Genomic DNA, 56,520 nt, shown 5'->3' on the forward strand with positions numbered 1-56,520 from the left:
TTACTAAAGTATTTAAGGCTGATCACAAAGCTGGCCCACTTGACTAAAGGCATTCTTGTAGAGAAAACACTGACCCACAAAAGGGGAAAATGGGAAGAATTTGTGGACTCACTTCTGAAGTCATCGGTCCATGTTTTTTTCCTCATCAAAGTGAACACCTCCTCCCATGCCCCTTCCTGGCGGGAACACATGAGGAAGCGGGCTTCTGATTCTGCCAAAGTGGGACTTATCGCCATGATCTGTGAAGAACAGGACAGCAGGGGCGGATCCCCGTTATGTCTGGCTTCCCCGGTGAAAGGTGAGGGCAGTGACAAAGAGCCCAAAGCTATTCTTAAAAAAAAAAAAAAAAATAATGTTTATTTATGTTTGAGACAGAGAGAGAGACAGAGTATGAGTGGGGATGGGGCAGAGAGAGAGGGAGACACAGAATCCAAAACAGGCTCCAGGCTCTGAGCTGTCAGCACAGAGCCCTACGTGGGGCTCGAACTCACGGACCGTGAGATCATGACCTGAGCCGAGGTTGGACGCTCAACCGACTGAGCCACCCAGGCGCCCCCCAAAGCTATTCTTGATCTTTGAAGCTTCCTTTCTTTGGCCCATGAAATCAACACCCCTCCACCCTCGGTGGAGAAGGCCTGCGAGCATCAGGAGGTAAAGTCCAGAATGGATTTGGGAGATAAGAAGGGCTTACCTCCCCAAAGGATAACATTATGTCCGCTTGACCCTCAGAGACCTTGGTGAAGTTCAGGGGTGAGACATCACTCCAGAGTTGAAAGGCTTTCTCAATGGCACGGTCCACCTCTGCTCTTGGCAGATCTGGTGTGTAATTTTCAATCCTTCACGTGAAATAAAACAGAGACATGTCAGACCTCCTCTGTCATGGCTCTGATGGGGAATAGAGTCCTTGCTCTGGTGCCCGTTCTCATTACCTGTAGGTCAGGTCTGTGTGCTCCCATCGAGGGTTCCCCTCAGTGAGGACATAGGGAGCCACGTCGGGCACCCCACACCAGCCCTGCTGCATCACGTGCAGGGTCTCGGCATCTGGCCTCCCAGTCACCTTCAGCCCAAAGAATTTCTGCATTTCCTTCAGCTTCTCAACCACTAAACCGCTGTTTCTCTGCCCTCCAGATTTGTTGGTTCCAGTCTTCAAGTTGTAGTACTTTTGTAGATATTTCTGATAAGGAGGCAAATATCGAAACACGAAACGTGAAACCTTTCTCATTTACTTCCTGAAAATCTTCAGGATTTCACTGTGGGGATAGAGAAGTTCTTTTGTCTTGAAGATTTCAGGCAAAGAGGGGGGAAAAACCTGTCTGCATCTGTGATGATTTCATAGCCTTTATGAGGCTTAACAATAAATAATAACACTGTGAAGTCAGTGTTAAGGTAGTCAGGACTCTCTCTCTGTCTCTCTCTCTCTCTCTCTCTCTCTGTTTCCCTCTATCTTCCAAAGAAATGTCTACAGATGTGTAAAGAGATGTTTCGTTTTGTTATGAGGGAACCTGTTTCAGAGAAAGTAGTTACCCCAGAATGAATCCCAGACTTGCTTGAGCTTCTAGACCTTGACCTTGGAAATGTGAGGGTGGCGTGTGGGAATCAGCATTTACCTGGATCATCGTGGCATCTCGCTCTCGTGTTTCAGCAGGCGCTATGAAGACGTGAACCCCCACGCCCCAGAGCAGCAGCAGCAGGGGAAGGCTGGGCATGCTCACCTAGGTTGTCCTTCTCTGCTGAAGACCTCCGACGCCCCCCACCTCCTGCTGCTCCAGGGTGTTCGCCTTAGGGCTCCCCCTTTTGTAGGGTCCTTGCAGCCCCAGAAAAACAAAGGCTAGCTGATTCTCATCTGCCCAGAAGAGCCGCATCCTCTTGATTTGCAACGGGTGGGCTCAACTTTCAAAAATCGTGACTTCAAGCGGGGTAACCTTTCATCTTTCCTTTTGTCTTTACAATCTTGTGATTGTGATCAAACAGGACATCGACAGAGACACACTCCCCCCCCACAGTTCTCTTGCTGATTCCTTTGCAAGGACAGTTTGCAGTCACTCCCGCCGTGGCCCCTTCGGAGAGGACCCGCGAGTGTGGAATGGGTGAAGGAGCTGAAGATCACAGGTTCAATTTTCTGCAAAAACACTTCCCTGGATGATGAGATTCAGTGTGTTTTACTCTCCTTGGGAGGAACAATTTTTTAAGAGACGCCAGTGAGAGTGCGAGTGGCTGCTGAGTGGGTGTTTCGAGGGAAGGTCACTTCGCTTCCGCGCTGTCTCCATGCTTTATTCGTGTGCGCGGCCAGAAACGTCTCCTCGCGGGTGTGCCTTATGAAATAATCCGGAAGGTGGTCCGAGTTACGGCACACCCTTGATGAGGGCACCTCCCTCACACGAGCCGACCTTCTCTGGCAGGTGCGGCTCTTCTGAAGAAGAGCCTTGGCGGGGAGGAGCCAGGATCTCACCTGTCTGCCCCCGCGTGGAGGTTTGAGATGTATGGGGATGCCCGGGGCATCTCTGTGGGCTCTTAGTCATGCTGCAATCCAGACTATGACTTCCCTAATGTGTGTTGATTTCCTGCCTTCAGATCCCTTTTCTGTGAATCAGGTTCTGATTATGAAACAGATTATGTTCTGTTTTGCTGAATTTGCCTCAATTTGGACAGAGGAATTTTCACATGATGCATTGTTGTTTTATTTGTCTAGGTTACTCATGCCTCTGTCCTAATTTACTATGAGGCCAACTAGTTTGATCTATTGCTTTTCGTCAATTAGTCAACTCTTGGTCAAATGCGCACTGGATGAAAAGTACCACACGTAACGTCCGCAGAGCTTCGTGCCTTTTACAACGTGAGCTTAACTTCGTCTTCGCCACACTTCTATAGAGCACTTAGGGTGGATATCATTAGTTCCACCTGATAGATGAGGAAGCTAGCTCCTCACAAAAATTAAGGGGACAGGCCTGAGGTTGCAAAGCCACCACATGGCTGGGGAGAATCTGCGACCCAGGTCTTTCGAACACAAAACAGGCAACCAAGCTCTAAGTACATATCAGCGAACGATGCAGACATCTTGGCTTTTGAATGAGTTACTGAGAGAAGACAGATAGAAAGATAGTTGGATGGGTAGATAGGTAGATAGATAGATAGATAGATCATTATTAAATATTGATTCACAGGGCCTCCAACCAAACCATGATGTTATATTATTTAATTTTATTGACACAGACCTAGAAGTATGCTTTGTATTCTATGACTAGTGAGAACCGACTGGTTTTACTTTTGTTCTCCCACACAGATGACTGAAAGGTCAAGTCTCTCTGGAGCACATTACATCAGCCTAAAGTCGAGTGTTTGGCCCAGAATTTGCTCAACGCATGATGCTGGCAGGTAGTGTCTACGCTTTGAGGGAATCCATCTAGTGTACTCCTAATCGAGGCTTGTGATGTCAACAAGCCCACAGGAGCAAAGGCAGACCATAAAGCACAATATTCGAAAGTTGAAATGTCTCCCAAATCAGGGCACATGGTTTCCCTCACGTGGGCGCCGCAGTCCTCCAGAGAGATCTCAGCGATTCACCTGTGACTTCAGCTCATGCTGTGTTGCTTTTTATCAAGATCCTAGACGATATCTGTACAATGACAAGGGAGGACAATCCCTCCCCAAACATCTACAAGTGACAAGGAATTGGCACTTAGATGACCCTCCTCGGGGTGACACATACCTGAGATTTAGGGCCAGAATGAATGGATTTCTAAGTCAGTGTTCTTTCTGGTTTTCGTGGTTTGCTTCCTAGACTGACAACCTGGGGTCTGAAGACAGTCACGCACGGGTGAGGGTGGAGGTGGCACTTGGATACCTTCCAAGCAGCACGTTTGATGAAGCCCAGCTGAGAGTCAGCGGGCTGGGGTTTGAATCCCAGCTCCATCCCTTGTAAACTGAGCACACGGACCATCTTCTTAACGTCTATGATGCTCAGTTATAAACAAGGAAATTATAATGCTTCTCCCTCCAGGTTATTAAAAGCGAACTTATATTAATGAATCCTCCCTCAGTTGTACTGATGAAATTGTGATAATTATTATTTCCCTGGTAGATGTCCCCTATCATCAGGAATTACAAAGGTGAAGTGTTGCTCACAAAGCATCTCTCTGACATCAAAAGAGAGAGTACAAACTAAAGTAGTGAAAACACAGGACAAGTTTGACACAACCCTTAAGTGATTGAGACCTTAAGTAGCTTCACTGAAAATCTGAATAATTTCATGATCATGGGTTCATGGGATGTTGGATGGAAGGCAGCCCTTTACAGGGAAAGGATTGATTTCACTTAACATCATCCTCTCTAGCTGCATGCACATCGCTGCAGACGGCAAGATGGCCAAGTAATATTCCATTGCGTATACACTGCATCTTCTTTATCCATTCATCAGTCGATGGACACTCAGGTTGCTTCCACAGTTTGGCTGTTGTTGACGGTGCTGCTGTAAACATTAGGGTGCGTGTAACCCTACTTACTGCTTTTGTACTTTGGGGGTAAATAGCCAGTAGTGTAATTCCTGGATCACAGGGTATTTGTAGTTGTAACTTTTTGAGGAGCCTTTGTACTGTTTACCACAGTGGCTGCGCCAGTTTGCATTCCCATCAGTAGTGCACAACTGTACTCAAATAAAAATAAACTGGAAGGATTAAGATTTTGGTGAGAGGCAGAGAGGAGTGTGAACCCTGACTGTCTTCTCTACTGGGCATGCAGAACGTGGCTGGCGGATTTTCCTGTGAAGCCTGCTTCCTTTGCAGGAGAACAGAGACAAGAATAATAATATCTCCCTAAAAGGTTTTCGGGAGAGTCCCGCTCACTAATGTGTGTGATGTGTATGCATCAGTTCTTGTCACACTGAGATACATTGCTCAGTGAGTACTGATGGTTTTTTTTTTTTAGAATGGAAAGATATCTGTTAAAAAATAACCCAATTAAACCTCCTTACATGGCAGAAGGGAAAACTGAGATCTGGAAGCGATTCAAGGGATGGGTGAGATCGTTCAAGGTGGATTTCAGCCCCTTAAAGGAGGTGTGACCCTGAAACAAATTGTTTCTGCAGCGAGACAAAACAGAGACAAAATACTTTCAGCTGTATCCACATTATAGACTCTGCACTGAATCATCTCCTTTAGGACTTTGGGAGCCTCGCCCAAGAAACAGCCGTGTGGTCACGTGTTCCTTCATCATCACCATCATCACCACAAGTGGAATGTGATACTAGGAATACTTTCCAAAATAACATGCTTCCAAGAGAGATAAACTGTGCCTTGAGTCACGTATCTTACATAAGCAAGCCTGTGGTTTAGCTAATGACAGCGCAATGCCGCCCCTCGAATCTTTTCAGGAAAGCTTACTGATACAATCATTTACAAATCAGGTTCAGGTATCAACTGATCTAGCTCTTATCAAGTCCAGACTCCAGGGAAGACTCTTCCCCAGACAGCTGTGTGCTCTACTGACTTTTCAGGGATCGAGTTTGCACGAATCCTTAAGTATCTGTGTGGCAGATAAACAAGGGACTTCAGTTTTTAACATTCCAGCTCTCCTCCACCCCAGCCTTTGAGAGATCGGGTCTGTGTCCTTGATCTTGAATCCGGATGAATTCCGTGGTGGCTTTGGCCATCAGAATAACACAGAAATGGTGCAGTGCCGTAAGAGATTGGTAGCCTTTGGTTTTTGTCTGAGAACACTTGCTTTTGGAGCCCTGAGCGTCCGTGTACAAGATGTGTCTTTGCTGAGGTCACATGCCCTGAGGGAGCCCAGCCCAGCCAGAGAGGCTGCAGGCACGGGATCTGGTAACTTCCGCCCTTCCAGGCAGGCACCGGACAAGCGATGGAAGACGCGTGCAATGACCCCAGCCCGAGTAATCATCTGAGTAGAACCACGTATGAGCCTGAGCAAGAAGTAGGGAGCTGCAAGTCAACCCACACAACCGTGAGGGATCGTCGTTTTAAGCTCCTAAGGTTTAGAGTGTGTTTATTTTTTTATTATTATTTTTAATGTTTATTTATTTTTGAGAGAGACAGAGAGAGAGAGAGACAGAGCATGAGCAGGGGAGGGGCAGAGAGAGAGGGAGACACAGAATTGGAAGCAGGCTCCAGGCTTTGAGCTGTCAGCACAGAGCCCGACGCGGGGCTCAAACCCATGAGCCTTCGAGCTGTGAGATCATGACCTGAGCCAAAGTCGGCTGCCCAACCGACTGAGCCACCCAGGCTAGAGTGTGTTTATTTGTATACAACAACAAATAACCAGATGATCTCCCTTGATCACGTCTTTCAGAGGACAGGCCATTCCTTCCCCTGCACACTTACCAAAATAGTGTGTGTGCACTGGGGGACTGAAGAAATGGAATAGGCTGTGCGTCCTAGCTGAGCACCTTCTTTTTCAGCTTAAGTTTTGCTTGTTTAAAAAAATGGGTTTGGGGCGCCTGGGTGGCGCAGTCGGTTAAGCGTCCGACTTCAGCCAGGTCACGATCTCGTGGTCCGTGAGTTCGAGCCCCGCGTCAGGCTCTGGGCTGATGGCTCAGAGCCTGGAGCCTGTTTCCGATTCTGTGTCTCCCTCTCTCTCTGCCCCTCCCCCGTTCATGCTCTGTCTCTCTCTGTCCCAAAAATAAATAAACGTTGAAAAAAAAAATTTAAAAAAATGGGTTTGATGCTGTGATTAAATGATTATTGAATGAACAAATGAATGAGTGTGGTAAATGAATCCTAGAAAACAAAAGGTAAAGCCAGACATGAACTCTGTGGAAACTTTTAACTCAATTGTTTCATATATTGAATAGAATCTCAGGCTCTTAATTATAAGTTGACAAGTTGAATGCTTCAAACATTTATGTCCACAATGTGCATCAAAAGGGCCTACTCTTTTCTGGACTCTAACCAAACATCTTCCGAGTCCTCTCACACCTCTATGCCATTCCTCATGCTGTTCCCTGCACTTGGAACGCCCCTCCCCCTCAGATATGTGGCCTGACAACTCCCAGTCTCTACTGTAAGCTGCAGCATTATTTCCTTTGGACCCATTTCTGCATTCACTCAACAATCAGGTACTGACCATCTGCTTCATGTCAATCCTTGTGCCCTTGAGTAGGTTAGAGTAGTAAATAATTCAAGAAGGTTGCAGCCTGATATGGGATAAATTTGAGGCAAGAAGTTACAGTGGAACATGAGAAGTATTTTAGGAGCCCCTGGGCACGATGTGTGTAACACACGTGGGAGAACAGAGCTGAGCCGTGGAGAACAAGGAAGAGAGGCGTGGGGACAGCCTTTGTGGTTTGTTTGAGCTTCTGTTTATGTTTTGTTTTTAATCAAGTTTATGTTGTTTATGTTTTTAATCAAGTCCATCACATTGCACAAAAGAGGGTTTATTGTCAGTCAGTAGAAGACTTGCACGGCACCCAGTGATAAGCACTTAGAAGAAGGGGTAGAAAGGGAGAGTGAGTTCCCCATCACTTCTTCCAGCTCGTTCCCCAACTCTCCCCATTCCAGTCGCCAGGGCCCCGCTCTCTCTATCAGAATATTTGCCCTGGTGTTAGCAAGGAGGGGTCTGGAAGATTCAACTGTGACAATTCAGTCAGGTGCATGGGTAGTTTCCAGACCTGGTTTTCAAGAGTCTGAACACCGGCTGCACCCAGGAAATGCTTTCGGCAGGAGAGTCCGAGGTCCCCCTGTCCGTGATACATCTCTTCACTTGCAAACCGTAGGTCAGGGCCGCTCCAAGTGTTCTTTGTGCCCGTGAACTGTTGGTCACCCTCCTGTCGTTAAACACAGGAAAGGAGAACAAGTGTCTGAAGTTCTCATGGTTTGACAGTGAGTTATGTCTATTGAATCAAGTAGTTTAAAAACTGAGCCCTCTTAAAATCTTTGACATTTCACTTTCCTAGTAATTCCTTTTCAATGCATGTTTACAAAAATATTGGTGTGTTGAAAGTTTAAGAAACTGGTCCTTTACTGCAGGTATTGTTAAGAAGCACCTCTTCAGAGTGTGAGGTCCTAATGTCTCCCCAGACTCTCCTTGCTCCCTATCTGGGCCACCACCCTTCCCTTGGCTCCTAAATCCTTGCTCTTTGGTTTTCCATGTGGATGTTTCTTCCTCTCGGTGACCTGCAGTGACCCTTCAGTATTGGATATTGGGATGGAGCCCCTTCTAGGTGACTCCACAGCTCCATGGGCTTCCCCCATCATGGCTGGGGTGCTTGGTACCAGATCAGCCAGACCGCTCGCTTCTCCATCCACAACGTAGAGCCTTGTCTGCAGTGCTCTGTGCCCTGTGTCCCTGGTGTGGCACCCACTTGGAGAGCAATCAAGGCCGGCTTCGTAGGTGGACCAGCCCTACTCTCTCTGTTCCTGGTACGTGAGGCAGAAAGACCTCGTGCCAGGTTTTCTGTCTCACCTCAGGGCTGGGGTGACACTGCTCCCCAGGCTGCTCTCCCCTCTCCGACCCCCAGGTTACTTTGTAGGTGGCCTGGCCCCAGTGTAACTTCCTCACGTGGTCCTACACGATGTCATCCCAACCCTTTCCTTCTCCACTCACGGTGCCTCTCCTTCTCTCCACCAGTTCAGACTTCTTCTTCTTTGGTCTGCTCATGACTGGATCACCTTTGTGCATTTCAAATACTGTTCGCACGTCCTGGATCTCCACCATGTCACCTTTTCTGTTCTTTCTCTCGCTGTCTTCCCTTGTCTGTTTCACTGTCTCTCATCTCTCTCCCTCCCTCTCTCTCTGTTTTACTCTGACTCTCCTATTTCTCTCTACATGTGTATTTAACACATGTACCCTCATAATTCTCAATAGCAAGGCAGGGACATTATAACTCAAACGCATCAAACTCGTCATCATTCATAATTTCCTTAATGACTGAAAATGCAGTGTGATAGTGCTGCCTGATGCCTGATAAGGGGGTGAGTAAAAAATGCAGGAAGAGAAAGAGAAAGGTACCCCAAATCAAACAAGGGCATCATTGACCAATTTTTCCTACTTCAAAATTTGCCTTGAAGCTCCCCTTAGACACAGTCACATGTCTGTCTATGTCGAGCGTATTGTGAGCTCCAAAAGCGGGTAAGACATTTCTGCCTCCAGACCTTCTTTAGCAGAACTGGATTTTGCCCTGAGTTCTCTGGATAATTGCTATGTGCCTGTAACCCCACCTACAATCATGCGCCATGTTAGATATGTACTGCTGCTTTTAAACTTACCACAAACTTGGTGGATTAGAACATTATTTTAGTTTGTTATTTTAGTTTCTGTGATCGTGGCGCAGCGGGGTTCATAAAATCCCAGGGCATCGGCTGGATTGCATTCTCATCTGGAGATGGGGGAGAATCTACTCCCAAGCTTACTCAGGTTGTATTCACTTCCTTTCTCTGCCATCTCATTGCCCCATCCTATGGCCATGTCTTGACGAGTTCCAGCCCGTTCACAACCCCAACATTCCTTGGTCTCCTCAAAGCTTTCCTGCAGACGAGGGCATCCTTTTTCCAATTGCCTGGACCAAAACCGGCCAGAGGTCAGTCAGTAACCTCCGATGCACCTCTCTCTGGGAATCCTTGCCAGCTGAACATCGGTGCTGGACTCTGGCCGACGGGGGGTCCTAATTGATTGCCACCCGGCTTTCCTGGTACCGCTTGCCTCCAGCTGCGCTGCCCAGCGGTCCTCCTGCTGCCGGTGTCTCCACCACAACTTGAAACCTCACGCGCTTGACTAGGCTATGACCCGCCTCGGTTTGATACCCCTTTTGGATGTGTGTTTTTTGCCCTGGACTGAATCTCCTCATCGGCACCTGCTGGAGCTGTGTCTCGCTCTAAGAGAGTGGTTATGCTTAAACTGATTTCAAGACTGCGCGAATCTCCGTCAGAAGTTAATATTGAGTGGGAGGATAGCATGGACAAAGTGGAAGACGGTCCAGGCCACGAGGGATGGTCGGTGTGGTGCAAGTACAGATGGGGAGAGGGTTGAGAATCAGGGCAGTGTGAGCACAGCATGCAGTTAGACAATTACGAAGGCTGAACAATATCTCCCACGTGGCCTCCTCCCATCCCATCTGCCACTCTCCAGCCGACGCCCTTTATTTTGCTCTCTCTACACATGGCACATGAAGAATCCAGACGGCGCAGCAACTGAGGGAATGTGGCCTGCGCGCCGGAGAAGAAGATTCCAAGATGAATATGTAAGAAGAAGGTGGGGGGGGGCCTGGGTGTCTCAGTGGGTTAAGTGTGACACTCTTGATTTCAGCTCAGGTCATGATCTCACCGGAACAGTCCCCGTGTCGGGCTCTGCGTTAACAGTGGACAGCCTGCTTGGGATTCTCTCTCCCTCTCTCCTTGTCCCTCCCTTGCTCATGCTCTCTCTCTCAATAAATAAATAAATAAATAAATAAACAAAGTAAAAAAAAAAAAAAAAAGAAGTTTGCGCTGTTATCTGAACCAGGGAAGGCAGAAGAAGGAACAAGCCTGGGAAGGCCACATGTGTTAAGGGAACAGCAGAACCATAGGAGTCAAGTCTCTCCTGTCTCCAAGAATCTAAAGGGTTCCACACATGGCACAAAGGGCCACGAGCCCAACACTTGTCTGCCAGTTCTGAGGGTGAGTCAGAATCTTGTTTTGTCTCAGGGCTAACTGTCCTCCCCTGTTTTGATCTGCTGAGGTCTACACAATCAGGAACACCCTGTGCGTTTAGTGCAGCTATCTCAGAGAACCACAATCTCGATGAACTTGTGTGCCTTTAAAAGCAAAGACGTTAACTAGCACATGATGGAGACAAAGCTAAACTAGTGTGGGTTGACTTGAGGTCTCTGATCTAGCCTCAAGAAGAGCAAGATGTTTGACCCACAGAGGTCTGGAGTAGGATCTCGGTGAGACTGTTGACTAGTTGTGGATCATGGGAAAGTCTATCCCCCAGAGCCTGATTCCTGCAATAGTTAGACATTACTGTTTACTATCGTTTTTATGAAGCCTGAATGGATTGCACAAATAAAGCACCTTATATGGGGCCTGTAGATTGAAAGTCCACTTTTTCCTTACCCCTCAACCAAAAAAAGGCATCCATTAGCCTGGAAGCATAAGAGAAAACAGCTTCAGCAGATTTTTCTTTGCCAAAACCTCCCCGAGATTGTGCCCACTTTCCACTTTCTCACTTCATATCATTCTCAGTGGAAAACGTCAATGTTGTCATCTCTACATCAAGTGTGCCCTCACTTGCTCGCTGGCTGCGGCACGATGAGTTTGGGACTGAGCACCCCCACCTTCGCAAGTCTGAGCCAGTCCCGGGTGTGGGGTCCTCTCTCCTTCCCACAGTGGTGGACGTAGCGTGGCCCATGAGGCACAGTTCACAGAGGGTGTGGACAGAGATAACGGATGGAGGAAAGATAAGGCCAGTGGCTTTTGGGCCCCACGAGAGAATCCGGCCTGAAGGATACAGCTGTTATTCTGAGCGTGGAGCCCAAACAGTAGTGGACACAACTCTTACACCACAACTGGAGATGGCCCTAAGACCTACCAATCTGTCTACACTCGAACCATCCCGGGACACTGCAGCCACACTGCATGGAGTAAGTGGCACAGAACAGAGGCACGGATGACGGGAGCGGTGCTGACGTCTGGGAAAGACAACTGGGGAAGCTGGAGGGAGAAAAGCTTTACACTCAATAAATATGCTTTCTTCCTTTGGACTTTGGTCCATTGTACTTCCAGTTCAGAGTCTAATGTGAAATACTTGAAGAAAAAATGTAAATGTTACATTTTTTTGAACGAAACAATCCCCTGTGGTGATGATTTGTGGTTAATTACTAAGTATTTCCGACTCCCCTCAGGCGCATGACAGGATGTTATGTGTGGATCCATGGCATTCAATGAGGCAAAGTGAACTTCCTTTGGCCAATGAAATGCAGACAGAAGGATGTTGGTTATATCCGCACAGAGTTGGGAGTCGGCGAGACACAGCAACAACCTTTCCTTCTGCACAGCAACAGACAAAGCTCGAGGGGGTGGCCATTCCATCTGCTGGGTCTGGAAGGGGGCAACTTGGAGTAGAAATCCCAACAGGACACTATGGTGGGCTTTTAGCTTTAACCCACAGAAAGTTGGGAGCTGTTGGTGAGCACAGCATAGCCTGGTCTAGCCTGGGTGACACTCATGCCATGGACTTTGGTCCCTTACCATTCTCTCCTCCCTGCAGCTCTCCAAGTATGCCCACCTGTTCCCATGACTTCACAGACACCCCCATCTCCCGCAGCATCATCTGCTCTGTGTTGGGCTCCACACTCCTTCATCAAAAGGCCCATTGATGCCTTTACTTGATTATCTCTCAGGAATTTCTAACTTTGGAAAATGAGATCGTTCTTCCTCACTCTTAACTATCTCTGACAAAGCTGCTCCCCTCCCAGTGCCCCTCAACTACCCTGGAGTCACTGCTACTCCCGGTACTCATGCTGGGAACCCAGCAGTTGCTGTGAACACCTTCTCTGCCCTCAGGGATAGCCTGTTGCTGAATCAGATGATGTTAAGACACAGCTCATGCCCATCACATGTCCCAGTCCCCCATCACCTCCTTTAATGTGTTGTCCGACTTGCAGAATGACTTCCTTCCAATTCTCTCCAGCTAGGGAACTCACTCAGCATACACACTGGCTTGTGTCGGTTTTTTGCTTAAAAACTCCTTCAGCAAATCCATAATGCACTTAAAATACAATACAGCTCTTTAATACGTCACACGTGACTGGATCCTTCCTACCTGCCTGATACCTTCTTACTCCACAGCTACTTTCCAACACACTACTCAGGCGCCCACCTTCTTTCAATTCCAGGAGCGTGGCAAGATTCTTTCACCTCTGAGCCTTGACATTATTGTGCATTTTCTCTTCCTAGAATGCTGGATGTCCTTCCACCCACTGGCCTGGCCAACGGAATTTATGCATTTTTTTCTTCGTTCTTGTCCCAGAGGGACATTTTTGAACAACTGGGCTTTAGCTGGTCGCTCCCTCCCACCCCTAACATTACTCTCCCTTATCATTCTGTCATTTCTTTAATAATATTTTTACTATTTATAATTATATATTAATTTGTGTTCATGTTCTTTGATTTCTTACTCCCACCAGGCAGAACTCAAAGAGGTTGGGTCAAATGTGTTTTCCTCACTGTCCTACATGTTGTACTCAAGAAAGTGCCCGTCATGTAGGTGAATCAATAAAAGAATGACCAAGTCTCTGTAGGGTAACTGGAAAGGTGTGACACATATAACTGAGTGATGATAAACCCACTTCAGCAAAACCATACAATTGGCAGGTCTACAGGAGCTATTATCGCTCAGGAGCTGCCAGCTACAAAATGGTAATGAGAGAATATTTTAATGAAAGAATGAGAAGGAAATGAGATATTTGGTCTCCAGGGAAGTCAGGGAGCACCACTGAAATAACACTTGAGTTCAAAAATGGTGGCTGGAGCCAGAGGAGCCAAGATGGAGGAACAGCATGGAAGTTTTTGTGTGTCTTCCATCCATGAAATACAGCCAGACCAACACTAAACTATCTTGCACACCCAGAAAACTGATCTGATGATTAACACAACAATCTGCACAACCTGAACCACAGAATTCAGCAGGTACATGGTGCGGAGAAGTGAACTGGGGGAGAGAGAAGCCACAGAGGGCTGGAAGCTGTTTCTGCTTGTGGAGAGAGGCTGGAGATGGGGTTGGGGGGAGAGTTTGGGAAAATCACCGCCCCCCCTCAAAAGCAGCCACAGAGAAAGTGGAAAAGTGGGAACAGCCACAGGGACTGAACTAAAAAGGGAGAAAGGAGAAAGGAGAGGGTTTAAATTCCATTCAGACTATAAACAGGGGGAGCGTAGAGTCTGCAACTCCACAGCTGATACCTGGCGGTGCTCTGGTGGGAAGGGCGAAGGCTGGTGCCAGATGCATGTTGTGATTTTCCATAATCCCTGAGGCGCTGCTGCAACAGGATCGTGCAAATGTTCCTGGGGGTGCCTGGCTCCAGCCACTGCTCAGTGAGACCCTCTGGCAGAGGATCTGAGCTGGTCAAAGCCGCAGTCCCTCAGAAGCGAGGGGGCGGGAAACACAGCTGCATCTGAGATAAAACTCAGGAGGGAGGTGCCGCCTGGCAGCCTGAAGGCTTGGTCACGGACAGTGTAAAAGCGAGGAGTGAACAGAAGGCGGAGACAAAGGACGGGTGCCGGATTGCTGGTCATGGAGAACAGAGTTCCGATGCTAGAGACTGGGTAGCTGGGTGACGCCATTTTCACCACTCCCGCACATGCGCATATGCACCTACAGGCATCGCAACAATCCACCCCTGTAAACTAAGCAGCGCCATCTAGTGGAGAACAGAGCCATTACACTAAGCCCCGCCTGACTGGGCCAACGTCTCTCTTTAGGAACATGAGTCTCTCCAGCCTGCTTAGTTTACGGACTATAAAGCACTTCACAGTCTGACTTCTAGGGGAAACAGATGTAATTCCAACCATATTTCAGTCTTTTCCTTACTCCATCTATTCAATTTTCTTTTTTATCCTTTTTTTCTTTTCTTATTTTTGAATACAGAAAGAGAAAAAGGTTATTTTTATTTCCAACTTTTATTAAAAATATTTTTCTTTAATTTTTTTCTACTATATTTTTTACTTTTTTGTCAATTTTTCAAATTGTATTTTACTTCCATCATTTCATTTTATTCTATTTCCTTGTATTCATTTTTTCAAAATTTCAAACATTTTCCTTCTCTACCCCTCTTTTTCTCTAATCTATCAAGGTCCTTTCAACACCTAGACCAAAACAAACCTAGGATCTAGCATCATTTGTTTGGTGTGTGTGTGTGTGTGTGTGTGTTGTTTTAATTTTTTAATTTTAAATTTTTTTACCTTATTAATTCCTTTTCTTCCTTTAAAATGACAAAATGAAGGAATTCACCCCAAAAGAAAGAGCAGGAAGAAATGACAGCCAGAGACTTAATCAACACAGATACAAGCAAGATGTCTGAACCAGAAATCAGAATTACAATAATCAGAATACTAGCTGGCATTGAAAATGAATTAGAATCCCTTTCTGTGGAGATAAAAGAAGTAAAAGCTAGTCAGGATGAAATAGAAAATGCTATAACTGAGCTGCAATCTCCAGTGGATGCCATGGTGGCAAGGACAGATGAGGCAGAACTATGAATCAGTGATATAGAGGACAAACTTATGGAGAATACTGAAGAAGAAAAAAAGAGGGAGACTAAGGAAAAGAGCATGATTTAAGAATTAGAGAAATCAGTGACTCATTAAAAAGGAACAACATCAGAAACATAGGGGTCCCGGAAGATGAAGAGAGAGAAAAAGACGTAGAAGGGTTATGTGAGCAAATCATAACAGAAAACTTTCCTAACCTGGGAAAAGACATACACATCAAAATCCAGGAAGCACAGAGGACTCCCATTAGATTCAACAAAAACCAACCATCAACAAGGCATATCACAGTCAAATTCACCAAATACTCAGGCAAGGAAAGAATCATGAAAGCAGCAAGGGAAAAAAGTCCTTAACCTATAAGGGAAGACAGATCAGGTTCACAGCAGACCTATCCACACAAACATGGCAGGTAAGAAAGGAGTGGCAGGATATATTCAATGTGCTGAATCAGAAAAATATGCAGCCAGTGATTCCTTATCCAGTAAGGCTGTCATTCAAAATAGAAGGAGAGATAAAAAGTTTCCCAGACAAACAAAACTTAAAGGAGTTCATGACCACTAAACGGGCCCTCAAGAAATTTTAAGGGGGACTCTCTGAGGAGAGAAAAGTCGAAAAAAAAAATGGTGGCTGGATTCCAAACTAGTTTTGTTTCCATGCCTGTGAGTGATAACATGCAGTAGATGATTTGCTAGGTTCTTAAGCCCCAATATTCTAGAATTCTATTTTCCAACATTGTTCAGACCCAGTCCTACTGGACAACTACGGACTAAGCTCTTTCTTCCTTAGATGTGTAAGGAATGCTTATGATATCTGGGAGGTAAAAATAAAGATCCTGTTGGCAGAGAGAATGGGAGAGGGCACATGACCGCCATATGCCACATCCCTGGAGCGTGTGTTTCCATTACACCTACCAGCAGAACAGCTGTTAAGTGCTCAGTCCACCCTGTGGTCCTTATATTAAAAATGAATTATTCTAGAAAGAAGGAATAGGTCAAAAATAAAAATCTTTATTAAGTAGCAAATAAAACACCCACGGAAATATGTTCTCTGACTAGTGCACATGGATGTATCCAACTTCTAGTCAATATAATCCAACAGCAAGTGAAGTAGCCCAGATAAATGCTCCATGACACGTGAAAGTGCCTGCAAGGCTCCTCTTCTTTGGCCACTGCACACACAGGAAAAATTCATCCCTCTGACTTAAAATAAAATAGGTGTGGGGCGCCTGGGTGGCGTAGTCGGTTAAGCGTCCGACTTCAGCCAGGTCACGATCTCGCGGTCCATGAGTTCGAGCCCCGCGTCAGGCTCTGGGCTGATGGCTGATGGCTCAGAGCCTGGAGCCTGTTTCTGATTCTGTGTCTTCCTCTCTCTCTGCCCCTCCCCCGTTCATGCTCTGTCTCTCTCTGTCCCAAAAATAAATAAACGTTGAAAAAAAAAAATCTTTAAAAAAAAAATAAAATAGGTGAATAATTATTAGATTCATTTAAAATGAATCTATCTCTTTCACTTCTCACTTAACAATATAACCAGTTGTTACTCTTCAATACATGTGTCACCATCTTGGCATTCGGATCAAACTCAAACTGTAACGGTCCTCTGAAGAAATAGAAAAATCCTGTAAGTATAGATGAGGAAAATGATGAGACATTCTTCAAATAAATCAATTTTGTAACATGCAAAGCTCAGAATGAGAGGAAACTAATAATGAACGGCATTTATTCAGTTGTTACTCTGCGCCAGCCACTGTGCTGAGTGCTTACACGGTTTATGTCTTCTCTCTTAACTAAAAAAGTGTGAGATGTCACGAATGGGGGTAAAAATGAGAACTAGGGAGATTTTGCAATTTCTGCAAGGTAACATCTCTAATGAAAGGTGGAGAGAGAACTCCATCTCTTCTGACTTCAAAGCCAGGGCTCTAAAACATTGGATTGTACTGCCTCCATACTGACAATATTCTATGGTATTTTAAATACCCCAGTTCCCCCTCTAGGTCCTAAAGCGCAGGTTGGGAGGTAACTGGACCCAGGAGAATCAGGCCAACAACACAAAGCACTGGAGGTCATTTCCTACTCTGTATGCACAAAGGTCAAGATACCTTAGCAATAAGATCACACGCCTCATGACTGTCGAGCCCCAGCATCTCCCTCCAAAATGCCTTCAGAACAAGCACACATGTCACCATCCCACCTAGCCAAGACCAGGAATTGAATTTTGTGTATTTTGAGCATAAGGGAAGACTGCTATTTATTTACAAATGAATTACTCAATGTAGGCAACTACAGACTTCAACACAAGGCCACACAAGGCCCCCTGGGATGGGACGGGAGAGAGGAGAATGGCAGCCTGCCATCAGTAATCTGGCTCATACTTGCTTGTGTTCTTATACCAAATAGTGACCTGAGGAATCCTGACTAAGGTGTGAGGAAGCACCCTTTCATTTTATGTGCAGGTATGAAACAGAGACTTGGAAAGTATCCAGGAAAAATAATGTAAGCTAAAAGTTAAAATTTTCAAAAATTTAGAGAATAAAGGGTATGAGACTGAATGATTTGAAGATTGACTCTCCACATCATTTTGATTCCATAAAATGCCCCATAGTGTCCCCACTGGCGATGAAGTGGGTGCCTTCTTACCAAATTCCTGAAATACAGCATCAACCTTCGGCCCAACTCCTGGAAAGTCGTCAGCTATTTTTCTGGGGAAGCCTTGCTCCATGGACTGGCTATTTTCATCAAATCTGTACCAAGTGAAAGAAATACAGCTCAACATTGTGCAGAGGCCCCATTACATACGACAGTATGATATCAACATCGAGCAGAGGCCCCATTGCATACGACAGTAGGAAATAATGTTACTGCTCCAGTGTGGAATCCCAGATAATTCTCAGGTAGGGTAAAGAAGTGGTAAGCATTTTCAGGACTACAAAAATGTGCGACTTTCCTAGACCGTAAGCTTAGCACACAAACCAACGTTTACTCCAGAGGCAAGGATATCATGCTATTCCATCGGAGCTCCATTTGTATGTCTGAGGTCAAGTTTCTGAGCCTCAACACAGAGCCCAAGTGCCTTTCTGCCACAAATGCATGAGGACTGCATACACATAAGATGCGAAGTGAATTAATCATTTGGCTAAAAACAAACTCTGGTTATTTATCACACTTGCCCTGTAGATCATGTCTCTACAGCCTGATACACCTGGGCTTCCTATGGTGGCTTGCTGTCTGGACCTCAGGTGGCCTCTCATGATGTCTTCTGCTGTCTGGATATATGACCCGGGGACCAGCCATTCTGAGAGCCCTGTATTATATCTGAGAAGTGGGGTAACTCTAAGTTGTCTTCTTCATAATCAGGAAGTTGGAGGTTAGACCAAGTTAGAGGGTGGGACTGGAGGGAGGATATCTGTAAAGAAAGAACCTAACGTCCCTAATCAGGCTCCATACAGAGTCATTCCAACCGTGTCTTACCGCCAGTATTTGTCCTCTACAAAGAAGTACGTTTTCTTCTTTTCCTTATCAGAAACAGCGGCATCTATTTTTCCCAAGGCTGGAGGAAAACCCAGGGTATGGATGTCTTTTGGATAACCTGCTTGTACCTCAGTTCCTCTGATGGCCCAGAAGTGATTTCCTTTTGAAAAAAGGAAGCCAAGAAATTTTAGTGAAGCCTTGTGGTTTTAGAGAAGCTATTAGCACATTGTTGTGGGAAACAGGAAATCCTGGTTTTAGTTCCAGCCACTAACCCAACACCCAGGTGATAGTATTTAGCAAACATTCCCTGAATGAGCGAATGAATGAATGAGTAGCTAACTCTGGTCTCTGTCCTTTCTGGGTCTTATATTTATTATCTATAAATAATACAGTTGATTGCAGTTTGTAATTACAGTGACTGGTCCTGTAATTGCTGGCGACTCCTTGGTCTGAGTTTCTACCTAGGAACCCTCTTGTAACTGCACATCACAAAGTCAGGTACTTATTGGATACTTTTCTTGGGTCCTGCATGGTCACTAGTCCAGACTGTGCTTCTTATGAGTAGCCTAGGAAGCCACCCAAATGTGAGTGAATCAGGACACTGAATGCTCATCAGTCTCTCTGCTTTTACTTCATCACACCCCCTGCTGTGCCCCGAATCCCTCCCTAACATTACTGCCAGGGTAACTGACCTAAAACACCAGTCTGTCGTGTCTCTGTCTTGCCTCACCCAAATGACCTGCACCTGTCTGGGCAGCTCCAGATGTACTCTTGCCTTTGTGTAGACTGTCCCTCCTCCTTGAAGGCCTTTCCACTCTACACACTCGGTCCTTTTCCACACAACAAAGTTCTCCCTCAGCACTCATCCTGACCATCATCCCGTCCCAGCGTCTTTGCTGAGCCCTGGATGCGGGGCCAGCGCTGTCCCCCACGGCACCTGCGAGCTCCCCTCAATCCCAGCTCTTATCTTTCCTAACGCGCTTGATTTCAGCCCTGCTGCCCTCTCCGGAATAGGAGCCTCTTTCGGGTTTGAACTACACTAAGGAGTACCCTGCCTGGCACATCACAAGGATAAATAAATGTCACATAAATTACCGGGTGAAAGCAACGCCTCAGAGTTAGAGAACATTTACAGTAGCCAATGCAACTTCAGGTGATTTCATTTCCTCCTCATAAAAGTGAGATTGTCAGAAATACCTGACTTTTAAAAATCCCCACACAGTTCGATGTTTACAAAGACTCCCAAATAACTCTGAAGCAAGGGGAAAAATTAAAAATGGAAAAAATTTTTTAAAAACTTAAAAATGAACACCATGAAACTACTACACATCAAAACTTGTAGGAATGGAACAAAAGTTGAGAAGAAAGGGATATTTTTAGGCATAAATGTTTGTACCAGGAAAGAAGAAAGGGCTGGGAGTACCAAACTGAAGTTATAAAAAACAGTAACGGAATACATTCAAAAACGGCAAAAACGTGGGCAATAGTGATGTGGACAGAAATCAAAATGCAGTAGAGAGGATGACAAAGCTGAGAGTCCTTTGAGATGCCGAATGAAATTGTTAAGTATCCTGTTACCCGATGAGATGGGCGAAGAGAGAGGCACAAAGACCCAAGAGCAGGAAGGAGAAAGGGAACAGAACTTCAGCGATAAGTGAAATAACAAAGTAATGCTCAGAAAGCTTCATCCCAGGTGATTTGAAAATGGACGGAATGGACACATTCCTAGAAAGATATGTTAGCAACGCTGACTCCAGAAGTAAAAGAACTCAAAGAGCATATTCACAGTGGAAGAGACTGGACCGGCAGGAGTAAAATCTGAGAAAGGGCCAGAGAGCCCTGGCCGCCTGTTAGTGTCAACACGCTGACACGGTGTTCTCCGCTCCCGTTCCAGCATGCGGCCATCGTCTCCGGCTCGTCCTCCTTGGCTTGTCCTCCCTGGCTCATTCTCCTCCAGCTGTACCCTGGCTATTCTCGGCCTTTGCTTTCCCACGCAAGTTAGGGAACCGATTTGTCAAGTTCCGTGAAAACTATTTTGGCATTTGAATGGAAAATATCTTGTATTTATAGATAAGTTGACATTTTTACTACACGGTCTCTATGTTTCCTACATTACATTATTACTCTTTCCCTGTTCATGAACGTGGGGTAGCTTCTATTATTTAGGTATCGTTGAATTTTTTTTTAAGCAGGCTTCATGCCCAGTGCATAGAGCCCAACGTGGGGCTTGAACTCATGACCCTGAGATCAAGACCTGAGCTGAGGGGCACCTGGGTGGCTCAGTCAGTTAAGCATCAGACTTTGGCTCAGGTCATGATCTCACTGTTCGTGGGTTCAAGCCCTGTGTTGGGCTCTGTGCTGACATTTCAGAGCCTGCAGCCTGCTTCCAATTCTGTGTCTCCCTCTCTCTGCCCTTCCCCTGCTTGTGCTCTGTCTCTCTTTCTCAAAAATAAGTACACATTAAAAAAATTTGGGGGAGCCTGGGTGGCTCAGCCAAAGTTAAGCATCTGACTTTGGCTCAGGTTATGATCTCACAATTTGTGAGTTTGAGCCCCACGTCGGGCTCTGTGCTGACAGCTCGGAGCCTGGAGCCTACTTCAGATTCTGTATCTCCCTCTCTTTCTCTGACCCTCCCCCACTCACACTCTGTCTGTCTGTCTCTCTCACAAATAAATAAACATTAAAAAAATTGTTTTGGGGCGCCTGGGTGGCGCAGTCGGTTAAGCGTCCGACTTCAGCCAGGTCACGATCTCGTGGTCCGTGAGTTCGAGCCCCGCGTGGGGCTCTGGGCTGATGGCTCAGAGCCTGGAGCCTGTTTCCGATTCTGTGTCTCCCTCTCTCTCTGCCCCTCCCCCGTTCATGCTCTGTCTCTCTCTGTCCCAAAAATAAAAAATAAACATTGAAAAAAAAATTGTTTTAACAAAAAGACTTGACCTGAGATCAAGAATTTGGACGCTCAGCCAGGTGCCCCAGTGTCATTGAATAATGGAAAGTAAAACTTAGAATGTTCTTATACACATCTTGTCTAAGTATTGGCACTAGGTCTTTGCAGTAATAAATCATATAAAATTTAACATAATGGAGAAAATTCATGTCAGTGAAATTTTGGCAAGAGAACTTTTTCAACAACTTAAAATTCTTATATCTTATTTGCCTTTAAACACAAAGACGGTATCCTTGTTATTAACTTCATAGGCAGCATCCAAGCCTGATGGGAGAGAGGGCCAAAATGTAGAAATCAAATGAAATTCAGGTTCAAGGCTCCAGCGAGATCTACGCCAAAAATATCTGGAAAACATAAAAATTAATTACAATTGTTTTTCTCCTTTCAGTATATATATAAAAGAACATATTCTCTCTCTTTCCATCAATGACAACTCAGAAGTCTGTACTGGGCCATCTTCTTTCCTATGATCCAAGGTGATGAAATCCATGGTAATATAACTACTTAGCTCAGTGCCCATTGAAGGGAAGGAGAATTCTGCTCTACCTTCGGGTAGAATTAAATTTATGTGAGGCAGATTAACCAGAGAAAAAAAACCGAAGTGGTATTACGTGCATGTGGAGGCCCAATAATGAAATTGGGACCCAGAGAAGTGAGTGACGTAGGGAATTGTGGTAGTTTCGAGACAAAGAAACCATAAATCTGTGAGGCATTGACAGAGCAAGGAGAACTGAACTGTGGGATCTTTAATTAGTAAGGAATCCTCAACGGACTTTGGGCTGGGGGAGCACATAGTAAAAAGTAGCAAGGGTTGGTTTACCCAGGCTTCTTGGCTCTAAACGTCCCATCTCTGGGGATGAAGATGTGTCTTCACCGCTTGGTACAGAGACAGCACCTTTCCCCTGGAGATTTATTTCCTGCACAGGCTGTCTCTTAAGTAACTTTTATTTAATCGATAAGCTACACCACTCTAGAAGTCCATAAAATGGTATGTATAGTATGCCCTCATTAGTATTTTTTTAAAAAGTAAGAAAAAACATACCCATTTATGTTTGTATGTGAATAGAATAGCTTTGTAAAGAGACGAAGGAAGTTGTTAGCAGTGGTTGAACCTACGGGGAGAATAGGGACTACCTAGGTCAGAGATGGGAGAGAAATTTCGCTTTTCCTTCTGTGTCTTTTGGTGCTATGTTAATATTGTGCCAGAAACATATATCACTTTTTCTCAAATTAATCAATTTAAGTAGTAGTATTTGTTAGCACAGGTCAAGGTACGGCTCGACTTCCAGAAGTAGAAGTTACCTGGTTTATGATAGTTAAATACACCAATTAATCATTCAGTTGTTCACCTTACACACTGCATGTCCTGGGCCCGTTATAGGTCCCCAGGATCAAAGAGCGAACAACACAGAGAGAACCCCATGCCTTCACCTGGCTTACATTCTAGTGACCCAGAATCATCCTTCGTACGTCTGTAAAAAAAATGATCCAGGCTACTTTAAGGAGATGATAAAATGCAACAAGAACCAGATCTGAATGATTGCAAAGTGTAGAGGAAATATCTTATTTAAATATTTCTGTCAAGTTTCTGTTTTCCTTTCGAAGCATTGTACATTGAAAGAATAGATAGGGAAATAGAATCTTCTGGTCTGACCTGTCTTTAAAGAACAGGATTTCTCCCCTCAGAGAGCTGACGGCATCGAAGGACAAAGCAGGATCGCACGTGGCTGGTGTCCCAGGTTCTGGAGGCACAGATTCTGTGGGCACCGCGGGGCCATCAGGGGATGACGTAGGGGGAGGTCCTAAAGGAAACAGATGTGGGGATGGAACATGAGGAGAAATGGGATGCTTCCGTCGATTTCTATGCTTTCCAAACACTCCCTGAGTATGTTGAGACGAATTGCAAATGCTTTATGCAGCATTTTAAAGCTTTCCCGAAGACCATGGCTGCAAAGCTCCAATGCCTCATTTTTCCAGCATCACTCACCATACAGGGACTGGATGCCGTTCACATCATCTTGGGCAAGGCGGAAGCGGGTCAGGTCTGTGTGTGGGTTGTAGACGGGATACATCAAAGCTGTGGGGTCGGCCGAGTGATAGAGACCCAGGGAATGGCCGAATTCATGAGCAGCAACGAGGAATAAGTTGGTTCCTGTTTGAAAAACCATAATGTTCAGAATCGAAAAGCTGTTTGTTCTGTGAACACATACGTATGAACACATGCAAGTGACTATCCTTGGGACCACGTGGTACTATTCTCCTTATTTGTGGATTCATTCATTGATTGGCATATTCCATACTTCATAGAAATTTAATTATTTTTCAAGGTTGACTTGAAGTCAATATAATAAGAGAGGGTTTCACCATATTCCTCCTCCCCAGTTTTCTCTCTAGCCAGGAAAACCTGGTCATTTCACCTGGACTGACGGTGATAAACATTGTTTCCAAAATAATTTTTTGGAGGTACCTAGACCACATGTCAATACAGATAACTCTTCATTGTCTCTACAAATACAGAGTTAGTTATTGTTCAAATTTAGTAACATGTGCCAGCTGTAACCTAAGTTCAAATTAATTCCTGTGAGGATTTAGTCATTTCCTGTGAAGATTTAATCTGACTTGTCCTTCCTCTTCTTCAAACATAATCACACAATTTTTGGTGGTTAACAAACGTCTTCTGTAGTCAGTGCCAATGGATAGGTACAATCTCTAGCTTAGAATAGAAATATGTCCAATAACGGTTTTCTGCAGCACAAACACAGCTGGCTTCAGCTTTTCTTTACCTTCTAAAAATTTTTATTGAAATTAATAGTAGAAATTATTTAAGCAAGTCTGCAAGCAATTATGCAGAAAAGAATGGTCGTTCCAACAAAGCAAGATCGTTGCTCGCGGCACGTGTGTACCCTCAGCAAAGATGTTCTTTGCATCTGCACCAAACATCCCGACCCACCTTGAAAATAACAGTTGTTCAGCTGTGTGTTTCCAAACTTTAGAAGCCCCTCGAAAAAAATGTAGTTAATTTTGGTCATTGTGTTTAAACTTAGTAAAGTCTTTCAGAATTAATTTAGAAAAAGAAAAGGCTCCTAATCTAAAGACAGTTATATGTTTCCTTAAAGAGATGACTTAACAATTTCCTTTATTTTCTGGCATTTTCCTGATCTTTTAAGAGAAAAGGAGGCAAATGGAAAGAAAAGAAGAAACCCCAGGGCACATTTTAGGTTGGAACCAATTCAGTGCAATCCCTTCTACCTTTGTCATTGCTAGTTAAAGAAATGAGAAGCATTTGTTAACATGCTGATCCTAAAAAAGCTCCATGGGACCCTGAGCTGTGGAAGTAAGATTGAATGGTGCCTCCCATATTGTGCTTGTTGGGAGCAAAGAAGCAAACGCAGACATTAGAAAATGTTCATCAATGATGACTGAAACACCAGTGCTTCTGGTTGTTAGCACCCAAACCATCACAAATTTTAGTTATTAGGATGTTACATTTACTGCTCACGCTGAATGATCTAACTATTCTTGGATAGCGTTAGACGTTGTTCCTGAAACCATCCAGGGAACCTGGCACCCACCTGATTTATCCTCCCTCCACAGCTCGTCATCATCAAAGTGAACATCTCCATATAAACCAGGGCCAGGTGGATAGGCATGAGCCAAAACGTTTCCTGATCCATCAAAAGGGATAAAGTCTCCATGTTCTGGCAGAGGGAAAAAAAATAATGGTAATACAAGCGTTTAGAATTTCTTTATGCCCTTTTCCAGTAAGCGCCAGATAAATGATACATGTAATTTTTTTTTTTTTTACCTCTAACTGCAAAAAAGATCATTATGTCAGCCTCTCCTTCGTAAATCTTGGAGAAAGTAAGTGGTGTCACCTCCTCCCAGGCTTTCAGAGCCTTCTCAAAGGCAGAGTCAACAGCCTCTCTCGGCAAATCCAGTGTATAATTCACAATCCTTTAAGAAAAAAAATTGAAGAGATTATTTTCTCCTGTGATGGTACTTGGTAAAATCGCATTGTGATGTGAACACCTCTTTGGACCCGTTACCTGTAGGTGAGGTGCGTTTTCCTCCACTTCGGCAGGCCAGGGAAGGTGGTGAACTGGCCCACGTCGGGAACGCCGCACCGGGGCTTGCGTATCATCGCCAGAGTGTCAGGGTCCAGCTTCCCCGTCACCTCCAACCCGAGGAACTTCTGCATTTCTCGGATTTTTTTAACGACAGGTCCGCTGTCCCTTCTTCTGACGAACTGTTTCACATCCTTTGCGAGGTCGTAGTAGTTCTCCAGGTATTGCTAGTGGGATGTTAAACAACAAAAACTTCACTGAGTAATTTAAAAGATCAAACTGGCTTTATTGAACAGGTCATGAGTTAGTCAGCAACCCATCCAGGGAGTGTAAAGGACGTCTGTCCACCTAGAGCAAAGGAACGGTGTTAAAGGCAGGAAGGGGGCAGAAATATACACTGTTACTCCACTCCTGGTTCAAGACTTAACGGGGATAAAATCTTTTGCCTAAACATGATGAGTAACAATGTGAACAGTATTACCTGAAATTATTGGAAAGTCACAATGAGCATGTTCCTCAGCCCTAATTATTTCCACCAAAGAAATTCTAAAGCCAGAGAAGTTTCGAGCACTTCCCATTCGTTCCTCCCCTTAGCGCCAAAGCAGCCGCCGGTGTGTTCCTACAACCTCGAGGAGCTCAGACTTCTAGTCCCTATTCCCTTCCTGCATCTCTCTTCCCTCTCTGCTCAAACGTAGGGACACCCACCTCTAGCACTCGAGGTGCCCGATGCTACCTTAGTCCAACACAGTGACTGACAATCAAAGCAGCCTAGTTTGTGTTGCAAGACCAAGCAGGCAGCCTTTTCCCTGGGGGACTGGCCAGCGGCTGCAGTGGCCGCCATCACAATGTACCTGGAGAAGATCCATGCTCGGGTCCTTTTCCCTCACTGCTCCATTCAGTGGATAAGCAGAGCAGACTGGCAGACAAAACAGCACAAGGATTGCAGGATGCTTCATAGCTCAGGAAAATATCTTGCCTATTGTCTTGGGTGTCTACCCTCCAGGGGCTGTCCCTTTCTAGGGTGATGGTGCTTATATCCGAAGAGCATGATTCATGCTCGTGTTTTTTTTTTTTATCTGAACATCAAGAATATTCTTAAAAATTTAATGTAAAGCTGATCAGGTCTACATCAGAATTTCCCTTCCCTTCAACTTTTCAACTTGGGTAATGTAATCGTGATTAATTTCCAAGAAATGGTAAAGGTGATTTGGTCTACATCAGAATTTCCCTTCCCTTCAACTTTTCAACTTGGGTAATGTAATCGTGATTAATTTTCAAGAAATGGTTTCTGTGTTGGGAAAGAGGAAGAATAAAGAACTGTTCACCTCTGTGTGTTTCCTGAGAAGTAGCTGAAAAACCTAGTAACACATCATATGTAGAGACATTTGGAAGCAGTGACCTTTTCTTTTAAAAAGACTGTATTTGGGGGCACCTGGGGGGCTCAGTCGGTTAAGCGTCCAACTTCGGCTCAGGTCATGATCTCGCAGTTCGTGAGTTCGAGCCCCGCATCGGGCTCTGGGCTGACAGCTCAGAGCCTGGAGCCTGTTTCAGATTCTGTGTCTCCCTCTCTCTCTCTGACCCTCCCCCGCTCATGCTCTGTCTCTCTCTGTCTCAAAAATAAATAAACGTTAAAAAAAAAGACTGTATTTTAAACTCAAATATAAGCAGGTTAGGTAGAAGTAGATGAATGGAAATAAAGGACAGACACCGCTTTGGTCTAAATGTGGGCATTGTTATCTAGAAGATATTAGAAGAGCTATTTCATTTCTTGAGTCGTAAAACCCAGTCACCACTGCTTTTCAGATGGATTTGCTGTTCCTGGGGTGGGGCTTGCTTGGGAAGGAAGCAGGTGGTGGAAAGGAAGGTCCGCAGAGGGGAGGACGGAGCACGTACTGATTCCCCTGTGGCCCGGCTTGTGCTGGATGGAGACTGTGGATTGCAGAAGGAAAGACACGCTCACAGAAACCAGTCCGTAAAAACCCATTAAATTGGAATGGAAATACCTTCTACCTTCTTGGCTTTAAGAAAAATCTCCTCGGTTCCTCGTCTGCAAGTACACAGGGCAAGAAGACGGACTGAGATATGCCGTGGGGAATGATGTCAGACCCTCCCCATGCAGCCACTCACCTCTGCACACAAACAGCACTTTGTATCTTTCTTTCCTTTTCTCAGCCAAACGCAGTGTTTTTCACATAGTACGTCTGCAATACCTTATTTTTACCCAGTTAACCTATTAATACAGACAGCCCTAAAATTCTTGTAGAGTAGAATTAGGATTTTCTCTCGCTACAGACAAATTAACTCTACATGATAGGAGTCTAAGTTCATGAGTGTGCAGGAATCACCCATCAGCCCACCTGCCATTTAAGCCCCACCGAGGCAGACAGAGCTGGAAGAAGTGTGGGGGTGCCCTGAGCCAGTCCCGTCCACCTGTGGCTGATGGAGCCACAGGGTCAGCTCTACCACAGTGGCATGGAACAGACCTCAGCTGGAGCATGAGGGACGTGGGGCTCTGAGAAAGTCAGTGGGACTTAGAGTATCATTGTTGTGGACCACCGTTTTGGCATCTGTAGAAACAGGGTGGACGTAACCCGACTCGCAGGGAGGTTGTTTTAGGCTTGGAACAAGTCTCTTACCAGACAAAGCCTGTTGGCCTGACAGCTCCATGGCAATGGTCCCAGGCACGGATGGGGCACACTCTGGGAGTCCTCGTCTTTATCTGAGTCATAATTTTATTGCTGTCAAGCATCCTGTTGATGGATCTTATGATGTGGTCATGACACAATGAGAATTAATGTGGTGGTAAGTGCTGTGATTACAACTGTCGAAACACCAGAGCACAGGCCTCACACGAGCGGTGCTGGCGTGTACCGTGTCCTCCACTCACCCACCACACTGCGAAGGAATTGATGACCTGGGGCGGGAAGAGCGCTATAGGTTTGTCCGTAAGTCATTCGTGGCTTTGTCAAGCTTCTTAAAGCGTGTGTATGGTCAGGCAAGTATAGAACTGCTCCTTAAAGAAAGGAGAAACCTTTCTAGGGATATGCCAGGCCCTAAAAGTGTGTTATTTCCCATGCTCAAAACAATGCCGTGGTGTAGGTTAGTATCAGAAAAATGAAGTAAGCCAGCAAACAAGTGATAAGTGATTACTCAGAATCCTAACCACTGCAACTTACATTTTCATCAACGAGCCTTTTGGCTTGAACCTTGGCTCTGCCCTCAATGCCTTTCTCTCACCTTTGTACACTTTTTGTTGGTTTTTCTCATTCTCGACACCCGGGAAAGGGCCTTCAACTGACCTCTGTATTTGTGTTGTCTTCTCAATGCTCTGACCATCCTGTGAATCCGGGCTTTTCCTTTGGTCTGTGTCCACCTGCTCCATCACCTGACCTTCTGGTGCCGGAAGGCGGAGGGAGGCCAGTGGTGTATCCTCCAGCCTGAGAAGTCACTGTAATGCCGAAAAACAAGGCACGCCACTGCGCGCCATTCACGTGGAGTTTTATTCAGGGTAACTTACTGACAAGGCAGCTGGGTGGATGACCCAGGTGGTAGGTACTGTGCGGCCCTACCCCACAGCTATTCTCCCCTCCCCCGTCTCTCCCATTCTCTGCTCCTTATCCCCAGCTCTTAGGAAGCGAGGGGCACAGTGGTGCAGTCACAGGGTAGTTCTCTAAGGTGGATGCCACCTGTGCACTGGTGGGGGGGGGCGAGAGATGGACTCAGTGTGGCCTGCACCCTTATGTGGGGGTTGTACGGATGCCATCCAGATAGAACCTGGCTATGATTCATCTTGTCCTGTAACCAAGCCTGAGAAATGTAGGATGCTCCCCACTTAGACATGGTCCAGTTCTTGGAAAAACTGGTTACCTATCAATTTTCAACATCCAGCAACCTCTGATTCCAAGACTGTAGATATACACATAACCCTAAATGAGCTGTGTCATGATACCAGCTACAATAATGTGCAACTTCTTCTTTCATTGGAAAGTCTTGATGTTATTACAAGTTGGGGTTATCATCCTGGGTCAAAGGTGAGGACAATGAGAAGTCCACTTCCTTTTTCATGCTTTTAAATAGCCTTTGTTGCAGAGTGGGAACATAGTTTATTGCTGAATTTTCACCCATTGTATTTCCTTCCTGGTATTTAGGTAAGAACTTTAGATAACAAGTTTCTGACCTGATAAAGACTATCAGCTAAGGAGGCAAAATGTCAAGCAGGGGTTAGACAAGTTTCAGAATTGTGGCTTCAGTGCCTCTTGTAAATATTCAGAGGCATGATTATACATGGTGACCTATAATAAGCACTATTATTAATACTTGTTGGATACGCAAAATAATGTTACTGTATTTTCAATCTGGATTCTGGTTCATTGTTGGGTTGGGTCACTAGTATCGTGCGCTTTTTTGGTAGAAAGAAACTTGTTAGTGAGGCAAGTAACAGTGATGAAAAACTCTGGGCTTAGGAGGGTGTGGGAAGGAACAGGCAGTTTTCATTTATTTGATATTTTCTATGTGACAGGTCTCTGCTGGGTGATGTAGACTTGTCCGTCTTCAGGAAAACCCTGCATTATGTTTCTTTTGTCACAGATAGGAAATGAAGATTCAGAAGGGCCAGATCATTTGCTTAACATCACAGAGAGTTGAGTAGAGTAGATCTGGCTTTCGCTGCAATTTCTTGGCCAGAATGCTGCCTCTTCAACACGCATAGAAGAGGTCTAGAAAAAAAAAGCTACTATTTTCCCTTATCATGGTAAATTCTAAATTCTAAATTCTCCCAAGGCTTCCAACTGGAAAAGTTAGATTTGGAGCTAAAACCGAACCAAAACACTAAGAAGCAAATACTCTATTTTTCAAAGTGCATCTGAGCTCATAGAAGAAGGGAAATCTTCAAACCTTCCTCCTAAATCACTCCATGCTGAGATTCTGTGGCTCTGTTGATTTGCTCCAGTAAAGCAATTGTGTCTGATACAATAGCCACAGGGCATGCCACCTGCTTGGTTAAGTTTATAGAAGTCTGCCATCACCCACCATGATCCATCCACTTTGTGCCGGGGCCAGAGGGAGATATCGAATGGAGTTCCAATAGGGACCACTCTCCTTGTTGTTTTGAAGCCTTTGATGTTATTACCTGTCTATGCAATCCTCCAGGATGTGGTACTGTTTTTTTGGTGTTTCTAAGTTATCATCTTGCCAGAGAATTTAGGGAGGAGCAGTTTCAGAGGCTTTCATTTGATCCTTTCCACATAAGGTTCTAACTCCACAAGTAAGCAAACCAAGAGGAAAGTTTGACCAAGAAAATGGCCACAGGATGTGTCCATGGACCCACGATGAGCTTGAGTCAGAACTTTGTTCATTAAACTTTCATAAGGCTTCTTTAGTTTTTTTTTAAGTTTTTAATTTAAATTCCAGTTAGTTAACATACAGTATACTCCTAGTTTCAGGTGTATCATAAGGCTCCTTTCTAAACTAGAAGATCAAGTTGCTATTTTGTGACCTCTTTGTCATTGTCAGTTCAGATCTAGTATCCAGTTGTTTTTGAAAAATCTGGATGTTTCTCTTTCCCCAGAGCACAGTTACCTTGGTCAATGGACACAAGTCCTTTTGTGGGATAATTTACTACACACACACACACACACACAGGCACACAGGCTGCTTATTGTGGGCTGAATTTTGCCTCCAAAATTTATATGTTGAAGTCCTAGCCCCTCCATGCCTCAGGATGGGACTGAATTTGGACATAGGGTCTCTAAAGAGCCAATTGAGTTAGAATGGGATCATTAGGGTGGCCCTAATCCAATATAACTGGGGTCTGTATTTAGAAGAGAAGATTAGGACACCAGTGCATACAAAGGAGAGACCACAGGAAAAAACAGGGAGAAGATGGTCATCTGCAAGCCAAGGAGAGAAGCCTCAGAAGAACCCAACCCTGTCAACACCTTGATCTCAAAATTATAGCCTCCAGGACACCTGGGTGGCTCAGTCACATGAGCATCTGACTTCGGCTCAGGTCATGATCTCTTGGTTTGTGAGCTTGAGCCCCACATCGGGCTCTCTGCTGTATGGGCAGAGCCCGCTCCAGATCCTCTGTCCTCCTCTCTGTCTGCCCCTTCCCCACTCACACTCTGTCTCTCAAAAATAAACAGAACCAACCAACAAAAAAAATCAGCCTCCAGAACCATGAGAAAGTAAACTTCTGTTGTTTAAGCCATACAAATACATAAGTATGAAGAAGGATCCTTCTTCAAGGAGACCTAGACTCCTCTGCAATCAATGAGCTTGAGTTTGTAAATCTTTTTAGATTTGGAGATTGAGAAGGATTTTTCTGTTGCAGTAACTGATACCGGCAGTTTTTAATTTTTAATATATCAGTTCAGCAGCACCTTTACCGTGTACTCATCTACTTACTGCTAGAAACACATGATCTGTGGAAATGAAGGCCTTCTAGTCCTAGTCTAGTCTCCATGTTAGTGAGAGTTGCTTTGGTTTACCTTGCCTTTGATGGTTAGGTGGGACACCTGCCCTTCACATCCTGAAATCACAGCATCCCTATGATGCTAGAGAGCCCAATTCCAAGCCATACCTCATACTGTCACCCCAGCCCACAGAGAGCAACCGTCATTGTGTATCTCAGACTCCAGTACATCCCCTCACTAGTGCATTCTGTACAGCCTCAATGAATGGAGAGTCATCTGGACCAGAAAGGATCTGGGGGTGGGTCCCCTGATCTCATGTAATAAATCCATTCAAGATTCCCATCTCCTTGTGCCTTCTGGCTCATTCCCTAACACCGTGCTACAAAAAGGGATGGCATCTCTACCTCATACACTGTAGGACATCATTGCATTCAAGATTAGAGACTTTATATCAGCTGAGTGTTGGACAAAGTCCCAGTTTCCTTGCCAGAAAACTGACTCTTGAGCCCAGAATGAGTGCACCATGTTAATAAATTCTTCTCAGTCCAGGCTTACATCCTCCCACCCTGGTCCAATGACTTTAAAGTCCATTCTCATGCATGTTCCCCTAGTTCCTGATGGCACTCAAGGGCCATATCCTCTAATGCCTTTGGTTTATAAGCAATTTCCTGCCATAGCTAGAATTTGAACTATACTGAGACCTGACCCTAGTTATTTGCTTGGGAACTAGTGAAGGAAGGAATTTGAGAGGAGGATGAACATTATCTTGTGAGGTACTGACTCGGGTAAGGGCTTTGTTGATTCCCTATGCAAGGGGACGTTGCCTTCCTCTGGCAAAGCGACTGCTGCCCATGTGGAACTTTCAGGAGAATTTAGGTGTTCCATATTTTCGGATTGGTACCCCATTATTCCAGCTAGGAAGTGCCCAAATTTGCAATGAGATCTGGGGTTGATTTTCAGCACAGCCTGCAATAGATGAGAATTTCCTTAAATGTCATTAAGGTCTTTTGACTTTCACAGTGGCTCTTCAGTTGACATTTAGCTGCCCCGAACTAATTACTTTCTTTGTATCAAATTCCAAGGGTGGTTAACCAGCCCGCTCCCCACTTCCTATAACCACCACTCCTGCCATGTCATTCAGGGGTTATGGCCAACTGATCACCCATTACTCATGATTCACCTTTATTCCTTCACAATCAACCACAGATGACACTACATACCAAGGTTATCACTGCCCCACTTCTAGTACAAATGGACTTAATGTGGTATTTTCAGAAAGCAGAACTTGAAAAAAAATTTAAAGATAAGTGACTATTAAGGCATGTGATGTGGAGGGAGGGCTGGATTGAGGGTTGGGGAGAGCAAAACAGGGAAAGCGGAAGAGACAATACAAAGATGAATTGTCAGCCAGGCAGAGATGAGAAATATCTTGCTCAGAATGGCACCAGGGACCCACTTGGAACCCATCTTAGGAACATCCCACTGAGGAAAGAGGGAGATCCATTTACTCATCTGTGTCTGTCGCACTGGTACAATGATTGTTCCACGAGTGACTGCTCTTCGCACAGACTGCTTGTGTTCTGAGTGAGTTCCACAGCAGTGCTTGATGCAACACCAACAGGAAAGGCCAGGAGCCCTAGAGCAGAAATCAGAGGCCTGATGAGAACAGCTAGAGGCTTAGAAGGTGCTTTAAAACCTGGACAGAACCAGTCACTGCTGCTGTGGCTGGAACACAAGACAGGAGGCCAAGGGAGAATCTGAAGAGGGTGTTTGCACTGGGAATCTAGATGACTCCGCAATTGCACTCTTAGGTATAAAATCAACAGAAGTGCCTACATAAGAGCAGTAGTGTATGAGAGCCCCCAAATGGTCACAAATCAAAGTCCATCATCAGTGGATGAAGTGCAGGAACATGATGTTGAACACAGCAAGGGAGATACGGGAGAATATATACTGGATCTAATTTAATTCAAAAACAGGCAGATTTAATCTCAGGTGTTCCAGGTCAGCATGATGGTTGCCTCTGGGAAATGGAGAATGTACTGGACACACGGTTGGTCGTGTCTCCAGACCCCCATTAGCACCAGTGTGCCCATCCTCCTGCTTCTTCAAGGGTTGGTGGCTTGCAATTCTCAGTTGTCCCATTTCTTTGCCAAAGAAAAGCCATCTTGCCTGGGAGCTATGCACCCTCCCCACCCCCCCAAACCAGACCTCGGTTGATGACTGAGGATACAGGGGTACAAGAGCTGGTCCCTTTGCCTTGAGATGGGATTAGCTGTGATTCAAGTTTTGAATCATTAGATTGGAGCAATCTGGGACCATATTTTGTAGCTGTTTCCTCGCTCTCAAATGTTGTGTCCACTCTTCTCCTCAGAACACTCCTCTTCCAGTCTTCCTGTTTCAGGCTCTGATTCAAGTGGACTGAGCTGACACAGACTTGAGCAGCGATCAAAGGTTCTTGATTGCTGTGTACCTGGTGATGTTCTATCTCTTGATCGGGGTGAGAGTTACATGGAATTGCTAACTTTGTGATAACTCACGGATAGGAACACTTAGGATTTGTGCGTTTATCTGTATTTACATTATATATACTTCAATATCAACATGTTTATTAGAAAGAAAGACACCTGGCCAAAGGAGAGGTTACACTTCTTTCCAAATTCTTGATCTGAGAACGGCCTGCCCCAGAATCATGAGTACCTCGAAATATTCCCAAGCCTCTTCTACGTACCAGAAAGTCCACCAATACCATGAACACCCATGAGCTCGTCGTAAAACTTGCAGGGCTCAGATACTACTTGTGGGACTCCTACTTACATGAACACCCTCCCAAATTAGGCATGATAAACCACATAAAGAATAACTAGATTATGCCGCTTGAACAAAATCTAGAATCTTAGGAGTTTAGAACAATCAAAGCTTTTTAAGCAAAATCTACTGAGGTTTGGGGTGATTGCTTTGAGTGGTGAGAATTCAGGCTTCTTCCATGTCATGTCCATGTCTGGCTGTGCTTTCGCGATCACCACAGCAAGAGGGTACCACTGGAGAAATGTGCACCTACAATTGTGTTTCCATCTGGAGGTGATATTTGATGTGGAAAATATTGGGGTTCACAACCGATGGCCAAGAACAAAATCTTGAGACATCTTTGGTGCAAAGGGTGGTTTTATTAAAGCATGGGGACAGGGCCCAGGGGCAGGAGGAGCTTCCCTGGGATTGTGAGGAGAGACTGATTATATTGGGAGAGGGCGGTAAAGGCAAGGGGACATTTCCAAAGGGACTTTCACATGCTAAAGTCTCACAGGATACTGGAGGCTTAGATATTGTCAAGCTACGGTTGTTTTTACTCTAGCCAAGCTTTATCATGAAGACAGTTGGGACTTCCTAGAGGAGTGTCTTACTCTGCCTGACCCAACTATTGGTCAATGGGCTGCAGGTTATAAGGAAATTTAATTTTTAATTTCATTTTATTTTTAATGTTTATTTATTTTTGAGACAGAGAGAGACAGAGCATGAACAGGGAGGGTCAGAGAGAGACGGAGTCACAGAATCCGAAGCAGGCTCCAGGTTCCGAGCTGTTGGCACAGAGCCCGACCCGGGGCTCGAACTCACGGACCGTGAGATCATGACCTGAGCCGAAGTCGGATGCTTAACCGACTGAGCCACCCAGGCGCCCCAAGGAAATTTAATTTTATCTTCAATTCTTTTTGCCTTTGTTCTCCACATCATTATGGGTCCCTTCTGGGCACAATCTGCTGGCCAGGACTAGTTAGATGGCGCTGCCCATCCCTCCTCCGTGGCTACCAGGAGTGGGACCTTAGGAAAGCAAAGCCTTCCCTGAGGCTCAGAGGGTGAGGGACATGCCCTTAAACAACTCTACCAGGCTGTCAATGCTTTTGCCTAAAACCAATTTTGGAATCTTGACATGGGACACGGGAAATCGGTTTTAACCTCTTGCGTATGATGTAACTTCCATGAAAACGGGAGAATATTCCACCTTCCTGTGCACCCTCACTTCCCACATGAATAGTTTGCCTATTCCCACTTCAAACTTGAAAACTAGTCTCTGTAAGCATGGCTTTATCACCAGGAAGTAACAAGGTAATGACTTAAATGTACTAGAAAGTTTATAAAACAGTAGAGATACGCATGGCTTATTCCAAACATAAAACACTTTATTTTCTGTAACAAAAGTTGTTCTTTGCATATAAGGATGTTCTAGCAGCTGTTTAGATGTTAGGGGACTGCTTTTCCTCTGGCAAAGGCTTGTATCTCTGGTCTCTGTTCTTGAAGAGCTGCACTCCAAAATCAGGGTGAGAGTCTTCTACTTTGGAAAAGACCCACCCTCTTTGCAGAAATGGCCCATTTGAATCTATAACCCATGAACTTGACTGTCTTAGTTCTCAGTTGTGGAACTAAATTATAGCAGTACATAATACATTGCATTCTAAAGCATAAAAAGGCATGTAGAATGAGATATAAATAAGATTATACCTAACAGCTCTGTATTTCTTTTAAACAAATGGCTCTCCAGGAAGACACTTTCCTTAGGCTTTTGAAATATATTTTTCTGCTGTAACAGTGGGTCAATAATTTCTGCAGTTGAACCAGCTATTAGCTTTCTTGAGAGACAGAACTCTCTTAGTTTTAGGATCAAATTCATATTGCCTTGTTCCATGAAAGAAATAGAAAAATCCTAGAAAGAAAAGAAAAGAGACTTACTATGTTATACAAATGGTTTCTAGGCTTGACTTGAATTCTTGAAAAATCCTGTCATTTGTGAGAATATTTTTGGCGTCTGCCATCCCCCAAATAACAATACTGATGTTATTCTATCACAACAACATAGAGGAAATATATTCATATATTCACTTACCATCTTTCTGGAAAACAGCATCAACCTTACTTCCAATTCCAGGAAAGTCATCTGCTATCATTTTGGGATAACCTGCATCCATGGATTGTTTATATTCATCATACCTGGTCAAAAAATAATTGGAGGCATCAGAATGCATCAAATGTGTAGACTTTGCAAAGTCATCACAGGGAATTTGGCAGCAGGAGTGTTTTAAGAACTTTTAACTGCAGAGATGTTGTGTGGCATGGGGGAGGTTGACATGGGATGCTGGATGGAAAAGATTTATAAGGTCCCTCTGAACGCCAACCACTAATTCTAATTCTCCGGGAAGTACCACACGACATCCCATTAAGGCAAACTGCAATCAAAGATACATTTCTACTGGCGGAAGGGCCCTGTGAAGATAAATGCCCTCCTTCTTAGGTGTCCTTTTTCAAATGTGGCCCCACGTGTTCCCTGGATTCCCAGTATGGGTGTTGCACAAGGATCTCTTAAGCCTTGGATACTTGCTACAGCCATTCACAGAAACGGCAGCTAGTCAAGGCAGTATGAGACTCCCGTGGGCACGGTTCAATCTAGAATGTTCCCTCTGTAGAAAGAGCTGGTGCACTACCACTTTCTGTCCTCTGTCTTTACCTCCAGTACTTGTTACCGACAAAGAAGTACGTTTTCCCAGTTTCTTCCTCAGACACAGCAGCATCGATGCTCGTCACAGTTCTGGGGAAGCCGAAGGATTTGTGGATGTTCCTGGGGTATCCATACAGCATATCCTGCCCCCGGACAGCCCAGTACTTATCGCCTGCCAATCAAAAAACAGAGATGAAAATACTTATCCAGGGCGCCAGAAGACGGTAGGCTGATTTCCAGCTAAGTTCTCAGCCACACATGCCAGAGCAGTGTCTCACCTGTACGTTAGAACCATCGGGGGAGGTTTTTCAAGATGCCTAAGCTAATTTTGTAACCAAGGTCTATTAGATCAGTATGTTTTTTAAATATCTGCATCTGCAGCAAGCTTGGAAATGGCCCCAGCGTTCATCGTGCCACCTCCGTGACACCAGGCTCGCTTCTGCGGTTTCCCCTCGACTCTGAAAGTTCCCACCAATGGCTTCCCAAAGGCCAGAGTGTTGTAATGACTCACAGTCTGTAATGACTTGCAGCCTTTGTCAGCAAAAACAATTGCATCTGGCTAGAATACAGTTCCAAACACTCATTTATGCTGTGTCCAGATCTATATATTTAGACTTAAAAAGCCCATGTCACATAACACTGGTCTTCCACCTTGAAGCCAGGATTATTCTCATTGCACAGATATGCTCATTTACCCCTTATGAAAAAGCAGCTTGAAACTTTGTGCATCTGACATCCTACTTAAGGGGCGCCTGGGGGGCTCAGTTGGTTGAACATCGGACTCTGGATTTTGGCTCAAGTCATGATCCCAGTGTTGTGAGATCGAGCCCTGCATTGGGTCTGTGCTGAGCCTGGAGCCTGCTTAAGAATCTCTCTTCCTCTGCCCTGCTCCCCTTCTCACATACACACACCCTCTCTAAAAATTAAATAACTAAATTAAATTAATCGATTTCCTATTTAATTTCATGATCTGAGGGATAGAAAGCCGGTTTCCAAGTTTTCTGTCCACCTAAACTGCATTCGATTCTTTGCCTTGAGTGTATGACCGGGTCAAGTACTTTAATATTTGCGTATATTATTTGCAGAAATAGTGATGTTGGCCATAGTGTCTTCAAAGCCAGGAGCCCATCATTGGATTACGTTTCATTCTGAGAGAATCAAAGAAGCTTGTCACATTCAATTCATGATGATTCAGGACTTCTCATCCCTTAATGTACATGGCAGCTGAAGGACGTGGACAGACCTTGAGGATGTCAGGCTAAGCGAGAGTCTGTGGTCTTAACAGACTCCCCAGGGATGTCCACGATACCTCCCCCTCCCTTCATGTGTCTGTGCTATCCTCTCTCTAACTTTGGCCTCAGTCTCTCCTTTTCATTCCTGAGCACCTCCAGGGGAGATTTGTAAAGAGCCCCACACAGAAAACATTTTCAAAATTCCAGGTTCATAAACCAGCAGAACACGGATATCTGTAGTCACATGCTCTTTATGGAAAACAACTCTGTTTGTTTTCCAGAGTTGCACTGTATCGTTCTTAGTTACGGTGATGCGCTCCCACTGGTGTGAGAAGCGAGATCGTCAGATTTCCCGAAGTGCGTGGAGAGAAAGTAGCTACAACTGTCTTCTATCTCAGCCCCGAAGCGGATGAAACATTAATCCACGGAACGGAAACATCGTGGAAACATTACCTTTGAAAAACCGGATTTCGTCTCTCTCTGCAGCTTCATAAGCTGCCTCAAGTCCATTTGGCAGGTTTGGCCAGAAAATAGAAATGAAATTCTGCTCAACCTCCGGGGAGTAGCGGCTTATGCGCATGTAGAACCTGATGGTTAAAAAGTAAAGAAATTTGAGCTAATGGGGAGCAAGCGTGGGCTGACATCCAAGGGAGTTTACTGCTGGCCAAGCGGGTCCTGGTGAATGTTGAACGTCCGTCGTCCGGGCTGGGGCCCGGGCGGCGGTGGGGAAGCCTGGCCCGTGGTGTCCACTCCTTTGCATGGTGACAGCACCACGGCAGAGTCCTGGGGCTTCCCAGGAGCGCACTGCTAAGTCCAGAGCATTGCTGCCGTCCACGCACGTCCGGCACAAACAACCTCAGGAACCTGGGCAGTCAACTGCAGTAGAGTGACTACACAACCATCCGTGTCACTTATCTTTAGTGGCTTTGGTATTAATATGATTTAAGTTACTCAAACAATGGCTGTGACTGACAACCAGCTTGCACCAATTCCGTCTGACAGCTGGCGTCGGAGCCGCGAGGAGCCTGTGGCAGAACACAGCCACGTCCGTGCCCCTGCCAGCCCAGGCCCTTTCCCCCGTCACGCCTTTCCTCACAAGACCCTACGAGAGTGTGCTGCTCGCACCTCACAGAGGAGAGACAGGGGTCAGGGAGGGGAAGGGAGGTGTCTAAGGCAAAGGTCAAGTTTAAACTCAGAGCTGGCCGCCGGTCCCGTTGTCCCCTTAGGCTGGTGGCTCACACCGTCGGTCCTACAGTCTGCAGAGACTGGGTGATGGAAAAGCATAGACTGTAATGCGGCCGCAGAAGGGTCCGTGGCTCACACCATCGGTCCTACAGTCCGCAGGGACTGGGTGATGGAAAAGCATAGACTGTAATGCGGCCGCAGAAGAAGGGTCCGGACTGCAGGCCATGGGGAACGATGGGCCCGGCAGTCAGGAGCCCAAGTGGTGGTCCGGCCCCACCTCTGCCTGGCGGTGAGGCCCTGGGCAAATCGACTACTATCTCCAGCCTCCCACAGCTTCCTCTTTGGTGCCACTTAAATGACAAAGGACACAGGTAGAGGAGTTCCTGCAAATCCTAGACTTGCTCCTGTTCCTTGAAGAAATCCCTCAAACACTTGCTTTGCTGGGGGTGTCCTGCTCTATTCAGAGCTTTCCTTTAAAGCCAGCTGCTTCCTTAGCTTTCAGCCACACCCTATATGGTTTGCATGCAGCCTTATCTATAGGGGAGAAGAGGGTGGAAAGCATTTGGGACCAACACCCTGCATTCTGGGGTGGATGTGACCACAGAGCAAACAGCACGGGCACGACTCTAGCAAGAGCGGCTGAGAAGTGAGCCCATCAAAGCACCCCTACTTTCTGTGCCAAAGCCCTGGTCCTTCCTCAGGGCTGTTCTTTCTGTGGACTGCATCGTTCAAAAAAGGACTACGTTATAAATTTACTATGGTCCTTTAGGAATCAGGATGACACAGAGAGCGGGCCTATTCCTTGGGAGGGAGCCCTGGATGTTTTGAGGCCACACACAGTACTGGGGGGTCCAGGACCCTGCTGTGAGGAGAGAAGCATGTCGTGACCCCACATATGTGCTCGAGGGAGGGCTCTCGTGAACTCTTGGGGATTTTCCCCACAACGGCTCCTGTCCTTCCCTAGGTCTCTGGGGATCGCAGGCTTTGGGGGGCATCTTTACTAGGATAGAGGGGTGACATTTAAGGGTGGCTATAAAACCCCCATCAGCATAACGGTGCTGTGGAAACCACTGGCTTCTCCTACCAAAGTGCTAATGTGAATCTCATCACGAGAGTGGCATTAACGAAGAGAGCGCGTCAGTACGACCCAGAAGCTCAGTTGTTTCTCTGTCACCACTCCGTGCGCCGAAAGGATCCTTTCCTTCTCTCCGCCTTACTTTACTGATCTGCAAAATGGGACTATATTTCCTGAATTTTCTACTTCAATGTTGTTTTGGTTTTTTTTTCTGAGCACCAAACAACAGAATGCATGTGGGGGAAAAAGGTGTCATAAGTTCATCACATTGTGCAAATGTATGTAATTGCTTGCACTTAATCAAAATTCTAATTATGCATGTAAGCGTAAGACAAATAACATGTGGGGCAGAGTATAGCGCATGGGTTCCCCTAGTCATGAGCATTGTTGTGGCTACAGACACAAAACACAAAGAGGAACTGATGCCCTACCTGTCTTTAAAGAACATCACTTCTCCCCGAATCGTGGTGATTGCGTCAAAGGTTAGCTTGCTGTCACACGGTTGTGGGGTTTGGGGGCCTGTTGGAGGGATGGGATTCTGGGAGGGTCCTAAAGGACAAAGAGATCTGCAGTTAGTTCTGCTGGAAAGTTGCATGAACCACAAAGCCAGCTTCTTAAAGGTCCCCACTGACGGCTGCTGTAACGGCCCCTCGTCCCCAGTGTTGTTCTGTACACTCACCATATATGGCCTGGATGCCATCGATGTCATCCTGAGACAGCTGGACGTCACCACTGTAGATGTAGTTGGGGTACATCAGAGCCCCAATATCAGTCGAGTGAGAGAGTCCGAGGGAATGACCCAACTCATGAGCGGCCACGCGATACAAGTTGAAATCTAAAAGTTCCAATAGACCCTGTTTGCAATTCTTTGAAGGGTGTTCATAGTGGAAAAGTAAATACTTCTACTAATGCACCTTTTTAGTTAAGCCAACCAGTATTACAATGAACTGAGGAGGGGTGGGGGGATCAAGAGAGACAGGATTAGCTGGCTCACCCCTGAAGTCGTTGGTCCACCTTTCGTCTTCATCGAAATGGACATCTCCGCCAAGATTTGGGCCTGGTTGGAAAGCATGCGCGAGGTTCCCTCCAGGTCCATCGAAGGGAGAATTGTCATGGTGATCTGCCAGAAACAGAATTCAACAGGTGTCCCTCTTGGCTCTAACTCCGGCTAACCCAGGAGGGTCAGCTTTGCTGAGAGGGCCACAGATTTCCCACCCAGTGTGGCACAGTCCCTCCTTCAGCCTGTGAAAGCAACACTCCTCTTGAGCAAGGTCCTCCAGCAGCTGAAGGGATCTGGGGTCAAGGCAAAGGGAAGGTGAGAAGAGTTTCCTGCTACAAGAAGGGCTTACCTCCCCACACAAAGGATAGCATTATGTCCGCTTGACCCTCAGAGACCTTGGTGAAGTTCAGGGGTGAGACATCACTCCAGAGTTGAAAGGCTTTCTCAATGGCACGGTCCACCTGTGCTCTTGGCAGATCTGGTGTGTAATTTTCAATCCTTCACGTGAAATAAAACAGAGACATGTCAGACCTCCTCTGTCATGGCTCTGATGGGGAATAGAGTCCTCGCTCTGGTGCCCGTTCTGGTTACCTGTAGGTCAGGTCTGTGTGCTCCCATCGAGGGTTCCCCTCAGTGAGGACATAGGGAGCCACGTCGGGCACCCCACACCTGGCCTGCTGCATCACGTGCAGGGTCTCAGCATCTGGCCGCCCAGTCACCTTCAGCCCAAAGAATTTCTGCATTTGCTTCAGCTTCTCAACCACTGGGCTATGGTTTCTCTGCTTTACCATTTTCTTCCCGTCGTCCTTCAGATTGTAGTAGTTTTCCAGGTATTTCTGATGAAAGATAAAGGTACTGAAACCACCAGATGAGAACTTTCTCTTCTCTGAAGATTGACAATATGAAGTTTTCACAGAAGTGGAGAGCCACTTTTAAAGATTGTGCTTGGATTTCAGGGTCCTTATTATTGGTGGAAACTAATCTCAGAGTAGGAATCTCCCGACCTCTCAATAGCATGAAGTCAGAATTACAATTGGCTCCTTTAGTTCCCTCCAACTGGAAAAGGGAAAAGAATCTGTTCTGGGGAGAGGACCCTTCCCACCACAAGTTTCTCTTTGTAAGAAACCCACCCTTTATTTATTAGTAAATAAAGCTCATTTCTTAAGCCCCTCTATGCTACTCCTGCTTCTCTATAAAGCCATGGGAAAATGCAGATAAAGGCTCTTCGTTTCTGGCATGTGAAATTCAGCATTTACCTGGACCATCTCCACATCTTTCTCTTGTGTGTCTGAGGTCACTGCTGGGAAACCGTGGGACCCCACGTCCCAGAGCAGCAGCAGCAGCAGCAGCAGAGGAAGGCTGGCCATGCTGACCTTGGCTTTTCTTCTCTGGTGATGGCCTTTGATGCTCTCCACCTGCCTGCTGTTGAAGTACCTCAACTAGGAAAAGCTCCCTCTTTATATAGTCTGTGTTTCCAGAAAGCTGGAGGCTGGCTGGCTCACATTGCGTAACATCCTCTTTGATTAGTGATGAATACCTCCGGCAATTATCAGAAACGGTGACGCCACACAGATTATTTGGATCCACTCAGTGTCGCAACCTTATGATTAATATCAAACAGTCCATGTGTGTGAAGGAGACACATTGGTTTTCTCCAGTTCCTGTCTGTCCTTTTTGAACAGGGCCTTGTCAGAGATCGTAGAGTAAGTATTCCGTGATCATGTGAAAAGGTAGGGTTTGCTACCTTTTGCCTCTGCCAAACTGTCTAGTATACTATTTCCATAGCCCATGGTCTCCGTCTTTACGTGGGCCCAGGATTTGAGAACCTTGGCTCAGAAGCCCTCGTCCACAGGTCTGGTGAGATAACTCCCACCCTGTGCAGACACTGCCCATTGGCATCATGGGAGAAATATGACCCTTCTCTGAAACCTGTCACAATGTACCAGAGGAGGCAGGGGCTGGCCAAAGACCAAGTCTTCTTGTCTTATTTTGAGTCTTCTGGGGCAGAGAGAGAGAGAGAAGTGGGGTTCACCTGATGGATCAGGGGCGTGGGTCTCAAGCTCATCACCTGCTAGACTCGAACTCATGAACCGTGAGATCATGCCCTCAGCCAAGGTCCGACACTTAACGGACTGAGCCACCTGTGGCCCCTCTGCTGTCTTATTTTTAATCATCCTTGTTCCCGTTGATGCGAGCACATGCTCGTTAGGGCTGGGCTGCAATTATTCTCTCATGTATGCATTCGTTCACGTATCTTTGCATTCATTCATCCACATGATCGTATTCAGCATCTTCTGGGCACTAGTTCCCATGGGAGGGAGTTAATTAGTAAACAGACATCGTATGAGATATCTTAAGGTGGCTTTAACCGAGGTCCATACAACGCTGCTCAGATTAGATTTACCAGGAAGTGCCAGGATGCACGACCTGGACCAGGAGCTGGTCCAACCCTAAATTTCCTAACGTTCACTAACCCTCCTATCTCTATCACAGTTTTTGCCAAATCTTATGCCACCTGGAGTATTACTTTCGTATTTTTCCTTAAGTTACAGTTTGCCTCATTATAGGCTATCATGTCTGTAAAAACCATCGTTTAATGGTTATTAGTTTTGTATGCATATTGAAATAAATACATGGCTATGTCATGAAAATGTTCATTTGTGTGTCCATGTGGGAATACGTGTCTTGGGGGCTACCCTTCTGGCCCTTGGTGAGAAAAGCTGATCTAAGTCCATGGATTCCTCTGCTCACACCCCAGCCTCCTTCCTCCAAAGTGTTTAATGAGATACAAAGCTGAGAAACACCTGTGTCCTCTTTTCCCCTCCAGCACCTGAGGGTGCTCCTGCCTTTCCCACCCTGGCAGGACAGCTTTCTCTGGACTTTTCTCACCGTACCAACTTCTGTTTTCCTCGCCACGCTAAGAACAGCACCTTGTGCATAAATATCGCTTCAATATCTTTTGGACTGACGTGAAAGGGCTCATTTTCTCCCTAATTACCTAGCCACAACTTCCTCATAAGTGGACTAGTATGTGAGTTCAAGACCGTGAGAGGACTTGGAAGAAGTTCTCACCAAGGTCAAAGCCGCTCCTTCTCATGGGCATCAGATGAAGGGCGGGGCTGAGACCAAAGAACACCAACGGTTGAACTGACTTCAGTACAGGCAAGGAAAATACTGGAAGAAGCTTTTATGTCAGAGGCTATGTGCACAAAGTCAAGGGATAGCACATCCCCCCTGACTCCTAGGGAATCTGGTCAGTGTGAAGAGGATGCACCCCACCCTCCGGGCCAGTGAGAAGCAAGGGTCACGAGGTTAACTCGAGAGCATGTGACCTTCTGGGATTGGGCAAGGCATTACAAAGATATCACGCAGGACGAGTCTCATGAAATATTCGATGTGGCAAGAGCTTACGTACCCTATGGTCTACAATTTTTCCCACTTTTGTAAATGACAGTATCCTTTAAACAAAATCCCTTTTGGGAAATCTGAGGGACACAGAGCCTCACCTGCCTCACTCCCACCTGGTCCCCTGTCTCCTCTCCACTAGCAAAGCCCCGGCGTCTGTGCCACAGGGAGGATCCAGTGGAACGAAGTTCAAAAACCACGGGTCTAGCCCAGCACTCTGGTCTTCCCCACAAGACCCTGGGCAGCAGGGAGGTTGCCCATAGGCCCGCCGTCATGACTCTGAAGGGACAGGGGTGGGGGGAGGACCTGGTCGGAGGAAGCACGTAGAGCTGGGACTCAACCTTCTGCTCCTGGTCTGGGTGCAGAGCTCCCAATGTAAAAGCCGTGTTTTTCCCTCCAGCTTCAGGAATGCTGATGTGGATCGGACACTGGTCACTTAAAATAGCTTTTTGTTACATCTCTTCCCAAAATAACGAGTTTTAAATTAAGTTTCAGTTCAGCAGACAGCTTCAAAGACTCATGGTGTCCTGAATCTTGAAATTTCCAGTTAGGTATTCACAGCAGAACACATGAGCTCCTTGGCTAGTGCCGGCATGTGAGAGAATTGAAAGTGGAGAGGAAAACCTACAAATTGGGACCAGAAAGCTGGGGATTAAATCCTACCCAAAGCCTAGCAATGCTGAAACTTTGTATAGTTTCCAAGAAGCTCAAGACATGTTAGAATTCTAGTGCTTTTCATGTCTGAATGTTTTGTTTTGTTTTGTTTTTCCTCTGGGAGCTTCTTTTTCCCCCATAATCCCCTTTCGGATGTAGTTTTGTGGAAATGATTCCTCCATCGTGTATCCCCCGGGGGGCATGGCAGATTTAGGAGGGCTTTTGAGAGTGTGACCACATCAGCTGACTCCCGACTATTTACAAATAGGCAAATTATTTCCAAGGTTTTCTTGGTCACTTCATGCTGCTCTGTGCCAGGACTCAAGCATGTTTGTGTCTTTGCATATGAAGTTGAGTCTTGGAATATCCCTCTTGCTTCATATTTTTTATGCTTGGAAATTCAGCCTCTTTCATTTTATAATTAAATTTGAGTCTCATTTTTTTTTTTCTAGTTTTTTGCTCCTACAGGTCTTGAAGTGACCTTTAGCCAGAGGTTGAATGTTTTAATAATTTTTGTTTTGGGAGTGACATGAGGGAAAGCTTTGCCCCGATCCGTATCTTCTCCCTCCCCGTGGCCACACGGTGGCTTCACAGACAATCACTTTGTGTGTGCGAGACATCTGACAGACACGTTGCACCTGTTGGGTCCTTCAGACGTCATGGTTTCCTTCCGGGTAGAAATGATGGATGCATCAACCTGGAGGCACTTACTGTCACGAGTCTGTGCAACTCCAGTCCACCAACCTCCACGGTGCTCTGTCGCTGGATAGGTCACGCACGCTCTGGGTATGGAGACTTGGCCTCCCTAACGGAGAAATGCTGTGAGACACCAGGCCGGTTCTGTTACTTGTGTCATGTCTATGATAACGTCTCCATGCCACCACCCAATCCCTCAGGCCTGAGAGAATCTTAATGGATCCCCACAGACCTCTCCATATGCTTGACGCTGGGATGCATTTCTTTGTTCTCATAGGAAATTATTGTTGAAAAGCCAGTGATGTGGCACCATTCCTCTTTGCTGAAGCTGATGTTATGGTTCCCCTCCATGGTTTGGGGAAAGGAAACTAGGGATATTCCCAGGCCATACAGCTTTCGAAAGGGGAGAATGTGTACAGATATGGTGACTAGGGCATAAAGGTGTTTAGAGAAATAGTTTCCAAAGAGAAGAGCCAGAAGCCCTTAGAAGCCTCTATCCTACAAGCTACACAACAGAGCATTGGGGTGCTTTCTTCCCTGTCCTTGGAGATCAGCCCGAGATCACAGAGCCCCTCAAATCCCCCGGAGTCCTCTGCCCTCTGCCAAGGTTGCAAAAGCAAGCCTACATCGTCATTTATACCGCAGGGTTAGCACAGTCTCCGTATAAAAGGGGACCAGTGTGTTTTGCATATTTTTTATATATGTGTAGATATATATTGATCTTCATGACTCGGTATCTATAAATATGCAAACCTGTGTAACTTTATATACACAGATATACTTAGCACAGTGCCTGCAAAAGAATATATACATACAATTCTATAGACAATAGTTGTCATAGGATAATATATTGGGATGTAAAGTTGCATTTTTTGTCTCATAGTTTGCCCTGACCTTGCCAAGAGCTCTGTATGCCCTAGTTCACAGGGGTCTTCAGGACTGCAATCAAAAGCGACTTGATCGAAGGCAAGATCTCTTTCCAACTGTGGAAAAACCTGAGAACACTTGGGGGAGGTTATGACAGGCATCTTTGGCGAAGAGGGGAAAGGAACCAGTTTTGAGGGAAGCGTGAGACAGAACAGCAGTTTCCTTAAACGGGAAAAGGGAACGTTTGGTCAGTTCCACCAGGCGTAAAGACCCACGCTTGGCTTCCAGCACCCTGGAAGCTGCTGGGGTGGGGGTGGGTGGCCACAGGGAGGCTGGATGCTTCCACACTTTGGAGATGGAAACACACATCACCTCCTCCGAGGCACCAGTATGTGGCTGTCCGTTTCCAAGATCAAAGTGCATTTCGACACCGGCGTTTGCTCACACAATAGTGGCTTCCTACTGTAGGAAGCGTGGACGGTCACCTTGTATTTGGGGAGGGTATGGATAAGAGAACTTTCTTTCAGGTCCCCTCCAAAAGGTGTGGTAGAAAAAGCACAGCATTTTGACTCAAATGACATGGGTTTGAATCACAGTTGAGCAATCTTGGATGTTATCATCTGCAAAAAGAAATTATAATGCCTAGCCCTTTTTTTTTTCTTTTTACGATGTGATTGAACAGGCAGGTACTTTGTAAATTGAATGACTGCATATGGTAATTATCATTACCTCCTGACCTTTGAGAGTATCTGCACCATCAGGTACTACCTAGTGATACGAGTTAACCAGGGTTCAAAGACCCGAAACCCATTTTCTGGGTCTGCAGTTAGTATTTTCTTGAAATACGAAGATAGATTTGCCTTTAGAATATTAACCAAAATGTATGCGTGCATTACAAACTCGATTTACTCCCACCGACTGATATTCCAGGCGGCTTGATCGCAAACGTAGACTTATAATAGATGTACACAGACACAGAACACAGACCCGGCGGCAGCATTGTGATGTGAAGGAAATCTAATCTCCACGTAAGGCAGATTTGAATTCAAAACTCAATTTCGTAGCTTTTTAGGCCTTAGGCATATTAACCTTTCTGATACCTCATCGTCTCGCATATAAAATGCAAACAACAACATTATGATTTTCCGTGACGGTTTTAGGGATACGTGAATCCCCCAATGCAAATATACATCATGCTTACTGTGTAATAGCTGCCCATTGAGCATTCATTGCTCCGAGAGGGAGAAGACACCTAAAATCATCTACATTGGCCATTTTACACTGGACACGAGGAAATCGAGCCCCTACATTTTTATTTGTTTTAATTCTTGGAAGCAAAACTGTTGCAATGGTGAGTCCTGATGAGAACATGTCAATATGCCAAATATTGAAAGTAAAAAACTATCTACAAATTAATTATGATTCTTGAAGAAATTGCTATTATGCAGTGATGTACAGCAAGTCAACGTCAACATAATTTTTGGCTACCTGCACATAAACTAACGCAGTGAGTTACCTCCTTTACTATTTTGGAAGCTCGCCCGAGAAGCAGCCATACTCCAAGGGTGTAATGTCATCGTCACCTTCACTGACACCGGCTAGATGTGATTCGAATAGTAGATGGCAAGGCAGCAAATTCGTTAGTTGCATAAATCATGGCCAGGAAGCCATGTGTCATAACATACTCACCTTTAGTTATATCTCGGGAAAGTGAAACAGTTTCCTCTTAATCATGCTAAGGAGTTTTTATTAATAAATGCAGTTATGTTACGAATCAGCTGTTGTTCTGTGACCTGACACTTTTCAGGACCGTATCCCAGGGCGGGATTTCCCCCAAAGCAGCTTTTTTTCTACTGACCAATATGGAGCGAATGATGGGTGTGGATCTTGAAGCAGCTCTTGGTGAGTCTGGAAGGCCCAGTACTTATCACCCGATTCTATGCCCCTGTTTTAATCTACTTCAGAAAGGCTTAGGAAATATACTGTGTGCAGGAGGTGATGCTTGCTGAAGTTAATAATTCAATGTATTGTTCATAGCCTGATGACTTCTCAAATGAATTTACTGCTGAATTATTCACTGACAGAATTAATTAATATGTTTTGAGGAGTGTTTTCTCTGTTGTCACCCTTATTAGTTGAAATGCAATGTTTTCAGCTATGTAATAGCAAGTTAAATTCCTAATACTCTTCCCTTTACAGTATAACTCAGGGAAAAAAATCTTTTCTTCGCTACAGTCCAACCAATTCTTTGTGATTGCCCAAAATGGATAAAGGCATGTCACTCCCCATATCTTTACACCACCGCACATGCTGTTCCCTTATCCTCCATGCTTGGCCTGCTAGACTCCGATTGGCTGAAGAACATATAGGATCAAGCATTGCTTCCTTCCCAAACTCCATTCATTCATTCATTCATTCATTCAATAAAAGCTTAATAAGCAATTGTTAAGAGGCAGGCATGGTGCTGGGCACTGAGGACAGTCCAACGTAGGACATGTGTGAGGATAGTTACTGCACACTGTGGATTACTGGGTACACATAAGAGGAAGACTGAACACAGCCAGAAGGCAAGGTGGGCAGGTCAAAGAATGTGTTCCGGAGAAGGCAATCCCTGAGCTGGATCTTCAGGAGAAAGTCAGCTGGGAATATGACATCTTTGTTTTCATGGGGAACCATTTCATTGGAAAGAATGACTGACTTAATTAAGAGGAAGTTTATTTTAACGAACCTCAGGGATCTCGTGAAATGCACTAATGAGAAGAGATTTGAAGGGATAGGTTGAGCAGGTAGATCCCTCCCAGCCCTCAAGTTCTCCATGTCCCCTGTCCTGTTATCGTCCTGAGAACACCCCACTCCTGCTGACACCCAGGAGGGCAGAGCATCAAAGTGCTGCGGTTGCTCCCTTTAGACATTTTCATAGTTTGAATGTGAATCACAGGCTGGAAGGGCTTCTGGCAACAGAGTTATTTACTGTTTTTCCCTTATTTCCAGTAAGGAAACATGGGTCGTAAAATATGCCTTTCCTGGTAGACTTTAGATGACAAGAAGTAACCAACAACTTCAGACACCTTTACTTTCCATCCCAAGACCCTAAAACTTTGCCCTCAGAGAGCCCACAGCTGGAGTTTCAGTAGTGGAACCAGCTGCTTCTTCTCCCCTCAAGGGCTGTTGGCTTCACCTTGACCAGACATTTTCCTCTGCCTTGCTGGGTCCCCACCACCAATTCCACACGTTCTCCATGGTTTGTGCCCACTCCTGCTTACGTCTAAGCCAAGAATCGTTTTGTTGGGAGGTTAATTCGAGTCGATCTACAATAAGAGGCTTGGGGACTCTCATGGAATACAATCTCGGGACAGCCTTCCTGAGGAATGGGAGGGTTCAGCCTCTCTGTCTCTGTCTCTCCCTCTCGTTCTTAGCCTGAGCCTGAATGTTTGCTGCTTTTCCTTTTTCCATAGACCAGCTTTGCTCCAAGGATGATGCTCCCCTGTGAATCAGCCTGTGTAGGACTTTGAGCTACCATGGTCCTAATCCTGGTTCACCCCGAGATGACCTTGTAGACCCTGTGCCCAATGTGGGGACAGGAGGGCTGGAGGAGCCAGAGGGAACCGGCTCACATAGATAACTCCAAGCGGCTGGGTTTGTCTGGGGTTAGCGCTGAGGGGCAGGACATGGTGAGATGGCAGAAGGCCTGAAGTTCTGAAGTTCCTGGATGCCATACTAAGGGGCTGATGTGGATAGAAAGCCGAGCTGCATCCCCTTTACAGCTTTGCACACGGTGTATGTACCTTGCACCTGGACGGGAACCCTCTTCCTCTTTGCTCAGGAAGTATTTACCTTGTGAGCTTCAGCTTAGAAGCACCTCCTCTGAAAGTCTTCCCTGACCTCCCCAAGCACGGTCAGTTGCTGTGTGTCTCCCCAGCTCTGCGTGCATGCTCTGGGACGTGTCCACCGCCCACTCGGTATTCTAGCGCCCGTTCACTTTTCTGTCTCTTCTGCTGGAGGATAAGCAGGAACCTTGTCTGAATGCATATTCCTCCCTCGCCCAGGGCCTGGCCATCTTAGACATTCAGTAAACATCTGCTTGAGGAACCAATAAATCACTGAACGAACGACACAGAGAGAAGTCAAGTCAGGGTTGTACCCCTTTTCTGGCCTGAGGGCCAAGTCTGGCTTCACTTCCGGGGTGGACCGGCCAGAGAGTTCTTGACCCCCGGTCTGTGGGGAGCGCACACCCTCCCACAGGTCTCCGGGCTCAGCTTTGGGACCCTGGACCAAAGTCCTCTGCAGACACCTCTCTCCTCTGTGTCCCTGACCCACTTCCTACAATACCGACTGAGCCTCCTTTCCTCACGTAATTCTGTCTGTTGTCACCTTAATCCGTTCCCTTCTTCAGTCACGTTTGCCCAGTTTTCTCCTAGACCCGCTGAGACACTCTTACCCCCATCACCTGCTCATCGTTGGATGCTCCTTCAGAGTTTACACGCTCCGGCCCCAAACTGCCCCTCTCCAGGTCAGACACACTTATGTACAGACAGTAACCCCAGGCTCTCACAAGTAGCAGGAGGAGGCAGCCTGTCATTGTAGATTACGATACACCTGCTGTATTTTATTGACGACTGTGATGCTTCAGGTCTGTCCTTGGATGAACACACACGTCGCAAGCGTAACACATGTCGGAAAGTGAGCCCACGGTATTCCCCCACAGCCTGCTCTGCCCTCGGCCCCCACGGCGTCCCAGGTGGTGCCAACTTGGTGGCCTCTCCTCCAACTGCTTAGTCGTCCTGACCCTTCTCTTGTTCTCACGGTTCACAGCCTGTCCGTCACTAAACCTGTGGGCTCTCTGTTCACGTAAAGCCAAATACGTGCCTTCACTCCAACGCTGCCCAGGCGGGAGCCCCCTCCCCAAGCTCTGGTCCCCTGCCCTTGGTCCCCTCCAGTAACACCCAGCACAGCCTGAGGACACTCTTCTGACCCCCCCCCCCCACCATGCCCTGCCGGTTCACTCAGAGTTAGAGCCAGGTTTACCCCCCCCCTCGTGAGGTGCTCCAGCCCTGGCCTTACCTCTGACCGTGTCTTCTAGTCCCCCCTCCAGTCCCGGCTGGAAGTGGTTCTGTAACCCAACCATCCTCCGTCCTCGGTTCTCTCCTGGGTGAGTCACGGGTTCAAACAGCAGGTGCCCTTGTCACACAAAGGACCATTTATTCTCAGCAAACAAGGAGAGGTGCGGAATGACTCCCCGGATGTGACTCTCCGAGCAGGGGCACGGGGGTCCTCTGTCGCTCAGGGTTAGGGGCGTATGCGGAGAGGGGTTCGCCATGCATGTACAGGTGGGCTGGTCGTGCACACGCACGTAGGACACGAGCCTGGACACGCACCGTGCATGAATGAGCTTCCTCCTCGGGCACAGGCACCAACAGCGGAGCCAGGAGGTCACCGTGCGACACGCTGTGGTCAGCCCAGCACGTGCGGTCCTGGCCCCTGCAGCCCTCCCTGGTTTTCGCCTCAGAAACATGAGGTTAACGTTCCCGCGACAAAGCGGGGGCGGCAGGGGCAGTCCCTCTGGTGACGGCCTCCATCTCATGAACCCAGTGGGGCCTGGTTTCCAACCTGCAAAAGCCACTTGAGAACGCATGTGAGGGCAGTCTTCACTTCTGGGACAGCTCTGCGAGTTTTAGCACCGATGGACTGTCTCTGCTGTGGCTGGGCTACCTCCTGGCCACATAGAGACGGCTCGTTTTTGCATTCGCGGCTGAGGGTTCGCTTTCCTGCATCCCCAAAGCTTCCAGAAGCTTCCACAAGCAGCGTGCTGGGGGCAGGGAGGGGGAGCAGGGCAGCACAGGTCACGGGCAGCGGCTGGGGGCCTACGGTGACTCCCTGTGTCCTGAAAGCTGGGTCTCGTCTTTCTGCTTCGGGGGGAACAGCTCGCGTTGGCCACGCGCATTATGTTGCCAGCCCTACAGTCCTACCGCCTGCAGCGCTCTGTGTTTGCAATTCCCTTCCCTCCGTGGTTTTTCTTTCCCCCCCGAGCGCACTTCTCCTAAGGTCTGATACAGTGTGTTTACAGCCCATCATTCTGGTTCTCGTCTGCCTTCCCTCCGAGGGTCGGTCTTAAGAAGCCAAACGTCTTCGTCTGTTTTGTTCCCTGACGGACGCAAGGTCTTTGCAGAATGCCCGCACCCTATCGCCCGCAGTGTGAACAGAAAAACAAATGAGTAGCTCCCGTCAGGGTCTACCCTTTATGTTTGTCCCCACATCGGCCCGACCGTCCCCACACCGGGAGTCCCAAAAGGGCAGCGAACATTTCCGTCTGTGCCTAGCAGAGCAGAATTCTGACCTGATGGCCCGCACCCTGCAGTCTTGTGATGGTGGCTCCTGTCTTACGTTCATCCGCACAAGGGTGTAATCTGAGCCTGATTCATCACAGGACTGATGTGGGCTGAGAACATCGAGACAAACACTCATCTGCTTCAGAGTCAAATGGTGACAAATTAGGGCTTTGTGGGAAAAGAAATTCAAAACCAGTTAACGTACAGAAAAAAATACAAGAATTAACTTGTCATTTTCAGGCACAGAACTCACGGGTATTGATGTGAGGTCCTGTGCCAGGTCTGTGAAATATTCTCTGGCTTCAGAAATGTACTTGTGGTTTCAGGAGTGTGGGGTCCCTCCACGCTGGGGATTTATGAGTCACCACATCTCTTCCTGTGGGTCAGGTTTTGCAGTGATTTCTTAATGAATTAATCCACTGACAAATGAGCAGACACTCTTGAATTATGAAACAGTTGCTTTATTTATTAATAACAGACCATATTCCTACTCACTTAGATGCACACGAAATACTCCATTACATGGCTTAACATTCCTCATCTAAATAGAAAATAGCAGCACTTATCAGAACTTACAGGAACTTCTCAAGTTGTGAGCCCTTGACTTTTGAAACGTTTCAATGTCTGCATCATGTACCCACTCGTGGATCAGTCCGACCATCCCCTGTTGAGTTGACCTGCTATAAAGTGCCAGCCCCTTTGTCTCTCTTTTTCAACTCTTGCCCTATTACCTCTGTCAGTCTCGGCTCCGCTCTCTCCTTCTTGCTGTTAATCACGTTGGTAAAGCAGTTCATGTCAACACTCAGAGAAGAGAGGCGGCAGAGAGGATCGAACATAAACCTGGGGTCAGACAAGACAGATTCGACCCCCGGCTATGCCATTTGTCGTGTGCACGACCTTGGGGATGCGGCTTAACCTCTGTGAGGGACAGCAATCCTTCTGTGGGTAAAGTTGGTTTAACAATACCTACCTCGTAAATGAGAATTAAATAAGATAATATATGTAAGGTATTTGTGTCCTTTCTGCATTAAAATAGGATTAAGAAATATATGTCAGCCTTTCAGCTGGATTCCTTAATGTCTGAGGGCAGCATTTTTTGCATGCCCATTACTACAGTTTACTTGTCTTATAATTACTATTCAGTTTATTAAAAAACTTACATCTTGGGCGCCTGGGTGGCGCAGTCGGTTAAGCGTCCGACTTCAGCCAGGTCACGATCTCGCAGTCCGTGAGTTCGAGCCCCGCGTCAGGCTCTGGGCTGATGGCTCAGAGCCTGGAGCCTGTTTCCGATTCTGTGCCTCCCTCTCTCTGCCCCTCCCCCGTTCATGCTCTGTCTCTCTCTGTCCCAAAAATAAATAAAAAAACGTTGAAAAAAAAATTAAAAAAAAAAACAACTTACATCTTAGGGTTTCTTAAGACTTTAAATCCAACTTTCTAATCTTGTTACTCTATCAATCTAGGAAATGTGCATAAAAATAATTATGATCACTTTCATTGGGTCTTTGATATTGATTCATATGGTTAAAATTTTAAAGTATCCTTAAACGTTTAATACTATTTGCACTCATAAATATTTTCATCAACACTTCAAATTACAATTATGATTTTAAAATAGCTGGTTCCTTCTAATAATCCAAATCTTTGTGTGCAGATGAAAATCAAACAAGCAGAGTATTTGTAATGATTTAAGTAACTCTTGCTAATATAATAAAGGAAAGAATTGAATTAATTCTACCAGGTTGGCAAGCTAAATGCTCTCTTGCTTTCACAGAGGAGTCCTGCAGCCCTGGAGAACATTCAGCGGGCTCTTTCGCCTGAGTCTCTTCACAGGGGGGCTGGGCTCACGACCAGTCTCGAGGTGGCTCTAGCCTTGACAATGGGCTTCTGGGATAGTAACCATCTGTACACCAGGTGCTGAGATTCTGTGACTTCTTTATCTTTTGTTTTCTCACTGGTGTTCAATCCACCATTCTGTGGGTTTATCGCCAAGTTCCAATCTGGTTCCCAGGTCCTGCTTTCCTTCCCCCATCCCCCAAACTAGACTCACTTCCTGTAATGCAAATGGACTCTGAATTTCCAAGGCAAGAGAAATCAAGCCAGTTCTTGAACATCATCCTGGGATTCAGCGTCACGTCACCTTTAGGGCTGGGCTTGTCTTAACATGGGCTACAAGTCTGCCCCCCGGTGCTTGGCCTCCGCTTGGTGTTAAAAAACACGAGCGAATGGCTTGTGGGCACACAAGCACACGCCAGTCCTTCTGGAACAAGATTGCTTGGGGAAATTACAGAGGGGGGCAATAGCAGGTGTGAGGTCCCCCATTGTCCGTTATAATGTCGGATAGCACAGGGGAATTTAGAAAGGCCAGATGTCAGATGTAGATGCAAGAACCTTGGCCTTCGGGCTGTGAGAGTTTTAAATTGTAGGATTGAGGAAGAATCAGCTTCCTCTCTGTGGTCGTGCGGTATGATAGAGCACAACGTCTAGTTCAGAGCGGAGTCTAAACTCAATAAGATATGGTC

General features: G+C 46.0%; 3 protein-coding genes across 3 annotated transcripts in view; all 3 read right to left on the bottom strand.

The window, feature by feature from the left end:
* Window positions 1-1,706, bottom strand: part of LOC122482878 (interstitial collagenase-like) — an 18,018-nt gene extending 16,312 nt beyond the window's left edge. The window contains 5 exon segments of the mRNA XM_043579156.1: window positions 113-131; window positions 133-239; window positions 688-836; window positions 930-1,174; window positions 1,608-1,706. Coding sequence (XP_043435091.1) covers window positions 113-131; window positions 133-239; window positions 688-836; window positions 930-1,174; window positions 1,608-1,706 — 619 coding nt within the window.
* Window positions 1,707-16,663: 14,957 nt separating this feature from the next.
* On the bottom strand, window positions 16,664-26,619 carry LOC122482470 (stromelysin-1-like). Its single transcript, XM_043578795.1, has 10 exons — window positions 26,515-26,619; window positions 25,646-25,890; window positions 25,405-25,553; window positions 25,172-25,297; window positions 23,587-23,751; window positions 23,254-23,401; window positions 21,810-21,943; window positions 18,656-18,815; window positions 17,825-17,928; window positions 16,664-16,806 (listed from the first exon to the last, which is right to left on the bottom strand). Exons 1-10 carry the CDS (start codon window positions 26,617-26,619, stop codon window positions 16,706-16,708), a joined length of 1,437 nt encoding a protein of 478 aa, XP_043434730.1. The 3' UTR covers window positions 16,664-16,705.
* A 9,611-nt stretch (window positions 26,620-36,230) lies between these two features.
* On the bottom strand, window positions 36,231-43,467 carry LOC122482471 (interstitial collagenase-like). The gene is made up of 10 exons (XM_043578796.1): window positions 43,310-43,467; window positions 42,645-42,889; window positions 42,403-42,551; window positions 42,048-42,173; window positions 41,733-41,888; window positions 41,485-41,602; window positions 39,247-39,380; window positions 37,571-37,733; window positions 36,953-37,056; window positions 36,231-36,772 (listed from the first exon to the last, which is right to left on the bottom strand). Exons 1-10 carry the CDS (start codon window positions 43,418-43,420, stop codon window positions 36,663-36,665), a joined length of 1,416 nt encoding a protein of 471 aa, XP_043434731.1. The 5' UTR covers window positions 43,421-43,467; the 3' UTR covers window positions 36,231-36,662.
* Between the last annotated feature and the right edge of the window lie 13,053 nt (window positions 43,468-56,520).

The sequence above is a fragment of the Prionailurus bengalensis genome, chromosome D1 (assembly GCF_016509475.1).
Source record: "Prionailurus bengalensis isolate Pbe53 chromosome D1, Fcat_Pben_1.1_paternal_pri, whole genome shotgun sequence".
Lineage (NCBI taxonomy): Eukaryota > Metazoa > Chordata > Mammalia > Carnivora > Felidae > Prionailurus > Prionailurus bengalensis.

Excerpts from the sequence above, each read along its gene's own strand:
- LOC122482470 (XM_043578795.1), bottom strand. The coding sequence starts at position 26,619 with ATGAAGCATCCTGCAATCCTTGTGCTGTTTTGTCTGCCAGTCTGCTCT. Across the intron at positions 25,554-25,645 it reads AAAACGCACCTCACCTACAG|GATTGTGAATTATACACTGG; the intron begins GTAACGGGTCCA and ends TTTTTCTTAAAG. Across the intron at positions 16,807-17,824 it reads TGCTGTATTTCAGGAATTTG|GATTTTTCTATTTCTTCAGA; the intron begins GTAAGAAGGCAC and ends CTATACTTACAG.
- LOC122482471 (XM_043578796.1), bottom strand. The coding sequence starts at position 43,420 with ATGGCCAGCCTTCCTCTGCTGCTGCTGCTGCTGCTGCTCTGGGACGTG. Across the intron at positions 42,174-42,402 it reads GCTATCCTTTGTGTGGGGAG|ATCACCATGACAATTCTCCC; the intron begins GTAAGCCCTTCT and ends TGTTTCTGGCAG. Across the intron at positions 36,773-36,952 it reads TGCTGTTTTCCAGAAAGATG|GATTTTTCTATTTCTTTCAT; the intron begins GTAAGTGAATAT and ends TTTTCTTTCTAG.